Below are 72,089 nucleotides of genomic sequence, written 5' to 3'. Positions count from 1 at the left end.
AAAACGTTATGATTACATATCCTAGCAGTGTGAAATGGGCGGGGCTAACAGTGTCGCGGGCTAGCAGTGTAAAACTGGCGGGGGCTGGCAGGCCAGCGGCTATTACTTTAATATTTTAATTGAATCAACATGAAAAACGTTATTATACATTTCCTAGCGGTGTGAAAGTGGGCGGGATAACAGTGTAGCGGGATAGCAGTGTGAATTGAGCGGGCTGGCGGGCCAGCGGACTAAACTCTAAAACTTAACTGATTGAACATGGAAACGTTAAAATTCATTACCTTGCAGTGTAAAGTGGGCGGGCTAACAGTGTAGCGGGCTAGCAGTGTGAACTGGGCGGGTTGGCGGACCAGCAGGCTAAACTCTTAATTTTAACTGATTGAACATGAAAAACGTTATGATACATTAACGAGGCCAAGTGTGAAGTGGGCGGGCTAACAGTGTAGCGGGAAATAGCAGATGTGAAATGGGCGGGCTGGCGGGCCAGCGGGTTAAACCTAAATACTTAATTAAATCAACATGAAAACGTTAATGATACATTAACTACATTGTGGGTGTGGGGCGCGGCTAAACAGTGCTAGCGAGCTAGCAGTGTGAACTGAGCGGGCTGGCGGGGCCAGCGGGTTTATCTTTAATACTATATTGAATCAACATGAAAACCTTATGAAACATTTCCTAGCAGTGGTGAAGCTGGGCGGGAGGAACTAACAGTGTATCGGGCTAGCATTTGTGAACTGGCGGCTGCGGGTCAGCGGGTAAAAAACATTAATACTTAATTGAATCAATATTAAAACCTCATGATACATTTCCTAGCAGTGTGAAGATGGCGGGCTGACAGTGTAGCGGGCTAGCCGTGTGAACTGGGCGGGCTGGCTGGCCAGCGGAATTTACTGTAAACCTTAACTGATTCAACATGAACACATTATGATACATTTTCTAGCAGTGTGAAGTGGGTGGGCAAACAGTGTAGCGGGCTAGCAGTGTGAACTTGACGGGCTGGCGGGCCAGCAGGTTAAACGTTAATGCTTAATTGAATAAATAATTAAACCTTGTGATACATTTTCTAGCGGTGTTAGCTCGGCGAGATAGTGTAGCGGGATAGCGGTACAAATTCAGCGTGCTAGCAGTCTAGTGGTCTAAATTCAAACAAATGTAGAACCTCATGTAGTGAAGCAGAAGATGCACCAGAGGTACCATACATTGCTGTATATTTCGTACAATGACAGAAGCTTGTCCATAAATATAAGGACATCGTAGGAATCTAGACGTTTATTTAGGAGCGGATCTGTGGTCTGGTGGTTAATACATAAAATTATATATAATCTTAAGTTCGATCCCCCGCTCCTCCCTCACATTACCAACAGTCTTTCGGATGAAACTTTAAACCAAGGTCACGTGTATCGGTGCTTTACACCGGGCACATAAAAGCTCCAGGAATGCTTCTGAAATAGGCCATCTTCTGTACTTCCTGCACTATCTTCACAAATCTAATTACGAATTGCAAATTGTGCAAAACCACAAAGTGACGGCATACCGATACCGACACTGTTAGCCCACCTACTTCACACTGTTTGGAACTGTTTCATAACGTCGTTTTCATGTTGATTCAATTAAGTATTTAAAAAAACGCTGGGCCGCCAGCCCGCTACACTGTTAACCCGCCCAATTCACACTACTTGGAAATGTATCATGAGGTTTTAATGTGGATTCAATTAAGTATTAAAGTTTAGCCCGCTGGCCAGCCAGCCCTCCCAGGTCACACTGCTAGCCGCCCGCTACACTGTTACCCCTACCACCCGCCCACTTCACACTGCCAGGAAATGATATCAATGAGGTCTTAATGTGGATTCAATTAAGTATTAAAGTTTTAATCCCGCTGGCCCGCCAGCCCGCCCATTTTCACACTGCTAGCCCGGTACACTGTCAGCCCGCCATCTTCACACTGCTAGGAAATATTTCATAATGTTTTCATGTTCAATCAGTTATGTTTTAGAGTTTAACCCGCTGGCCCACCAGCCCGCCCAGTTCACACTGCTATCCCGCTATACTGTTAGCCCGCCCATTTCACACTGCTAGGAAATATATCATAGGTTTTAATGTGGATCACATTAAAGTATTAAAGTTTATCCCGCTGGCCCGCCAACCAGGGCCCATTTCACACTGCTAGCCCGCTACACTGTCAGCCCCCCCCCACTTCAACACTGCTAGGAAATATTTCATAACGTTTTCATATTGATTAAATTAAGTATTAAAGTTTATCCCGCTGGCCCGCCAGCCCGCTCAGTTCACACTGCTATCCCGCTACACTGTTACCCGCCCACCTTCACACCCGCTTAGAAACTGTGTCATAACGTGTCCATGTTGATTAAATTAAGTATAAGTTTCCCGCTGGTCCGCCAGTCCGCTCTGTTCACACTGCTAGCCCGCTACACTGTTAGCCCGCCCACTTCACACTGCTAGGATATGTATCATAACGTTTTCATGTTGAATCAGTTTTAGAGTTTAGCCCGCTGACCCGCCAGCCCGCCCAGTTCACACTGCTAGACCGCTAGACTGCTAGCCCGCCAAGTTCACACTGTTAACCCGCTTAACTGCTAGCCAACCCAGTTCACACTGTTAGCCGCTAGACTGCTAGCCCGCCCAGTTCACACTGTTAGCCCGCTAGACTGCTAGCTCGCTCAGTTCACACTGTTAGCCCGCTAGACTGCTAGCCCGTTACCCCGCGTACTTCACGGCCATCATAATTTGTATATCATTAAAAGTTGTGTTTAGAAGCAAACAGCTCGTGCCCGGTTTACGTTTGTCATTTCTTATTTAATAATAGCATAACCTTAAGAGGGAGACTGTTTTCTAATTATGCAAAAATTACGCAGTCAAACGGCAATAATGATAAAAAAATGTAACCATTGCAAACAGAGCCTGTACACGCATTAGAAAATCCTATTTTAAAAGAAAATAGGTGACAGACGGACTGTTAAATCAGATATGCACTGCAAATTGCCATTCTCATCATTATCAATCTTAAATATCTGTGCTCGCCGAAAACTTGTTTCAAAATATGTAGATTTCACAAAAAGGTTTTTAAAGGGTTAAACGTAACAATATAGAATGCTACATAATAGTTAAGAAGTATGATACTTTAATGTCATGAAAGTTTACGAAAACTGGTAACCTGCTTATAATCTACAAATAAACGTAATTTTGAGAAACCCCAAGCTTTGATCTTCCGCAATATGATATTTCAAAGTTTGATGCAATCAATACTTTCTAGTCTAGTGATATGTTGTGTTTGTTTGTTTGTTTACTGACAAGTCCTCTAGTCTTCATAATTAAACTTCGCATACCGGCTTTTAATTTGCTTGTTGCACTTCCTCATTTTCTTCATTTGATTGATTTGTTACTTATTTGTTACAGTCTTATATTAACATGTACTTACAAACATTTATTGTATTGTATACAACTTTCCTGCAAATGGAGAAAAGCTTATTGTTTCAGTTCATTTTGACTTGTTTTGTTTCTCAAAAAAAGGCTTTATCAGCTATAATAACTAATTTTTTAAATGCAAACAAAAACAAAATGTTATATACTTAATTAAAATTAATTTGCAAACATATATAAAGAAGACTATTTCATTGATTTTGAAAATCATATTGTCAAAAAGTCACTTATTTATAACATATCATTTATTTATCTATAGTATCTGGTCAAACTTTGTTTCTCTTAGATAATAAAGCAGCTCTTGAAGATAGACAATAAGTAGAATATGTAAGCTATGTGTACACTGTATTTTTATTTTTTTGCAAATAGAATACATATAGTGCTTTAATGATTTATTAATCTCCCGTTAGTTTAAAGTGACCTTAAGATTTTAGGTACACGGTCAAGCATGAAATAAAATATAATTGAATCTTCTGTTTGGATATATCATACAATCCTGCGATTGATATAAAATTCTTTTCCTTGTTAAACTGAGAGAAAATATAATCATTTCTGGGGTTAAAATATGCCATATTGTATCGTACTTAAAAAAGGTCAACAATTCTTGTGTCCAGATAAGAAAATAGTTGTGTACAAATCCTACGTACAAAGATTCAGTTGTAAAACATATGTTTGATCATAGCTTAGTGATTCAAAATTACTGATGTACATACTCGACCTTTCATGATAATTTAAATAAGAACAATAACAAAGATGAATGGACAAAGATGAATGGATACATTTAATAAATTTGATATTTGTCAGTTACAAAACTTGTTGATATTAGGAGAAAACTATTCAAATGTTGTTGGTTTCTTTTTTTGTCGTTCTAATATAATAAGATTACGTCATACGTCTGTTTCAATTAATTTCAATGATTTTGAATTGAAAAAATACTGATTTTGTGTTACTAAAATATATTTCATATAACATTCATAACCGTATAATTCGTAAGTATTTTGCTATAATTATATATTAATAAAAAGATAGCATTAATCATTAATATCATTGTTAATAAAGTATGAGTGAGACATCATAAATGGTAGTTACGGTATACAGTAGTTGCCTAGTTCGCCTAGTTCAAGAAGAAACCCCGATTCTAGCAGCTTTTCATTTCTTTAATTTGCATTTAGTATTGATAATGAAAACAGAACCATTCTAGATGAATTTATATATAATAATGATACTTATATCTAATTGGAAGTTAAGCTATTTACGTGTACAAGTTGATATCAAAAATAGGACAAAAGACTTGTGATAATTTGGTGTTCTAACAAAAAAAAAGACTAAAACTGTTAAGATTTTATACTAATCATGCATTTTACATGTGTGATGATGATGCCATAGAATAATAATAATGATGATGTTTTATGCAATGATTTGTACATAATATAAAATATTATGATTCACTTGAAGATATATAGAGGGGAGAACAGTGATTTGTGATAACCTAATTGCAAATAAGGGTTAGTTACAGTTGTTTTGGGGATACTGATTGTGCGTTTTAAGTTTCAGCATAAATAGATAATAAACTGCCCATTTAATGTTATAAAACTGTCTATTTAATGTTATATCATTAGAATATAATCTTATAAGTATATTAATGATAAAATGTAGCTGTTATGTTGAAAATATTGTTGAATTTTGCATATCAATTAGACAATAAACACTAATATAAGAAAAAATACCCATCGACAACTTTTAACAGGTAATCACACCAGAATGGATTGTTAGAGTTGACACGGAATCGAGAGAAAAGATAACCATAATATGAAAATTACATCGACTCATGTGTTTTATATTAATACAACAAATAAAACAAATGCATCAAACCAGTTTTAGCATATATAAAAGTTCATGACATTTCTTTGGATACTTTTATGAAATGTGAGTTTAAGACAATCCAAAGTTTGATCTTGTCCATGAAATTGCTATGTACTAAATCAACTTGTATTTGCATGTAATGTAAAAGTATCTTATACAAATACAGAATGACTGTGCTAAGTCGTTCACATTGTGACGGATATGAGCAATAAAAATTTGCAATAAATCAAAGAAATGATTGGTTGATTCTGATTCTGAATTTTCTGTGTGAATATGGGCCAGATGATTCGATTATAATATAGCAAAAAGATGCATTTGCAAAAAGTTTCATGAATAATGTAGTCAATATTTGAACTAGGGTAACTGCTTTTTAGACTCTTTTATTGTTTAAAAAGTTGGCATGTAATATTCCATTGTACATTGCTTTATATATTGAAAAATAAATCTACTTCATAGGTAAAAATTATTTTTAAACAAGGTGTTAAACAAGAACAAACAACAACACTTAGTAAAACAGTTTAAAAGAAACGAAACCAGGGCGCATTATTTTGAAATAATTGAGAAATGGAATACATCTTTGTCTAAACAAAGATTTTGTTAAACTCGAAATTAAAAATCCTTATGTCCTAAGGGGTGATAATTTTGAATTATGGTATTCATTCAAAGTCTTTATTTACTTTTTATAGAAGATTTTAAGACCTAAAATTATATCAAATATAAGAATCATATACTTTACATTAACTCTGTATGACAAAGTTTATCTTAGTATCCTCTTAAAACTTTAATTATGATTGAAAGTTAGTAAATCTTTTAAAATGTTGAGTATGTACGGATAGTACAGTCTCAAACCAAACCGAGCCTGCAACATTTTCAATTTTGCCGTGTTGGGCTTTCTTTAGGGATTTTGTATTTATCTATCAATAGGCACACAATGAAAAACATAGAATTTTTTTTTGGTTTTATTAGCAAACTTATTCCGTACATTTAAAATGGCCAATATTTGATGAACAAAAAACTGATATACTTGAAGGGCAGCTAAATTATTTGGTATATATTATTCCAAAAACAAAGATAGATCGTACTATCCAGAGTTGTGCTGTATTAACATTTGTTCGTCATACAACGTATTATACCTTTACTTATTGATCTTTAATATTATTCCATGCATGCTTTTGCCATATCGATGACTAAGAACAGAAAAAAATTGCTTATAATTTTTTAGGGCAACGTTACGTAAACCTACTTTGGATTACTAAGGGGTGGTTTCAAGATATATAAATATCATTTATTATAAAATTTTACAGAGTTGTAGTATTTTTTAAGGGAAGTAAAAAAAAAAAATGATATTTAATACTTTATTCAAAGAAGTATCAATACCTTGATTCCTTAAAAACTTGATCCGAAAGTGGTTATAAAGTCCGCGGTTGGCCCTAGAAATTAAAATAATTAACTTTGAAGAAGACCATGCTTTGGTCTATCGCAATATGGAATTTAACAAAGTTAGGTTAAAATCAATACTTTTCTCTAAAGCGATATTTTTATGATTGTGTTTGTTTTCTGTCAAAGGTCACGTGTCTTGGGGATTATGAAATCCCCTTTAAAAAAATTGGTTTTGGTTTGTTTGTTCCCTATAGATTGCTTTCCCGTGGGTTGATGCGATTTAAAAGTAAAAAATAAAAATCCTGAAATTGGGTTTTTCAAAGGTTTTCCCTTTATTTAAAAGATAATTTATGGGAAAAAACCCTTATTATCCCATTGAATTAAAATGGGTTTGGGTCTTTAAATTCAGGTGGGGAAAAATTTATGATATACCTGAAAACCAAAACAAAAAAAAATAAAAAGAGGTAATTAAAACAGGTGAAACTGAAAGTTTTAAAAATTTTGGGCCCCCAAAATGAGAGAAATTGAAATTTTGATAGGGGATGTTTTTTGTTGAAATTTTTTTTAAGTGAAAAAAAAATGTTTTTTCAGAATGTTTTTAAAAAGGGGAGATGATGGGGTAAGGGGGCCGGTAGACATTTTTTCTCACCCTGTAAAAAAAAAAAAAGTAACTTATAGAACCCCTTTGGGCCCAAGGAAAAATTTTGTGTAAAGATTTAGAGGGGTAAAAAACCCCAAAGATTTAAATGTTGAATGAATTTCAGAGATAGGGAATTCAGAAAGGTAAAAATTTAAATGGTTTGAAAAAAGGGAAAGCAGTATTTGGTGTGACTCTGAAATTTTTTGATTGCTTTTGCCCCTTTTTTCCCCAAAAAGGGAAAAGGTTTTTTATATATTGAAACCCGAAAAAAAACAAATGAATGGGCGATTTACCCAAAAATTTTCCAATTTTCCTTTAAAGGGGTTACCTTTTAAAAAAGCCCCTATTCTTTTTTAATTTTATCGGATCGTAAAATTTTTAGTAAATGCAAAAGGTGTTTAAGACAGTAATAAGAGGCCTAATTATTAAAAAAAGATTTTAAAAAATTAAATTTTTGTTTTAAAATTTAAAAAAAAAACTCAGTTTTTTATTACCCCATTTAAACTAAAATGTATTATTTTTGTTTTTATGTTTTAAAGGGTGTGAAAAATTTAAATTTAAATAAAACTTGTTTTTTGGGAACCTTTTAAAAAAGACGAAACTTGATAATGTAAAAAAAAAATGTGAAGTTTGGGTGAAAAAACTGTTGGGGGTGCCCCATAGCCCTTTTTATTTTAACCTTGATATACACGGTCATCAGAATGTGTTAAGAAAGCCCAATCAATTATTTGTGTTTTAAAAAATTTTAAAAAAGGGGTTCTTATTTTATTTAAAATCTTTAATCATTTTAAAATTTTAAATTTACGGCCCCTTTTTGACTTTTTTGGCTCTAAAACCCCACAAAAAAGTTTAAAAACCCCGCTAGAGCTTAATTTACATTGACCCCTTTTTAAAAAAAGAAAATATCCCTTGCTTTTTTTTTAAAAAATTAAAAACTTGCAAACTAATCCCTGTAAAAAATTTTACCAAATATAAAAAAGTTTTTAATTTAAATTTAAAAAACCCCAATTATTTTTTAGGTAAAACCAAAGGTGAAAATTTTTAAAGGTTAAAAAAAAGGGGAAATATGGAAAAGGAACCCTTTTGGGTTTTTTAAAAGGCCCCTAAGAATCCGAAAGGTTAAAAACTAAAAGGGTTTAGGAGCTGTTTTGGGGTTTGGGGAAGGGGCCCCAATTTTGAAAATGTGCTATGTTTTTTTTAAAATTTTTGCTATTGTTTTTTTTAAATTTTTTTCTTAGTTTATTAAAATCCCTTAGCTGCTTGTTTTTTGGTTTTTTTTTGGTTTTTTGGGTGATCCCCCTTTTTTTTTTTTGTTTTTTTAAAATGCTGTATTTTTATTTTTCCCTTTTAAAACCCAAATATTTTAGCTTTTTAAAATTTCTTTTGCGGGTTTTGGTTTTTTGGTTTTAATTAAAAACCCCTTATTTTCCCCTTCCTTTAAACTGGGGCATGGAATTAAATTTTTAAAATTAAAATTTTTTTTACCCTGTTTTCTTTAAAAATTTTTTTTCCATTTTTGGGTTTTCTTGTTTTTGGTAAGTTTTTTATTTTTAATATTTTTTTTAGAAAATTTTCTTAAATTATGTTAAACCCCAAAGTTTAAATAAAAATTATTTTTTAAATTAATTAATTTTTTTTTTAAAATTAATTTTTTAAATTTATTTCCCCTTTGCTACTGTATCATCTAAAAATTTGTCAGTTTCATTTATATACAGTATTTTAATTTTTTTAAAAATTTAAAATATGTTTTTAATTTCCCAATATGTACGTGCATTTTAAAATTTTTTCCTTTAATTTGTCATTTTATTGTATTTTTTATCTTCTAAATCTTGCTAAAATTTTTATTTTCATGCCTTTAAATTTGTACTAGTTTTTTATTTTTTTACCTTTTCAGACCTGAAATTGTTATTTAAATATTTTTTTTATTTTTTTGGGTTGGGTTTGTTGTGGAAATGCTTATTGGCAAATTTTCTTGAAATTTGAAAACCCGACTTAAAATAAGGTTTTTTTTTTGAAATTTGTCCCGACACTTAATAAAATTTTAAAGGTATTCAGCCAGATAACATGTACTTTTTTTTCTTTAAATGTATACTTTTTTTAAATTTTTTCATATTTTAAAACTATTACATGTTTTCTGAAATACAAAGTATAAATGTTTCTTTCTTTTAATAATTATGGGGTTTGTGTTTTTTTTTTAAAGGTAATTTAAAAATTTTTTTTGGGGTTAGTCTTTAAAAAAAGGTTTTTTTTTAAACGGGATTTTTTTTTTAAAAAACCAAATTTGGGGCCAAATTTTTTGGGCATTGAAATTTTTTAAAAATAATGGAAATTTAGATGGTTTTTCCTTAAAATTTCCCAAAATTAAATGGTTAAAAACCTTAGTATATTTTTAACATTTAAAAATAAGGTTTAGTAAGTTGAATGGCGAACAATAAAATTTTTAGTAGAGGAAATAATTTTGGAAAATTTTTTAAATTAATCTATTTTTTTAGGTGGTATTTATCTTTTATTTTTTAATTCTTTTTTTAAAATTTAAACCCTTAAAAATTGTTATTTTTCCCAATTTTGGTGATTTAAGGTAGGGTTTTTAAAACCCGGCCCAAAAAAAATTGTAGTTATAAGGGTATTTTTTGCTTGATTTTTAAATATATTGTTTTTAAATTTGGGCACTTTTTAAACGAAAGGGCTATAAATTAAGTTGTTTTTCTGCAGATCATGTACGTTAATTAGGCGAAAAAAAATTGGCTCAAAGTTAGGATTTTTTACAAAAATTTGGGGCAATAAGGATATGCGATCTTTAAATCATTTGTAAATTTAAAAATAAAAAAATGGATAAATTAAAGGCATTTTTTAAAAACATGGTTTTAAAATTATATACTATAAGTATACAATTATCCCAAAAAATTTTACAATTTATTTCAGGGATTTTGGGCCATGCATTTTTTTTGAAAAAAATAAAAAATAAGTAAAAAAAAGTAATTATAAATTGAAATGATTAAAAGGAATATTTGGAGAGGGGTTTTGATAATATGAGAAACCCCGGGAAAAGTATGGTCTTTTTTAATTTAAAAAAATTTTAAGGAATTTTTTCCCTAAATTTTTTGAAAATCCCCTGTGTTTGTAAAACTTTTTTAAATGTAGTAATTTTTTTGAGGGAGGTTTTTTTGGGTTTATTATTTTTAGGGGGATTTTAAAAGGGGTTAATTCATCAAATTTTCCAAAAAACTTTTTTAACCCTTTCCCTGTTTTTATTTTTTAATCAGTAAGTGGTTTTTTTTTAATTTAAACTTTAAAAGTAAAGGGGGAAATACATTTTTGGGTTTAAAATATTTTAAAGAAAGGGTTTACCGTAACGTTCTTTGCTTTTTTTGCTTAAATTGGTATAAAAGCCCAAAATTTTAAAAATGTAATAAAAATGCTAAAGGGTAAATTTTTTGAAGGTATAACCCAATGTAATTTTAAAAAAGGGGGAGATATGGGAAATTTAAAAAAATATTTAAAAATTTTTAATTGTTGTGCCCAATGAAATTTCTTTTTGATTATATTTTTCTTATGTGAAAACCCCAAAAATTTTATATATATAAAATGAACAACTCCCTTTTTCCCGCTTTTTAACTTTGGGGCTAACCCCGTTGCCCCATAAAGATGTATTGATTTGTAAGGTTTTTGTACTGACCAAGTGAAAATCCCGAAAAAAAACTAATGTTTTTTTGTCATTAATATATTTTTAAAAAACGTTAAAAAATGTTGTAACGATGGGTAAAAAAATTATTTTAAACAATTGAAAAAAATTTTTACTGGGGCGTTTAAAAATTTGGGGTTTCAAAAAAGGGGGGTTTAAAAAATGGTTTTGTTTTTGGGTTCCTTGTGGGTTTCTATTTTTTTCCCTTTTATGTATTATTAAGTAAATAAATTTTCCCCCGTATAAGGGCCGGGTCCCGGGGCCCTGTTTTTGGGTAGGGTCCCCAAAAGGCTGGGCTCCTTGCGGGTGTTTCGTGGGGTTTTGTAAAGGATCGTGTGGGGGGTTGGGCTTTCCCATTTAAACGCCCCCCTTTCCCTTTGTTTGATTTTTTTTTTAAAAATATTTTAAGGGTTTAAATATTTTTTAAAAAAATTTTCAAAAATTGGTTCAATGTTGGTTTCTAAAATTTTGGTAATTATTTTGCTTTTTTGGCCCACCCCTTAAATTAATTAGACGGAAGGAAAAAAATGGAAAATAAATTTTGGTAAACATTAAAATTAACTTGCCCTTTAAACCCAATTTCAATGTTTAGGGTAGTTAAATAAATTTATTAAAAAACGGCAAAAATCCAAAAAAAACCCTTTGATAGAAGAAAGGGTTCGAAATAGGCCCTTAATTCCTTGGGGGGTGATTAAATTTTTTAAATTAAATTTTTCTTTTTTTTATTTAAAGGGTTTTTTTTAATCGGGTAAGCTTTGGGTTTTTTTTTTAGGGGTTCAGATTTTAAATTTTGGAATTTTTTGGCAAATGTTTTTTTTTTTGGGTTTAATTTTTAAAAAATTTTCAAAAAATAATTTAAATTTTTATTTGGTTTAAAAAAGCGAGGAATTATTTTAAACCAAATTTGATTTTATTTTTTTTAAGGCATTTTGAAAGTTTGGGTAAAAAAAAGGTTAAAAAACCAAATGGAAAATATGAAAAGGAGAAGCTTTGAAAATTTAACCGGGAAAAAATTTTGGGGAAATTTTAGGGGCCCTTTTCCCCCCTTTTAAAAGTTTAAAACTTGGGTTTGTTTAACTTTTTATTTTTTTGGGGCCTGTAGCTTTTATTTTTTACCCCTTTTTAAAAAATATTAAAATTTTGAACTGTTGGGTTTTTAATTTAAATCATATTAAAAAAAAAGGAATCTTTTTTTAATGAATTTTTCATTTTTCAAACTTATTTTTAAAAAAACTCCCAAAAAGAAATACCCAATTTTTAAATTAAAATTTTTTTTAATAAATTTGGGCCCATTAAGGAAAATTTTTTTCAAATAAAAGGACGGGTTTTTATTTTTGCAAAAAAAATTTTTTGGGATGTGCCCCCCCAAATTTTTTGTTTTTTTTTAATTTTTTTTAAATTTGTCGTCGGTTTTATGGGAAATTTGGGATATCTAAGGTATTCCCAATGCCCCAATGCGCCTTTGTTCGCCCTTTTTTATGGTAAAAAAAATTTTATTTCCCCCGGCCCCTTTTTTAGAAGCAAGGGGTTTTTTTTTATGATACGAATAAGAAAAAAAAAAAAACTTTTTTAAAAAAATTTTCATTTCAATTAAAAATGGTTTTTTTTCCCCCAAAGGGGAATTAAGGGGAATTAATTGGTTTAAACATTTTTTTTTAAGTTTTTCTAATGTTTTTGGATTCCTTTGTACGTGTCCGTTTTAGTTTTTTTAAAGTTTTTGATTAATGATTATCTTTATTTTTTTTTCCTTCGGTGGGGTTTTTTTTCCCCCTTCTTTTAACCTTTCTTGGTCCTTTGTAAAAAATTTAAAAACCCTTTTTTGGTGAAAAAAAATTTGGGATTAAAAAGGCGTTAATTTTTTTTGTTTTGTTTTTTTTTCCCCCTAAAAAGGCGGGTTCTTCTTCCCCCATTTTTTCCTTTTTCCCCTGTAAATTGCGTTTTCGGGCCCCTTTGTTACCCGCCCCTTGATTTTTTAAAAAAGCCCATGTTCAAAAATTCCCGTTAATTTTTTCCCGGTGGTTCCCTATATTTGGTTGTTTCCGTGCTCTATCGCTCCCCCACCCCCATCGTTAAATGATTGTTCCCCCCCCGCCCCCCTTTTTTTTTAAAGGGGTGTTTTTGGTGGGTCCCCCCTTAAAAACCCAAAAAAAACCCCATTTTCCGTATTTTGGTGTGACTTTTGTTGTTTGTTTCCCCCTTCCCCTTTTTAAAGAATTTAAAAAAAATTCCGTGTGCAGAAAGTTTCTTTAGGGTTTTTTTTCCGCCTTATTTTTGTTGTGAGTTGTCCCCCCGCCCGGGGCCCCCGGCCACTTTTTTTGCCCGGGTGGCTGTTCCCGGTCCTCCGGCCGGGTCGGTTTCGACGGGGAATGGCTGGGGGGAAAAAGATCCAAAAAAAGTAAAACCGGTCCCCTCCTTTGGGTTTTTCCCAAACTAATTTAAAATTTGGGCCCGCCTGGGCTTCCACTTTTTGGGGCCCGGGGCCGTTTCCCCCCAAATCGGCCCTAAATTAAAATAAAAGGCCCCCGGGGAAATCCCCCCTATTTTTAATTTCCTTTGGGGGGTTTTATCGGGTTTTTTCGCCAAACCTTGGGGGCCCCCGTATTTAAAAAATTGTAAAATTTTCCAGCTCATATTCCCCGCCCAATTCCATCTTGGCGCCTTGTTAGCACCAGTTCTCAATTGCCGCAAAACCCTCCATATGGTGGGACGTTTAAGGGGGTATGACCGTGTGTCCGCTGAATGTATGTGTATTGTCGGAATACTCATTTTGTCGGCAAAAAACGATATATTTATCTATGTAACAGAAAAATATTTAAAGGTAGTCTGATAGATATCCCTGTTATTTAATCGTGTTAACTAGTTTAGTCAGAATAAGTTAACGCTTTATCATTATATCGGTTTCACTGTTTGGCAGAAATATGCGCACCATAGCTGTCAGCACTAATAGAGTTCTCTGCAGAATTGAGCCTATAACTCAGAGAAACAAGTCTGAAATGGGCCGACATTTTGAGCTATAAATGACCAATATTAGTATGTAATAGGCTTTTTACACACATCAGAAGATCCTTTATAAACCAAAGACCTACTTTTGAACATTTCAATCTCGGTTTCATCTTCAAGATTTCACTATTTCAACTTCAAATGAATTCACGATTTCAAACTTCTCGAATACACGATGAGAACTTTCATGAATTCACGATTTAAACTTATGCGAATTCAATAATTATAATTATATGACGATTTCAACTTCATGAATTCACGATTTCGACTTCATGAATTCACGATTTCAACTTCACGTACCGGTATTCACGATTCAACTTCGTGAATTCACGATTTCAACTTCCTTAAAGTAAAAACAGTTTAAAATTTCCGGAAGTTTTCCCAGTTGAAATTGTAAATCAGTGGAAAGTAAAAATCGTAAATTTTTGGGAAATTTTTGAAATTCTTAAAATTTCCCGTTTTGTTAAATTTGTATATTCTTAGTTGAAAATATTGAATTTTTAAAAATTTTAAAAATTTTTGATTTCACAGTAGTTTTGAAAGACTGCTGCGTACTTTGAACGGGGCCCCTTTTTTGGGGGATGGGGTTCTATCTTGGCCCAAAGGGTGGTTTGGGTTTTCACACTAATTTTTGGGCGTTATCGGGGGAAATTTTTAAATCCCCAAAAAGAAAACATTTTTTGTAAGGCATGTTAGGGCCACTATTTAAATAATGCCAAATATACTCTATTTAAACATGTAAATCCACAAGCCATACAGTTAGGGAGAATTTCCCCAGGGCTAATAATATTGCATTATTAATGACAGGTACAGGTAATTCTGTTTGAAAGATACTGGTTTATTCCATAATATAGTTTCAAATTATTTATCACCTCAACTCTGGCTATTCCGACTAGACAGAATAACCGAAATCAATGCTACATAAGGTGAAAAAATTAAGATAAATTTAAAAAGACTATGTGTGAATGTGGCATGGTGTGTCTGTCGGGAATACTCGGTTATTTTGACGACGTTTAAAGCCGAAAAATCGTACTATATATGATCGTTTCAGCTTCATTTCCTCTTCATTTCTTGCTTCCCTGTAGAACCCAATTATGATTATGGTGGGATGGCTAAGGGATCGACTGTGTACAGGTGTGTCCGTCGGGAATACTATGATATTTAGTCGACGTTGAATAGCCGAAAATCGTACTATACATAACCATTTCAGCTCATATATCGCCATAACCGGCGGGTCCCTGTAAGCCCAAACCTCAATTCCGCAGAATCAAATTTGGTGTATTGGTTAAGGTGTCTGACTGTGTCACTGCTGGTATAGAGGTTTCCTACAGGAATACTTTGGTATTTTGCTGACGTTTAGCCGAAAATATCGAAAAGCACGAGTAGAACTATAGAAATTAAAATGAAAGATTTAATAAAATATACAATGAAGACGAATCTACTGGTCCGTGCACGTGAAAATCGTGGTCAGTTGGTTTATCCGGCAAAACGAGTCAAAATCGAGTTAAAATTTGTTTTATCAGACACATAATTGTTCGACCGAATATTACACATGTAGCACAAGTTTCATTATTTTGTTCAGTATATATTGCTTCTTTGGAGGCTATATCGCATTCAAACAGGCATATTTATTTCATATCTCATTGAATGCAAAATAAATTATATTTAATACTTGTAAATATTTTATAACGTATGGCTTTTCATATCTGGACTGGAGAAACACGCTTTAAACATTTCAGTTTTAAAACTATTTCAAATTCGTGTGAATGATTAAAAATTGCCAGCTATATGATATTTAATAATTGGTATTTTCATGACTCATGGAAAAAAACAAGACTCATGGAAAAGAAAAGCTTTCTTGTATTGATAGAATAATGTATTAGTCTAGAATAAAAATGCATTAAAGGCACATTGGGCCTCAGAATTCCATATTTTTTATATTCTTTAGAAATGTCAAATATGTGTTTATAATGTTTCAATTATGGATTAAGAGCATGTAAGATGTTTACCAAATTCCTGAAGGAAGTAGCCCTGAACGTTCAGGAATATGTTGTTATGGTTGCCAAATCTTAACTAAGAAATAGTGTTTTGACCACCTTACAATATACTAAATCACTATAATTATAACAATTACCACAAGACCAAAAGATGCAAAATATTGTTCGCCTTTATTGCAAATGATTCTAATTTGAAAATTGTAACAGATTACCAACAATAAAAGGATTTTGTAAAATAAAAGTGTTGGCATTTCGGAGGCATAATAGACCTTTAAATTTCATTCCGAGTAATAAAACATGCTAATCTCATGTCATTTTAGAATAAAAACAGTGAAACACTGTGAATATTATTTTTGATCAAATATGAAATGTGATCAACTTGTTACAAAATATCTGACATATGAAACATATTATTCAATGGACTTCACTTTATATAATGTTGAGGAACATACTTGTTTATAACATGGCTTTATGAAGGAACGAAAGTCAGGTTAAAGCAATGCTTTCACTAGTAATCAATAATGTCTGTTTGTCTCCTTGCCAAGGTCGTCTTTTGTACAGGTTAAGTTTCACATTTGTTTATTTCTCTTCTAGTTAAAGTTACCATTTTAAAAATCCAACAAAGCGTAAGATTATGTGGTCACGCAATCGGTTAGGAAACGTTAAAGAAATATCGGTTAAGTGTAAAAAAGAACAGTAATGTTGAAAATATATGTTTTGCAAAGTTAAACTGACACTATTAATTACGTGTATCGGGTCATGCAATATAAACTGCCTGAGGAGTGCACCCACGCATTTTTAGGCATAAACAGTCACTTTAGTAAACAACCGACGTCTGCAAGCTAGTCAGATAACTGCCACTCATTATATGTCTAAAAACTCGGTATATACTCAATAAGCGCTTGTTTCATTTAGTCTGCTTATTTAATTATTACAAATACATCATTCGTAATGACTTTAATTTTTAAAACGTTTTTATCAGTCTAGAATAACATCACATGGACAATTGCTATTACTTCATTATTGAAATGCTTCATTCGGTTTTAACATGTATAAACATTAACTGCTATGCAATATATTGAATGTCTAAAATATGACCAGCACAAACATGGCGATTGATTATCATAATTATTGAAGGAAAATATTTAAAGGCAAAAATTATTTCTTCTGGAGTGATGTTATAGCGAGCTTATCCAAGCTTTACTTTGAAGTAAACAACAATTATAATTATAATAAGTGTATTAAAATTTTTTTAGTTATTTGAATAACTATATAAGGTAAAATATTTTATGATAAATATTTCTTTTTCATTTTATGATAAACTTCAAACAGCGCATATTGGATTAATAGCATATTTGTTATCTTATTTTTAAGTAGATTGAAAACGAATATTTAATAAACATGTGCATTTCGTACGGACAACCAAATACGATATGTTTTAATAAAGTGTTCAAAAACGTTTACTTACAACCATAGAAACCTAATGGATCAAACAAAGAATACAAGACGTATTTATGAAGAAGTATACCAATATATTCATGCACTAATTAAACTAGTTCTTAAAACAACAGATGTTAGTTTGTTTAAAGTTGCAAAATAGTCAAAACAAATTTAGGCACTGACGCATGTCATTATGGATCTGTATTATCGTCGTTGGTGGACAATAAGGGACATGACTTGGGTAATGTCTGTATGATGTGTCTCACTGTTCGATCTATTTACAGTTTGATTTGATTTGTTTACATCCCTAACAATGTTCTTCAAAAAGGTTTGCTAAACTACATGTTCTCCGTAATCAGCAGAGCGACACAGCACTGAATTGATATTGAAAAGGATAGATGTTTTGTCTTGTACAATACTAAAACACAAGCCACATTTTTGTCAATATAAATGTGTGATGACTGAAAATCATCCAGATAAAAATGCATTTATTTTGTTAAGTTTACAAAGCCTTATGTAGCAAATCCTTTTAGCCTTTTAGTGATATGCACATGAAGCTTGCTTACTATTTCTAATATATTTATACATATTTTTCTACATTCAAAGGCACATTTTGGCTCAGAATTGAATAGTAGTTTTTTTACATTTTTAGAAATTGCCATCATGAATTTTGTAATGTTCAAATAATCGTTTTAGAGCATTTTCGTTGCTTGTAGAAATAAGCGCTAATAATGAACTAATATGTCATAAAAGTAACAAAAAGTAAAGAAAGTAGTATTTTGAATTCCATACAAAATACTAAATCACTATAAGTTTACTTATTGCAATAAAAAAACAATGTTTATATAATGACCATAAATAATAATCAATAATACTTTCAACAATTTATTCAAGATTATATCCATTATCAGTCAAGTACAAGTACTTTTTTTTCTATTAATTTATTTCAAACGTCTTGGACCATTTATTCATACCAGATATGGTCAAGATATACAATTTTTTATATAAATATTACACACATGAATATACATTAATAAATAATCTTTGAATAATAAATTATCACAAATTCTAACACTAATTCTATTCAATATAGAACACAGAAAAACCGAAAGTGTGTGAAAATATGCAATAAACTAATAAACATGTTTTAATATGTTTTAAAGAATATTTACTGTATGGTTAGACATCGCAATAGTTTATATCAACATTTATTGTATGCTTAGAAGTATAAAAATAACATTTAAATGACAAACACAAATATGACTCTTTAATTGCGATATAATTTGTGATTCTTTTGCATTATAAACTTATCTTATTTATGAACTCGTTCACAGTATACAGTATATAGAAGTATTGGAAATCTAAGATGGCTGTCTTAATTAATTTTATCCTATTACCATCTATTCTTCAAGTTAACACTTCAGAAGACTAAACTTAACAAAGCCATAAATCAGATTTAAAAAAATGGCTTTATATCTCTCCTATCGGAGAATTAAAGTAAAAATAAAAAAAAGTAAATTGCTGCCATTTTGAATATGATTTTTAAAGGGCAAGTTTAAAAAATACAGTTGCGGAACAAAAAAAAAAATCATCGTACTTGAAATAGGTATGCAAGCACAGCTAGGATGAACATTTTCCAAAATTACTGTTGAGGTCTATATTTAGACATGTGACGTAACCATTTAAAACGCGACGCGCTGGAAATAGGTATGGACAAAAATCAGACACAATTTAGCTTAATGTATGGTACGGCAGCATTTATTTATTGATCAAAATGAGATATCCAAATTTCAAGGGTTACATTTGTCATTTCTCAATGTATAAGGTTCCGTTATAATCTATATATTTATCTAACACTACTACTACGAACAGATGACATATAATTAATGAACTTTAGGACTAAAGATAAAACATAATTTTCAATATAATGATCAAAAACACAAGTGTTACCATATGTTTTTATCGTCATAAAAAATTCAAAGTAAAACGGATGTATATTTATGAAAAGTTGAATGATAAAGTTATCTCAAATGATGTTATATTTGATAGTGAACAATCATGCTAAAGTTTAAAATGAATAATTTTGATTGATACCTTATGAGAAAATGGTCCTTATTAGAAACATTAGGCATGGAAAAAGGGCGTAAAATAATGCTAGGATTGTCTTCCCTTTATGAAAAGGCGTCTTTTTATGACAACAGTAAATAACTTTTGTCGTTGCTGAGAAAATAAACCATAACGAAAAGGTTAACAAACGCTGACGCTGACGAGAGGGTCGTTTTAAAAGCTCCACCTTTTTTGTTTGTCTGAAGAGTGAAGCTAAAAATAAGCAAATATACCATTATTAATTTTTATTAATTAATTTATCACTTTATTCTTTACAAACTAACCATAACTAAATAAAACAAGTGCATACATTGGAAATGTAATGAAAGTTCGTTACAGAAACACGAAGTTTTTTAAGAATAAAAATGAACGAACTCATTTCGGTCATATGAAGATCAACCAAACAACATATATATCATAGATAATTAAAATCAGTACAGTCATTCATCAAACACACAAAAAAAAAACAGTAGTAATAAATTGTATAGATTTCATTTTTATCAACAGCCCACTGGTAAAGGAAAATAATATTCTCTTTAACACGTTTTTTGTTAAAGGGATACACAGGCAAAATAATGACAAAAATACAAAAATGATCTTCTGTACTCAAATCACCCTAGATTGACTTTTCCTAAAGTCCTAGCATGAATTTCTGTATAGATTCTATATATTTTGGGTTTGAAGCTTAAATATATTTATATATGTTGAACGAAATTTGGTCGCCAACAGAATCACCGAATAGTTTAAAAACAAGTCATGTGATTAGAACAAACCCTGGAAGTTACTATAACAGGTATTGCAGATATTGTATGGTAAAACAAGTCTAAGTAATTGATTTGACATGTTGTTTAACGTTTCCAGAGTACACAGTGACAACTATTGTGAAATCACAGCGCTCTAACCTGACCCACGCGGGTCAAGTTAGGAAAACACCATTTTACTCTTTATATGGAGAAAAGTTTTGTTCTTTTGACTGTTAAGTGTATTCATTTTGATGACATTTACATAATAATGAATGAAAAATTAAAATCTAAGAAATTAAAATTTTGCCTGTGTCTCCAAATCAGTCAAATTGCAATGTTTTATATAACTCAACAGGGGCAAGAAAACATTGCTTCCCTCAAAATAAATTCAGTCAGTCTACATCATTCAAAGTAAAAAAAAGTTTAATATATTATTAAATCTTTGAAAACACTTCTGTTTATATTCATGTCTGTATATTCGTAAATAATTAAGTATATTAAATGTTTTGCTTATTTTGATGATGACATCAATGCTTTCAATGACAAATTCACGACGTTAAAAAAAACATTACAATTTTCACCGAATTCCGTTTAAAATATCTATGCACAGCTAAATCTGATTTTACGAATTGGTTTATTTAAATTTACCGTAAAAAACTTTAAAATCTTTATTTGTAGGCTTAGAATTATCCATTCCAATAAATATTATATACAAATATATTTATTTATATAAACACGATATGAAAAATCATCGGATTCAAGCATTCCTTTAATTGCAAAAATACTTTTTGAAGCAATTTTTTAATCAGAGCAGCAATCATTTGGATCTGTGTCGGAAGTTTGTAGTTTCACGAGGCTTTGTTAAAAGTTTTTTTAATTTCTTGATTAATCTTCACCTGAAAACAAACACAACCCGTGATTTAACAATTTCACAATTATAAAGCACGAGTTCTCGTTGAAAAATAAATAAAATGACTTTGAGGGAGCTGAAATGATTGTCCTCTTCGAGATATCATTTATCATATGAATTTTATTTAGTGGAATTCTAAGAGAGGTTTTAATATTCGAACTATTTATCCGAATACTTAAAAACTAGTAGGAGGTAGAAATATTCCGTTCTCATAATTTATAACGTCTAAAGTATTTATGTATTTATTAGGTTTAATCGGCAGAAAAAGGGTCTCTGGATTGTCGGTCTAGTATGGGTACCACTACACAAAAACAGTCTTGACGCGCTTATTTGCATTGTAATTTATGAAGTGTAAAGAAAAATCTACTGAAATATGTTTTTAACACGTATGAACGATAAGACAGCACTTACCATTCATTTTTTTGTATGGTCTTGTTTTGCTTTTTCAATACCTGTAATGAATATCGTCACATATCTTTAGAAGGTTACAACTCAAAAACAGCATTAAAATGGTCAAACATCAACTAATGATAACATACTTATAGTAATTTAATTATTCCAGTACAAAGGAATGACTGTCCAGACAGAAACGGCTTGACAGCGACAAAAAATCATTTTTCTATTTTCAAAAACAACCTATAGGTCTATATAAACCCTATAGGAGACAAAAGCAACCAAAAGCGATGTTTTAACGAAAGTTTGTTATATAATTTGTTTAATTGTTTGTTTGTTTGATTGGGTTTTACGTCAAACAGACACAGTATAGGTCATATGCCGACGTTCCAGCTTAACCTGTGGAGAAAGACCTCAGGTACCCTTCCGTGCAACATTTCTGGCACGAACGGGCACCCGAGTAGAACCAACGACGTTCCATAAGCTAACTCGAAAGCTTTCTCACATGAAATAATCCAAAGTCCCTGTCGGGTTTCGAACCCGCGGCGGTGAGGGGCAAGCGATTCGAAGTCAATGACCTTAACCATCCGGTCACGGACGCCCCCGCTTGTTATATAATAAGTTTGATTATAACATTTCATTCCTAGCTCAATGGCTGGAACCAATTATTTATTTTTTAGTAACAGTGCTAGTGTCTTTGGCTCTAAGAGGCCTTACAGAATATAAATGGTTAACAAGGTCTCTCCGTAACAGGTTTCATTATAACTCTTGTTTTCAACAGGAAACCTATCTAATAATTAGAACTTCTTTAAAACTTAAAAATCTACAGTTGGCTTTAACTCCAAAATTATGCATATTAGAATTATAATTGACAAAATGTATTTTTCCTCAAATCCTTTTTAGTTTTGCCCCAAAGACAAATTAAATGTTAAAATAATGTTGGTTCCACAGTTTTAGGCTTCAACTTGCGCTTTTCTTTAATGAAAATAATACAGGTTGATATTTTTAATACATTTTGAGTTATACCTTTTACTAAAATAAATTTAAAAAACTAAAGGGCAGTAACTCTTTTTTGAGCAAAATTAGTTAGGCTTCTAGACACTGCATTTTGCCTATATCCGATCCAACAATATATAAACATTCAAGGAAGTACAAAATGTATTTAACATTTCTTGAATTATGAACCAATATAAAAATAAAGTATACAAGAGCAATAACTCCAAAAAAATAAAACAAAGAATTATGATTATTTTTTTTAACTTTTTTTCTTTTCACTTTTTCTCTATGAGATCTATCTGTCCGTGAAATTTTCGATCCAATTCTTTATAAGTTATGCCATAGAAAAAATGTTTAGGTGAGGCAAAAATACAAAGAGCAATAGATTAATTATTTTACCCAAAAAAGTTATAGTTCTTGTGCACTGCACATTTTCCTTAATAATATCTATACATTAATGAAGTTTCAAACTTATATCTCTATTTCATCATGAATTATGCCCCGCATTAAACAAATATGAAAAATTTCAAAGGGCAATTACTCCAAAATTTTGAAAAAGCATAGTTATGATTCTATTACACTGCACTTTTCACAAACATGTAACCATATATGAAGATTTTTTAATAAAAATAATATTTTTCATGCTCGATTCAAAATGTGACCAACCAACACTTGACAGATAGACTGAAGGACAGACCACGCCCTGTCTTCTGGAAAATAACTGGAAAGAACACGTTGTTGTTATATGAATTCGCTTCTTTCCCATGTTATTATAACGAATTTCCTAATTGTACACACGTACAATTAAACGTCGTGCGTTTAATCAAGTAAATATTGATAAAATTTAATGCGCTTTAGTCATTTTATAAAAAAAAACTCTCACAAGGAGTATAATGACATTTTATAACGCGCAGACTGTGTTCCATATAAACATACCTATGTTTGCTTAGATATGCATATGCTGTGACCTCTCATTTCCTACGTAAGCATGCTGCTCCATAGTTACAATATAGTTATAAGGAAAAAAATCAGAAGAAAACAAAATATACTCCTTCGGAAGGACTACGTACGGACCCTTATGAACGTTCATTTAGGACGACATACTAGAGAATCTTATCAAATAATGAGATCACTCATAGAAAACCCAATCGTACATGACAGAAACAAATACTGACAAAATTTGTTATCCAAAAACTGCCGACAGAAAGCGGCAGTAGTTTTGGGTTATCATGGTGCTATGCGACATTGGCTGATGTTAAACAATTCATTAGCATTAGTAGGAACCTACCGGCTATGTCTAGGCACAGTAAATTTTAAAGACCAAAATGTTCACAACGGTTCGTAGAATACGAAACGGTATTTCGTTTTTACCCAAATGGTCGGATAATCAAGAAATCCAAGATGGCGTCCAAGATGGCCGCCAAAATTCCGCAAAAACAGTAATTATCATTATTTTGCAATTTGCACCAGATGTGAAGCAGAACACCGGATGTGACTGTAAAAATAGGTCAATCGCAGGGTAAGTGTTCATCTTTTTAAACATTTATATAAAATTCAACCCTTTTTTAAGAAAATCAAAATGTGATTCTTCCATCCTGACTCTCCTCTATATTACCTATTTTTGTTTTGGATTTATATGCAGTCTTCATCGATATATTTTTCCGTCCTGGGTTCTGGTGTGTCAAAAACATGCAATTTGAATGAAGAAAATGTCACTAAACGGACTAAAAAACACAGATTTTACGAAATCTCACTACAGACCGATGCTTAACATTCAGACAAATCCGGATTTAAACATTTATTGAGATTTGGCTGCAAACGAAGGGAATCGCTGCTCAAAATTGCATTTGAGCTCCATATGTGCTGAAAAGATCCAAATGTGCATAATATAAAAAATAGCAACATAATTACGCATCACTTTCATAAAGCAAATGATAAGTTATTCTTTTGTGTATCATTCTGAAATAAAAACTATTATTCGAAACAGACAATTTTCACGAAACGAGCTTGAATAACATAGTATCCATATCGAAAGAGATAAAAGACGTTCTGCATACTAAAGGTTTTGAAAATACGTAGATATGGTGGAAAGGCCTTGCTTATTTTGATTTTTTGGCGTCATATGTACTGCAATCATTCCCTTTTTATGACGTCATGCATTAATTTATTAACTAATTATTCACTCGACTGCACTGTCTGCTTAATTGGAAGAATAATTCTTATGGGACAGTTCTTATGAGGAGGTTAACTTGTATATCACTGCATGGTAACCAGTAAGCAAATATTTGTGCTTGTGAGTGAACATCTATTAAATACAGTTATCGCGTGGTGCAGTGATTTTTCTTTGATACTTTTCAACTGCTATATGCCAGTAGCATGCTCTATTGACAATAACGCACAGTGCACATGGGTCACTGGACTGTGCCAAAATTTAGGCTGAACACACCCCCCCCCCCCCAAAAAAAAAAAAAACAACACAAAAACTAACACTAACAACAACAAAAAACAAACAAACAAAAAAAAAAACCCCGAAATTATTAATTTTTCAGATCGGAGTTAGGTAATTGGTAATGGGTTTGTATAAAGTTTTGTCTGGTGCATGGACGTACTTGTTTATAAACCTTTTTTTCTTTCTTCATGTTATTTTGCGCTAAGAGACACTGCCTCTATGAATCTTTTCATGAGTAGCATTACTTGCAATATTATCCATTTCAAATCCCCGAGAAAATAACAATAATCGTTAATAATCGGCTTATTGATATAAATTTAAAAATCCATCTTTTGGCATGCCATTAAAATGGGGATGAAACGGCGGTTAGCATAATACTGGCGCGTCCCAATTATTTACAGCAATGTTTTTCTGTGTCGTTGGTCATGCAACCAATCAGAAACACCAAACATACTTCTGATTGGCAATTATGGTGTGGGGTTTACAATATCGGTCATTGGCACGTTACATAAAAAGTAACCGAGGTTCCGAGTGGGGAATTTAATTTATGAAGAGAAGCCAATTATAAATTGAAATTTTATGTTTATTAAAATTCTCATTTCTGTTTATCATGCGATAAAACAGTTGTAATATATCGAACTCGACTATTATGTAAAAATATCATAAACCTGGGGTGGCATCTCGGTTTTTCCTTACAGACAATGTTCTCGGCCCATATCCTGTAAAGAAGAACCTTTGATGTCGCACCAGGCCATGATATTTCCACATAACGACTGTCGCTATAACTATAACTTTAGTGAGCTTTAAGTGATAGATATTTTTATGAATGTAAGCATTATTATAGAAACATATTACATGTATATGACACATAGCTTTACAAAGTTCAATACTTTCAGTTTGGTTTGTCCAAGTTACATATCCTTTATTAGTGAATTGTTTATCATACGAGTATTATCCACTCTGCGTCAACATTTTCATGTACTCGGCCCTTTTAGTATTTCTAATGCTAGCATAACCTAGTGAGCCCTGTCACTGTGGTGATCAAACACACTAATGTTACAATTGAACTTTTAGCCAAAGCTACGAAACCTTAATTGTTTCTAGACATTGGCTATTAAATGATTATATGGAAGTGGTCCGTAGTTTTGTAGATGGTTTTCTACATTACTTATGGATCTCTTCAGCACATGTGGTGCTCAAATGCAATTTTGATCAGCGATTACCTTCGTTTGCAGCCAAATCTCAATAAATGTATAAATCAGGATTTGTCTGAAATGTTAAGCATCGGTCTGTAGTGAGATTTCGTAAAATCTGTGTTTTTTGAGTTCGTTTAGTGACATTTTCTTCATTCACATTGCATGTTTTTGACACACCAGAACCCACGACGGAAAAATATATCGATGAAGACTGCATAGAAATCCAAAACAAAAATAGGTAACATAGAGGAGAGTCAGGAGGGTAGAATCACATTTTGATTTTCTTAAAAAAAAAGAATTGAATTTTACATAACTGTTTAAAAAGATGAACACTTAACCTGCGATTGACCTATTTCTACAGTCACATCTGGTGTTATGCTTCTCATCTGGTGCAGCGGAAATTCACATATAATTTTTACCGATGCTCATTTTTTGAGATACATATTGGGTTCTACCCCCGTGAATAGGCCTAGATCTACTGCAGATTACATTGGTTTGCATAAAGAAAATATGATAAACAAGATCGACAAGGGAAGTGGTCCGTAGTTTTGTAGATGGTTTTCTACATTACTTATGGATCTCTTCAGCACATGTGGAGCTCAAATGCAATTTTGAGCAGCGATTCCCTTCGTTTGCAGCCAAATCTCAATAAATGTATAAATCAGGATTTGTCTGAAATGTTAAGCATCGGTCTGTAGTGAGAAGATGATGCTGTAAAAGGTTACATAACATTACCATTAATCCAAGAAGGTATTATTATTAATGTTGTTTTATCATTATCATATGTATATACCGAAATGAATTGAAGGCTATGTTTCAGATTAAGTACAGCCTTGCATGAATATTAAATAAGTGTCATAGTATTCGGATATGCTTAAATTTGCCACTTGAATATGTTTAAAATCAAGATAATGTGTGTCCACACTCAGAGTGTTTATAATTATATAACGTTCTTTCAGAGTATGAGTACTATTACCTAAAAGTTTCATTTTTATGTATTCATACATCATTGCTCCAGTTTAAATGCTTTAAGGTCAGTAAAATGTATGCAAGGGTTCATAAAATACAAAACGAAATTTTGTTTCAAACAAAATTGTCAGATAATCAAAAAAAAAAATACAAGATTGCATCAAGATAGAAAAAACAGGCAAATACATGGATTGTAACTGGTTGTTTATTGCATTTGTTTATAATGGTTTATAATGGTTGCATGCATATTCATCATTATTTGACACATCAAAATTACCACTCTTTCTTTAATATGAATATTACTCAGAATAGTATACAAAAACATTGTTTGTCATTTACATACACGTGCGTACCATTTACATTCATTTAAACGGATGTTAAACATTAATCAACAGATTCATTTGATACAGTATATTTCTAAGATGTTAGACCTGAACATTAGCAACAATATTATATCAAATCACAAAAGAGCCGGGAAGTGAACATAACCTAATACACATTTGACAAAAACACGCAGAGAGATATCCGGTGATTTATTTTTAAATACACAATTACATATCATTTTTTTAAGAATTTGGTTTATAAATTAACATGATTTACATGCACACAGAATTCATCGGCAGATTTATCACGATATTTTATAGTATGTTCAAAAGAAAAGAACTATTCAAAGCATAAGAATAGAGAAAATAAGAGTCCCTAAAGAAAACCCAGGACGGCACAATTGAAAATGTTGCACGCTCGGTTTGATTTAGCCTGTTCATGGACGCATTTTACAATTCTGTGCAAACTACTGTCTACGCCCCCTAGCACTGGCTTAAGCAGAACATAAAAAGATAAAAGTTTGAATTTAGAAACATCCGCAGCTGTGCTTAGTACTATTTAAAATACATCCTTTGAAAAAGTATTTTCATGCAATATTTTATTTTGGTAATTCACGGCTTCATATAGAAATTTGGCAAGTTTTAATTAGATTTACTTTTTATTAGTTGAAAGCAGAAAAGAAAATTTTTGATTAAAGGGCAAGAAATTGGCCTTAAATATCTATAACGTATATTTTTTAATATTTAAAAGTTCTCCATAGACAGGCAAATCTGGTACTCCCAAAATATGTATGCACAATCCGATATCCAGCTGGTCGATTTCTTTCATTTTATAAGAACCACCTAATAATATGGAACAACAGTACAATCAAATAAATGCAATTTAGTTCTGATATCTAAATTGATTCAAATTACTATAAAAGGCCATGATAAGCCCTTAAAGCTTGGTCAGACAAAATCACAACTCTTGCTTCTAAAGTACCAGTATGTGCGAATTTAACACCAAGATAAGTAAAACTATCTACCCGATCAATCTAAACACACCCATATTAAACGGTGTCTCTTTTGGTAATGTGTTTTAATGCTATCAAAACATAGCTGGAGAAGATTAACACAGTTTCTAAAAATATATCTGTTTAAATAATTGTTTTAGAGCATGTAACATGCTTATCACCTGAAGAAATGAAGGTTATGAATACAAAATTATGAGACATAAAAGTAAAAAAAGGTAAATCAGTAGAACTTTTCTAATTGCTAAAAATCCGTTATTTAAGAATGTACTTGTATAACTTCGAGGAATGCTTTGCCACGTAGAACATATTTCTTATCATTTTTGATGCAGTTTAAAAACGAAAAACCTCAGAATGACGTTGCTAGAACTTTAACACAATGTCATTTTGTTGTGTTTTTTTTTTATAAATATTTCCATAAATTCAAATGTGATGGAGCCACCGATATGGTGTTTGTGCAATCAGGAATGTAATGGAGCCAACCCAACCATTCAGTAAGAATATGTATTGTGCAATTATGCCAATTGATGTTCATGGTTAAATTCAAAAAGAATTTTCAAATTGTTTTCGATAGTATCTGCTATATTAGTATATCTGTAAAAAGTATAAGATGTGCCATTTTCAATCACTAATTGGACTTCCAAGAGAAAAAATTAATGTTCTTCTTAATGATTTCCTATGTGAAGAATGCTTTATTTGCAAAAAAGCGTCTTAAATCTAGATCATTAATATTTGATTTGTCTTTGGGAACTTGCTTATTCAATGTGTTTTCTTATATTGGTTTTCGCCGGTGTGGTGCGTCAACCATTTATCCTTTTGTTCAATGTTTACAGTAACTTTTACATCGTGTTGAATTGCTTCGGCAAAGTTTACTTCTTGCTATATGCCACACTTAAACATTTTATGAACATGATGAAAGTAATTTATATTAACTAATGTAACTCTGTCTATTATTGAATATTAATGGCAAATTTTCCACAATATCACCAATGATTGAATGGTTGTGTTGGCTCAATCATATTCGCGAGGGCTCTTTCCCATTGCAGATTTATATTTTATTTTTAGCCTAGCTCTGTGAAATATTATTTGTGCTGAGCCAAAGGGGATGTTCTTTCAATGTTACATGGACGATTAAGTTGGTCAACATTACCTTATTTGAAGAGAAATCACTCAAAACGTGCCTCCTTGTAAAAGAAAGCATGTGAGTTGATATTTGACAAAAACTCTTGCAGCTTCATGTTGGGGTATTTTGTATCGATATTGCATCCAAAATGTTCTGCATGATATAGCAGTTTTCGATTTTTAAAAACAAACAAGCATCTTCTTTTATGTCGGATATTTTTAGAAAATATGTTAATCTTTGTCAGCGTTTATGGCTATCATATAAATAAATCACCAACATGTGAAAGGGCCACCGTTTAGTAGGGATAGGAGTGTAACATATTTTGATTTAACTTGTGCCTGTAAGCTGACTGATAAAGAGTACAATATCGTCTGCAAACAAAATGAAGTACACAGGTAGCATAATAAGGTCATTTTCCTTCAAAGATCTACATTATTAGTGATATCATTTAAAAATAAAATAAACAACAAAGGAGAAATGAATGTTAATCGTCTCGCATTTGGCCTGTGGTGACATCAAACAAATATCGGAAATTGGCATATTTCGATTAGATTACACACATTTTTACTTTTTAAATTACTAAAATTGTTTTAATCATGGAGATCATCTTAAAGCTAATAGCTGAATTAAGTTATTGTTTTCAAAGAGCGTCGCAAATATCTGTATCAAACGCTTTTTCATAATTAATAAATATACACTCGAGTTTAGAAGTGACAAACGGGCTTTTTGTATCATTGAGTGAAGAATAAAGATTGCATACTTAGTAGAGTGACCCTCGTAAAATCCGAACTGAGAGTCCATAAACATAGTGCTATTTTTGCACCATTTGTAAATCCAATTTCATAACAACAATGAAACTTTAAATATATAAATTTTGTAAGTACATTTACGATAGTTGTTCTTCTATAATGAGAGGAAGTGCATGTTTCGCATGAGTAAAATATACCCTTTGCACGAATCATTTGGGCAAACTCCGTATCAAATAAATTTGTTAAAAATAATACACAAATATGATGAATTAAACTCTTATGCATCAATAAAAATACACAAAAATGAAATCTTAAGTTCTTTATTCTCTTAAAGAACATTGTATAATTACATACAATTTGAGAGCGGATGCAAATGTGGCTTTGATTTTAGACATATTTAAGCATATCCGAGTACTATGAAACCTCTTTAAAATATGCTTGTGGAACTGTATTTAAACAAATCCTGCAATATATGTCATTATATACATAAAGTAATGATGAAGTAAAAAAAAAAAATAAATAAAAAAACTAACTTGGATTTATATTTTGTAACCTTTTACAGCATCATCTTTATTTAACCCATTACTTCATATACACGCCTTTTAACGCCTTTTTCACCCCCCCCCCTTTTTGTTGTCTCAAATGGTGAAAAAATGCCTTATTTAGGCCCCTAACACTTGTTTTTGTTTAAAATGAAAAAAATAAAAAAATCTACCAAACAACAATTTTCTTCAAATTTATATGACAGGCCATGTTTAAACATGGAAAAACGCGATTAAGGGCAATTTCAAGTATTTTCATCATATTCTGTTAACCCATTACTTCATATACACGCCTTTTAACGCCTTTTTCACCCCCCCCCCTTTTTGTTGTCTCAAATGGTGAACAAATGCCTTTTTTAGGCCCCTAACACTTGTTTTTGTTTGAGAAATGTTGTTAAAAAAGTGACCCCTTTTTCGGCGCGGCCCCCCAACCAAAAGATACATCAGGGGGTTGCCAGAAGGGGGATGTGCCCCCTTCTGTTTGGGGGGTTTGAAGGGGGCGGAGTCCCCGTCATCGCCAAGAAAACTTTGGTCTTGTGAGAGGCTATAAATGACCCCAGATTGATCATAAGGTAACGTGTAAACAACGCTGAAAAGCATTTGACTCTATCTCAATCCATTGAGAAGTTGCAGCACTTTGAAATCAATTATGATGGATAAAATCAACGCAAAATAGTGATTTTTGGCAATTTTGAGATGTCCCCTCGTTGCCATGGTAACAGAAAATTTATGTCTGAGCATGTTGTTGCAAGGGCAATGGTCCAGTCAACATTTGTGCCAAGTTTGATTAGTGTTGAAGCAGTTTTTATAGTATTATAGCAATTTGAACTTGTAACGGGAGACTTTTCAATGAAAACAGCCATTTTTCACAAAATGCTCATGAAGTAATGGGTTAATGAAAAAAATCAAAAAATCTACCAAACAACAATTTTTCTTTAAATTTATATGACAGGCCATGTTTAAACATGGAAAAACGCGATTTAGGGCAATTTCAAGTATTTTCATCATATTCTGTTAACCCATTACTTCATATACACGCCTTTTAACGCCTTTTTCACCCCTCCCCTTTTTGTTGTCTCAAATGGTGAAAAAATGCCTTATTTAGGCCCCTAACACTTGTTTTTGTCTGAGAAACGTTGTTAAAAAAAGTGACCCCTTTTTCGGCGCGGCCCCCCAACCAAAAGATACATCAGGGGGTTGCCAGAAGGGGGATGTGCCCCTTCTGTTTGGGGGGTTTGAAGGGGGGCGGAGTCCCCGTCATCGCCAAGAAAATTTTGGTCTTGTGAGAGGCTATAAATGACCCCAGATTGATCATAAGGTAACGTGTAACCAACGCTGAAAAGCATTTGACTCTATCTCAATCCATTGAGAAGTTGCAGCACTTTGAAATCAATTATGATGGATAAAATCAACGCAAAATAGTGATTTTTGGCAATTTTGAGATGTCCCCTCGTTGCCATGGTAACAGAAAATTTATGTCTGAGCATGTTGTTGCAAGGGCAATGGTCCAGTCAACATTTGTGCCAAGTTTGATTAGTGTTAAAGCAGTTTTTATAATATTATAGCAATTTGAACTTGTAACGGGAGACTTTTCAATGAAAACAGCCATTTTTCACAAAATGCTCATGAAGTAATGGGTTAATGAAAAAAATAAAAAAATCTACCAAACAACAATTTTTCTTCAAATTTATATGACAGGCCATGTTTAAACATGGAAAAACGCAATTTAGGGCAATTTCAAGTATTTTCATCATATTCTGTTAACCCATTACTTCATATACACACCTTTTAACGCCTTTTTCACCCCCCCCCATTTGTTGTCTCAAATGGTGAAAAAATGCCTTATTTAGGCCCCTAACACTTGTTTTTGTTTGAAAAATGTTGTTAAAAAAAGTGACCACTTTTTCGGCGCGGACCCCAACCAAAAGATACATAGGGGGGTTGCCAGAAGGGGGATGTGCCCCCTTCTGTTTGGGGGGTTTGAAGGGGGGTGGAGTCCCCCTCATCGCCAAGAAAATTTTGGTCTTGTGAGAGGCTATAAATGACCTCAGATTGATCATAAGGTAACGTGTAACCAACGCTGAAAAGCATTTGACTCTATCTCAATTCATTGAGAAGTTGCAGCACTTTGAAATCAATTTTGATTGATAAAATCAACGCAAAATAGTGATTTTTGGCAATTTTGAGATGTCCCCTCGTTGCCATGGTAACAGAAAATTTATGTCTGAGCATGTTGTTGCAAGGGCAATGGTCCAGTCAACATTTGTGCCAAGTTTGATTAGTGTTAAAGCAGTTTTTATAATATTATAGCAATTTGAACTTGTAACGGGAGACTTTTCAATGAAAACAGCCATTTTTCACAAAATGCTCATGAAGTAATGGGTTAATGAAAAAAATAAAAAAATCTACCAAACAACAATTTTTCTTCAAATTTATATGACAGGCCATGTTTAAACATGGAAAAACGCAATTTAGGGCAATTTCAAGTATTTTCATCATATTCTGTTAACCCATTACTTCATATACACGCCTTTTAACGCCTTTTTCACCCCCCCCCCCATTTGTTGTCTCAAATGGTGAAAAAATGCCTTATTTAGGCCCCTAACACTTGTTTTTGTTTGAAAAATGTTGTTAAAAAAAGTGACCACTTTTTCGGCGCGGCCCCCCAACCAAAAGATACATGGGGGGGTTGCCAGAAGGGGGATGTGCCCCCTTCTGTTTGGGGGGTTTGAAGGGGGGTGGAGTCCCCCTCATCGCCAAGAAAATTTTGGTCTTGTGAGAGGCTATAAATGACCCCAGATTGATCATAAGGTAACGTGTAACCAACGCTGAAAAGCATTTGACTCTATCTCAATTCATTGAGAAGTTGCAGCACTTTGAAATCAATTTTGATGGATAAAATCAACGCAAAATAGTGATTTTTGGCAATTTTGAGATGTCCCCTCGTTGCCATGGTAACAGAAAATTTATGTCTGAGCATGTTGTTGCAAGGGCAATGGTCCAGTCAACATTTGTGCCAAGTTTGATTAGTGTTAAAGCAGTTTTTATAATATTATAGCAATTTGAACTTGTAACGGGAGACTTTTCAATGAAAACAGCCATTTTTCACAAAATGCTCATGAAGTAATGGGTTAATGAAAAAAATAAAAAAATCTACCAAACAACAATTTTTCTTCAAATTTATATGACAGGCCATGTTTAAACATGGAAAAACGCGATTTAGGGCAATTTCAAGTATTTTCATCATATTCTGTTAACCCATTACTTCATATACACGCCTTTTAACGCCTTTTTCACCCCCCCCCCTTTTTGTTGTCTCAAATGGTGAAAAAATGCCTTATTTAGGCCCCTAACACTTGTTTTTGTTTGAGAAATGTTGTTAAAAAAAGTGACCACTTTTTCGGCGCGGCCCCCAACCAAAAGATACATCAGGGGGTTGCCAGAAGGGGGATGTGCCCCCTTCTGTTTGGGGGGTTTGAAGGGGGGCGGAGTCCCCCTCATCGCCAAGAAAATTTTGGTCTTGTGAGAGGCTATAAATGACCCCAGATTGATCATAAGGTAACGTGTAACCAACGCTGAAAAGCATTTGACTCTATCTCAATTCATTGAGAAGTTGCAGCACTTTGAAATCAATTTTGATTGATAAAATCAACGCAAAATAGTGATTTTTGGCAATTTTGAGATGTCCCCTCGTTGCCATGGTAACAGAAAATTTATGTCTAAGCATGTTGTTGCAAGGGCAATGGTCCAGTCAACATTTGTGCCAAGTTTGATTAGTGTTGAAGCAGTTGTTATAGTATTATAGCAATTTGAACTTGTAACGGGAGACTTTTCAATGAAAACAGCCATTTTTCACAAAATGCTCATGAAGTAATGGGTTAAACAAAAACCGTCTGCAGTATTATTATTTTCTGTATTTGATTGGGTTTTACGTCACACCGACACAGTATTATTTTAAATTGCAAAGTGTCATTAAAGGAATTGACTTGAATCATTTGATAACTATACTTCTAGTTTTAACCACGGTCAATTAAGAATGTCATTTGAATAGTATTGTAATTGTGATGTTTATATATTTTGTAAAATTGCAAAGATATCTTGAAAGGAAAGATTTAGCATATTTTCTATAACATGTTACCATGGCAACCATGATAACTGATGGAAATTTCAATATATTTTCAAACATCACATGTTTGTATTTATTTCAGTGAAAACAAGTAAGTCTACAACGTGGAAAAAAACAATAAAATGGGAAATCAATCATAAGAAACAGACGCAATTTTGGAGATGCAAAAAAAAAAGTGCAAACTCTTGAAAGAGTTTAACGTACCTTGTTGTATTTTCTTGTATTTATCTGTATTTTTCTGAAGCTCTGGAAAACATATATTGGCAAATTGAATTGAACTTTGACAGTTCTGCATGTATCACACTTCTTTATATTATACAATATCATTATTTTACTTCACCGAGATTTGAGTCAAGTGAAAATGGAATTACTGAAAGCGTAACTATTATGTTGTGAGCATTAAAAAGATATTTCGCTGTTTAGTATCAAGCAAGTTATTGTCATTAAAAACTATTGCATTATATTTGAAAGTCTATACATACGGTTTTAGAATACAGAAAATTGTTCCATAACTTTTAGAAATGAGTTTCTAGCTGTATCAATTGCTTACTAATGTACATTAAATTTTTGATTTCAAACCTTACAGCGCTTAATATTTTGAATGGACATGTCTATATTTTAATATGAACATAATCTTTCATCATTAAAATTTCAATGTCTGCACTAACTGAATAGCGAGCAGTGCAGACCATGATTTTATACAAGTCACTACTGGTTGTATTGTAAAGTAAAGTAAAACTTAGTTTAAAGTTATAAATATGTTTTCATAATATATAACTCAAAACAAAAACCTATATGGACAACATTAAAAAGGATAAAACATAAACAAATACCAACTTAAATTATTACAAGTACGATAAAGAAGGAAGAATGACACTTACTTGAAATTATAACATTGAAAACTTCTTCCTTTTGTGCAAACTCTAAAACGAAGATATAAATATTAAACGTTATTCTTCAATTTATAACATTGTTTTCCTTACAACAAACCTTTTATTGCTGAATACGATCCAGCTAATTGTAAGAAAAAAATGGTAATAGATATTTCGTAGGTTACCATATAACTGGAAATATCATACTGTCATACTTCAGCATTAAACAACACTGATCAATAGAAAATAAAGAAAGCTAGCACATCATATATACATTTACAAAGTAAACATTTACCAGCTATTTCATTTTAATAAAATTATTCGTTGTCTATAGATATTCTACAGTTTCAGATTTAAACAAAACTCTATAATTTAATTTCCAATATTCACTTGTGTTTATAAGCACTTTTTAAAAAGTATTTCTGGTTTTTGTTGCTTTTCTTCAAAATCTAAGTCACCGTGAGTCCCACCACCTAAAAAAGTTTGAATACGATTGATGATGACTGCAAGAAATGATTGGATATCTTTCGGATACAGTAAGGGTCATCACTTAACAGTGTCTTGCTCTGAATCGCGATACACGATGCAACGGTAAATTAATGTTGTGGTGGTATTTCATCTTCAGGTAAAGGAGTTGAAGTCATTTTACTTAAGTTTTATCAATTTCCTGTTTAACATATCAATGTCTTATTCCGTCTTAAGTTTTTTAATTTATTTTCTAAGCCTCTGAATTGCATCAATCAACTCTTAATTACCTGCGTGTCCCCCGTTTGGCGCCGATTTTGTATCGTGCACGGGCTAGCTGTTAATGTCTCAACAAATGAAATGATTGGGACAATAAAACTTTAATGGTCAATAATTTTCTTATGGATTTTTACACAAGTTGAAAAGTAACACATGATTTAAAAATGATTCGTTCAAACTTTTCAATGAAGTTTAATTTGATAGTTTTTCTGAAACAGTAAATTGCCTTTATAGTTGATATATTTATTTGATATAAGACTGAGGTGTTACTTTTCAGGCTATCTTAATATACCGGAAAAAAAACATTTGGATATCGAGTGTTCAATTCTGTAGTACTAAAAATTACACCTCACGCAATGTTCAAGTGATGCAATTGACATACTTCGTAAACAGTCCAAGATTAATCTGAAATATTAATTAATTTCTTCTCAGAATGTTTACACTTGGCAGCTGGGTAGAGACTGACTGACCGCAGCTGTGAGGAACCTAAATGTCTCAAAAGAGACAAATTGTCACAATACTATCGCACTATCGTTATTATACTGTCGCGACATGGTACTGTCTTTATTGCTCTGTCGTATTATGGTACTGTTTTTTCTACTATCCTACAGTTGCAATTTTCTACTATCGATAGTATTCGTGCTATGTAACACCGCACTTTGGGGTCAAACGCACTTTGGGGTCCGACCCCAAAGTGCGTTACGTACTTTGGGGTCCGACCCCATAGTGCGTTACGCACTTTGGGGTCCAATTTCGACCACAAAGTGCGTTAAACAGGTACATATGCATTTTTTAACATCAGGCGAACGACCGCACTTTGGGGTCATAGAAAATTAAAGTTCATTATGTTTTAAATAATATAATGTAGTCAAAGCCAATGGGAAACAAAAAATCAAGGCATTTAATAGACACAAACATGTGCCCTGAATTATAGTAGAATCAATAGGGATTTAAATGATCTTGATTAGTAAGTGAAGAACTTTCACCTAATAAATCACCAAATAAAGAATTTGTATCAATTATTAAGCTTAAAATATTTTTTCTCAAACTTTCCTTTTATTTTATAAGAATGTACACCTTTCATTAACTCCAATTTTTTTAGCTAAATGCACTATTTTCCCGTTTTTTATTTACACATTTTTAAGAAATATGATAGTCTTAGCATAAATTCTGGGAAATGTTAGTAAGACATTTCAGTAAAAAATGTGCCTGATAATATGTTGAAAGGGCCATTTATTTAGCTAAATGTGACATATAAGAAACTTGACTAGGTGTAGATGCGGCTTTAAGTAGAAGTCCGTACAGGCAGTACTAAAATATCAACTATTTAAGTAGTCGCTCATTAAGAGCGGAGCTTCAGAATAATGTAAAATTCTCTCTGGGGGTATAGAGGGGATTGTGGGGTATTGATCCCCCCGAGGGTTAAAAATAACGTTTTAAAGGCACATTATGCTTTTATTTGTTTTTCTTATAAGCTTTTTTTATTTTGATGTCCTTCTATATTATCCAAAAAATACACATTGGCCATTTACCTGAACCATCTTTTTCATCTGTTGCTTTTGGCAATGATGAGTACAGTTATAGCGAATTAGTATTTTATATGGAAGTCAAATACTACAGTGTTCGTTTCTTTTATGACGAATATTATCACATTTATCGCTACTTTATTCAGATAACAAGCATCTTACATTTCTCAGATACCATTATTTTAACATAATTATAAAATTCACGTTTGCTCTGTCTTAAGAAGTATGTAAGATTTCCCATAAAAAAGCCTCTGGCGAACGGTTGTTACGGAGCTTACAAAAACCCTTAAGTTTGTTGATAAGCTTAATAATGTTTTTGTAAAAACCACTATTTATAGTCCGATCGAAAAAAATTTTCACCAGAACATTGCAATAGAGTCTATTTATAGTTCTTTGGAAAAAGACATTAACTGCATTTTTTTTTCATTTCCAACATATTTAAAATGGGACTCAATATGGCACCAAAAGTTATTAAGTAAATGACCGACAGAACGGGATACTTTTCGCAGCATCCTTTAATTCTAGGAATACACAATTTCTGTCCTAGAGTATTTTGAACGGTAGCATAAAAGTGACATTTGTATTTTTTAAAAATTTTTTTTTTAGTTTTCGTACATATTTTTGTTTGTTTGTCGTACATATTTTTTACATGTAGTTTTGAATACATAATTTTTTTGTTTTGCATACATACTCTTTTTTAGCTTGCATACATATTTTATTTTAGTTTTGAATACATATTCTTTTTTAGTTTGCATACATATTTTATTTTAGTTTTTTTGTACATATTTTATTTTTGTTTTTTTCGTACATATTTTACATGACGCCATTTGCAAAGTAGAGGTTTGGATAATTACACCATTTGTTAAACACCATTTTCAAACACTTCGCCATCTGTAAATTACAGTACCCCATTGCAAATACCAACATTTTCATTTTTTAGTATCCGCGGTAACCCAAAGAAAGGTTCTGCATATGGTCTCGTTGTGGGTGCCTTAAAATCCTTCATGGGGTTTCGGAGATAAGGAGCGGACATAAAACCCAAGTCTTTATCCTTTGACCTGTAGCTGTGACCCCGACCTTGAGCCGGCACACCTGGCATAAAGTTCTGTACATTATCTGGATGTGCTAAGGAATTGACCTAAGTTTCATAATTCTCAATTCTCAGGGCGTGGGGTTGAGTGGTGCATATTAATGGAATAATAACTGATCACCAATCAACAGCCCTTTTCAAATAGACACTAATATAACAGTATATAATAATAAAACAATAATTAAATAAAATACATATAATATAAAAAAAATGGGCCGAAAAGGGTCTGCCGAAACCTGACTTGCCCGGCCGAAAACGACTGGGCCGATTCCAAAAATGGGCTGAAATGTGACCTAACCACTTTGCTAGTTTTATACTCAACTATGGGCTGAGATTTCAAGGCTGTTTTGATTGGCTAAAATATGTATGAAAAACAAATATAACATTTGTACGAAAAACAAAAATAAAATATGAATGCAAAGCTGAAAAAATATGTATGCAAAACTAAAATAAAATATGTATAATGCGTTCCAGAATAAAAAAGGAAATTCCAGATGTCCTTTTTCCGGGGGTCTACCTTTAGGCACTTTTTCAGCAACAAATTTGCATGCAGAGAGAGATTCATATTGAGACTAGAAAGATAGGGGAATAATTCCCCTATCTTTTAAACCTCAGACGAAACGCATTGTATCTGTCCGTTCTGCGGATAGTATTCCACTATCTTTTTATAGGGGTTCTAAGGATAATTTTGTAAATCGTTGTTCGGAGTTATTTGATAAATATGCAAAGAAGAATATTGTTCATACTTTAAAATGGGTCTTGTTGCTGGGTCGTATGGGGTTGCGTTCATTCAACGCCGCCTTTTCTTGTTGATCTTGTTTATCATATTTTAGTATTACTGTCATTTATGCAGTTCATTCTCCGGAATCGCAAATGGTGTAATACTGTTTAACGAAATGATATTTTTTCTCCATATTCCTCATGCGTTAGTATGATCTTTGCTTATAATTTTATTTGTGTATATGAAAATGTGTTCGTGATATATTTTTACCCCCGTTTATATGAAGATGATATGATCAATGACAAAATGGAGGGTCATACAATAACGCAAACATTTGTTTGTTTTTTTTTCTTTTTCTGTGACAATAAGTTTCTTTATTTAACATTTTCCATCATACATCATGTTGTTAAAATGAAATATATAGTAAATAAACAACAAAAATAAAAATAAAAATGTTTAAAAAGTTATCTACAACTGATATTAATATAATAATTAATAAGCTAGTGGTAACGTATTTTTGCCAACTAATCCATTTTAACCAACTATCTTTATATCAAAATACGTATCCATTACCTATAATGTATTCATTATACAGTATTCATTTACATTAATTATCAACTTAAAAAAACTAGTGAAAAAATATAATATTTTAAGTGAAAAATGAAAAATAATAATAACAACAAAAGAAATAATAAATGATTTCAACTGATTTTTTTTTTCAAAAAAATTGTTATGTTTATTTGCCCGGGTGCTTTGAAAATGAGGCAAATAAGCTAATGTCAGTTATTAATAAATAAATAAAGGGATGAAAAAAATAAGTAAATAAATAATTAAATAAATATATGAATGAATAAATAAATATACATATAATTCATTCATGTAATATAAGGTGATTGAAAAGTGATAAAAACATCAAATGGTAAAATGTAATAAAAATGCGGTATATCATTATCATTTATATATGCAATGATGTGATTGATTGCTGTCATGAAAATTTATTGTTTGAATGCTGAGTAAATAGCTTAATCATTTAACCCGGTTCAGAGAGAATACAAAACTCATGCAACCAAAGTTATATTTTTGTGGTTATATATTGACACATCTTCATCTGTTAATTCTTTTGAAATAATAGCCAAGTTTATGCGGACAAATAACATATAACTGTTTGTTATGCATGTATGTTCCAAAAGTACAAATTCAATGTTCTAAAATATCTTTACTCAAAGAAGTAGTAAATCTTTTAAGCTATCGTACAGACTCTAGTTGTAAACAAATGTTCATTTTACTGACAGTCGATTCCACATTAATCATTTCGCTAGAAGTCAATAAATACACTGAAGCACTAATAGTCCAACTGCATAACGCGGAAATAATACAAGTTAAACATTGTGTTGATTAGTTACACATTTTGTAAGAAGTTCTACATCAACTTTAGGCATTTCTTTAAAACAATAAATGCGTTTTTAAAAATAGTAATAATATAATATAATATATAATGTTTACCTTATGATAAATATTATTAGTTCAGTTAAACTTAAATAAATACAATCAAAAGAGACAATATGAATACATAACTGAAAATGAAAGTATTTTTTCATCAAAAACAAAAGTATCTCAAAACTGTTCGGCCGTGGTAAACGAAGTTGCTTTTATATTCATAAGTATTTTCAATGATATGTTTATTTTCGTTTTTTCACTGTTGTTTTTCTTTTTTTCTATTTTATTGTTGTTGGTGTTGTTCCTTCATTTTTTTGAAGAAAAAAATTAACTTGCAGTAACATTTATGCATATAAAGGGCTTATAGTTTTATGTTTTATCATACAATTTTATACATTATTACTGCAACAAACGAAAATTAAGGCAAATTTGACGTTACTGAACATTCATGGAATATAATAAAAATAACTAACATTATTTTTGGAGAATTCTGATCTCATATCTATTTTTCTAACTGATTATCGAAAATCAAACACAAAAATAAAAATCAATTTCAATATAATAAAGATAATAAACATAATAAGAAATAGATGTGTATCAAAGAAAGCTATTGGATGATAAAAGCTAGTACCAAAATGTTAAAAAGGTTAAAGGCACAATCTGTCGCAGAAATCCATAATAATTAAAATGTTTAGAAATGTCAAACATGTATAATCAACGATTTAGAGGATGTAAGGTGTTTAACAGATGAGGAAAGTATCGCTGAATGTTCAGTAATATTTCGTAAAGGTAGCAAAATGTAATCTAGGTAGTATTTTGACTTCTACACGAAAAACGTATTTACACTAATTATATCAATCGCAAAATTAGTATTTAGAACATGAGATCGTACCACTTTTAAGAAACTGTAACAGGACACCAACTTTGAAACTTAAAAAAACGTTTTTGAGAAATGAAACTAACCTAATGTTTGAAGCATGGTGTGCCTTTAATTGTTAATCCAAAAGATTATGAAAAAAACAGATATGGGTAATATTATATTACACAAAACACAAAGCAATGACAGTGCAAAACATAATATTCATACATTTTTCTGAATATATTTTTGCGGAATCAAATAATGAGTTTCATTCTGTAAAGAAAAACAAAAATAAAACAAAAATAAAACGATAGTTGAAACATGATGAACTGAGAAAACCAATATCACTTCAGCAACTTCAATGTTAAATGTCTATGTCTCATGTTTTCATCGCGCATTCAAAATGTTTGCGATTGTTCCGATGCATCACTTTTCTAAACAACCATTTTTTATCCGTATTTTATTGTTATTCCTTATTTGACGCCGTTTTATATTAAATCCAGTATACGTCTTATTGATTTGTTGAATATCAAATCACAATATTTTCTTTTCTTCTCAAATCTGTAAAATAAAATAAACAATTTCATTTGATTTTTTTCCACATCAAATTTGTTCCTTAGATATGATAAAATAAAAGTCATACATTAATTAAAAAGTTTTAAACGATTAACTTCCTGACAAAAATGAAACACATGACTGTGTGTCTTTTATAGGAAAAGTATTACTCGCTTTAATACTGACAAAATGTGAATGTATCGCATGCTCAATCTGAAATGTTTATTTTTTTTTCTTTCTAAATTTGTGATATAAGTCGTATAAATACATTGATTTACACTTTAAGCATAATGGGGTTTTCAAGTATATATAATTTAATGTATGTTATTTAATGCAAGGATAAACAATAATTTTTATATTATTTTCATCTAAGCTTGAAATGTTATGTTAATATTAATTCATAGACAAATTTTAACGAGTCAAAACAACATTAAAGGATAATTTTATGCAAGAAAAGCAAATATTGACACAAAAAACAACAACAATTATTAATTAAGATATTATTTTCATGCAACTTTAATTTAATAAATATTTTACAAAGTATTATAACATGCGTAAATTTATTATGCTTGTTTCAAATTTTAAGAATTTGTGTGTAAGTTACAATAAATATAAAATTGTTAAAAATTGTTACAACAATTTAAATTGTCATCACACTTTAGATGTTATGTTTGTAAATTAAAATGCATGGCACATAAGTACATGAAAATAAAAGAGAGGTGCCTAAGCTAAAAGAATAGTTAAAAACCGCCAAATAACTCTTATGAAATGAAAGTGAAAATTATGTGATGCTAAAAACAAATACAAGCATCAAAATAGTACGATGAATGTATACAAAACATAAAAATGGTGAGTATATGTACCTGATTAATTAACAATTTCCCAAGCACTAATCGATCACCGTCATGTACTTCTGATAGCCATGTTTCATTGTTTGTTATGTTTAGCTTATTAGTTCGAATCAGTAATTCAGTGTTCTGTTACACTATTTTAGTACACACTGACACTTTAAATTTTACACAACACGTATGTACTTTTCCTTCAGACTATTTTCTATTTCAACCGAAACAGCCTGTGGTGAATCTCTCTTCTACTACATAGTCCTACACATAAACTTTTTCCCCCAAAATTTCCTATCTCTGGTCAGTGAATAATTACACGGCTTGTCACTGTATTACTGATAGCAGCACCCTTGAATGTTTTATGATCCTGTCATGTTTCAAGAATGTATAGTTTTAAGCTGGAAGACATAGAGAACATTTTAGATGTAAGGAAAAACTAAAGATTTAACTTTTTAGTGTAAAGAGTTACATACAATTTTTAATAATAGTTAAGAACAAAAAAATGGATTACATTAAAAAAAGGTTTTTAATCACTTACAACAACTCACAATGAAAATACTTGTGTAAATTACTTTTATATTAAAGGCATATCATACCTCAGTGATTTACATTATTTTTCAATTTTTTTTCAGAAGGAGCAAAATAATGTTTAGTAATAATTATATTTGATTTAAAGCATTATTGAAGCTTATCAATCAAATTTAGTAGGAAAAGAGATGAATGTGATTTTTTTTAAAAAAAAGGTACCAAAATGATTCAAGCAAAAAGTAAATAAAGTGTTTAAAGTTAAATTCTAAGTTCAAAGGGGAAATATCTCTTGATATAAGGATGCCAGAGTTATGAACCTTGTCACGTGATGTTAGTTAATGACAAAGGACAATTATCTTAAGTCTAGAGTTGATGTCATTAAGATTTTATAATAACAAAGATAATTTCTAGAAATATATTAATTTTCAATAAATCTCTAGTTCAAAAATGAAATGGAGATAATTCTAGAAATACAGGACTTGAGTTATAAATCTAATTGCACCTGATATACGTGTTGATAAGAAAGATTTTTTTGCCGCCGAAGGGAGGCATATGTAAAACGCACCGTCCGCTGTCTGTCAGGACATCCGTCTGTCTGTGCGTCCCCACTTCATTCGTGTCCGGACTATGACTTTGTCATGCATGGAATGATATTAAAATAACTAGGCATTAATGTCTACCACATCAAGACGATGTGTCGCGTCCAAGAATTACGTCCCTACCTCAGAGGTCAATGTCACACTAACATTTTGAAGTTCACTTAATCACAATAAAAGTGTATAGATTCACACATTTGTGTTCGGAATGTACCTTTGTCATGCATGGAAGAATTTTAGAATATTTTGGCATTAATGTCTACCACATCAAGACGATGTGTCGTGTCCACTTATCACGCCCCTACCTCAAAGGTCAAGGTCAGACTACCATTTTGAATTTCACTATATCAAAATTAGAGTTTATAGTTACACACATTCGTGTCCTGACTGTAACTTTGTCATACATTGAAGGATTACAAAATAACTAGGCATAAATATCTTCCACATCAAGACGACATGTCGCGACTAAGACCCATGTCCCTACCTTCAAGGTCAAGGTCATACTTATAGTTTGAAGGTACTCATTCTCTCGAGAAGAGTTTAAAGATACACATTCATGTCCGCACTGTAACTTTGTCATGCATGGAAAGATTTTATAATTACTTGGCACATTTTTAATGTCTACCATATCGACGATGCATCGCAGCTAAGGTTCATGTCCGACTGTCCGTCCGTGTGTCCCACTTACACAACAATCATGTCCAGTATGTAACTTTGTCAAGCATTGAGGGATTTTGAAATAACTTGGCACAAATGTCTGTCTCATGACAACATTCTGTCGTGTCCAGGAACCACGTCCCTTCTTCAAAGGTCAAGGTCACACTTATATTTTGGAGGTTCACGCTATCATAATTAGAGATTATAGGTACAATAATAAAAAGAAATATATTATGCAATTAGTTACTTTCATCATCTTTTCTTTTCATACTACCAGTCCTGCATGCTTAAGAAATCTTTTCGGGGGCATTCGTCACTCGTGTGACAGCTCTTGTTGAAGTCTGAATTTAATAAGGAAAATTCTGAGTATAGAAGGATGATGATTCTGAAAATATTGATGCTAGAGTTATGAAGCTTGCCATGTTATTGTTTAAAGTTATCAAATATCAATTTTTATTTAAACAAAAAGTTTAATGGGGGACATAATCCTGGAAATATTCATGCTTCAGTTATGAATCTTGTCACACATGATAAAGAAATATATTTGAAGTTAGAAGTAGATACCTTAAGAAATAAAAAAGTAAGTACATGTAAAAAAAAGTTCATGGGGAGATAATCCTGGAAAAAATGGTGCTAGAGTTAAAAAAACAACATTGTCACATAGAGTTGATGATAAAGAACACATGTTTGAAGTTTAAATTCAATCATTTAAATACGCTAAGTACAATCCACTCTATCTAAGAACATACCATGACTATCTTGTTTACAGAAAATCAAGACATTAATTGTACTAATTGCCATACTAAGAATGTGACTGGGTCATCAAATATGAAAATGTTGTAATTGTATGCATACAAACAATAAACTTCTAGATTTACAGAATAAATGTGTATAAATCAAACGAATATTAAATTTACATACTCCGTCTTTGTAGCACGTTGTTCGATCCCTTTATCAATATTATAATTGGTATTTCTTAATTTTACCCATGAAATATGGTGCTATATCAGTCAAATATATTTCATATTTTTTAAAAATAAATATGAAATATAAATATGAAACTGTGCGGAGTCAAAACTCATTTTTATTTTCAGGGACTTCTTTCGCCATTTTGTTTGAAAAATCGGATAAACACAAAAACAATTATTTGTTGAATTTTGCTTTGAAAACTATCTAGAGTGATAGAAAATGGTCTAACTAAAAAATTAAATCCGAACACCTATATCTTTAGTTCTGTCATTTACGCTGTACAGACGTTTAAAGAGTTGTTTACGTGACGTCACAATGTAGCGCTATATATCGCGTGCAAAACAAGATTACTGCGCGCTGTACAACTGCAGTTGCGTAGCAAGCAAGGTTCGTAACCGGTTTTCTTTGATAATGAAATTAAATAAAAAGGTTATTTTTTCGTTTTTCATGAAATATGGAATATATTTTCACTAAACATGATAAAATGCCACATATGTTCACTCACGTCCCGGCTCGTGAAAATATATGGCATTTTATCATGTTTCGTGAAAATATATTTTATATTTAACTCAAATAAAAAAATAATATCCTCTTAATACTTGCAACATCTTATTGTTTGAAACTTTTGGTTTTGAAAAACACCAAGCTGCTGTGAAACACTTTATTTATTCAAGCTTTATAAAAATACAATTCTTATTTGTGTTTTTGTTTCTTTTTAATAACAGTTTTGATGCACTAAGTGAACTGTTTATTCTACTTTTCACTAATATGTGTTATAATGAAAAAAAAAAAAAAAAAAAACTATATTTTCTTTTTTACATGATATCCTTGAAACACAACCGCTCTTCACTATTTTGTTTAAGTACAGACTATTGTCATGATTATTTTAAATACACACAACCGGAATATACACAGACAGAATCACACATATATGCGTACTAATATTCTGCCAAGACAAGTACAAAGTAACTGGAAATGAAAATAACATATATGTCTAATAAATATCATTTCAGGATTTTGGCAATTAGTTATAATACAAATATAATTACATTGAAATTTGAATTGGACCGAAACATTGAGATTGTGGTCAGTTTAATATGTTAACAGTGACAGGAAATAACAGCCACAATACTCTAAGATAACTAGCATACCTTTTGACTATCTGAAATAAAACTTTTTCACACGTCATCCAGATTTTAGTTGGTTTCAAGGAAAACTCTAATATAATAATATACTGTATATATAAAGTGTTCTTTTTGGAGGGATACCATTATCAACCGTTTATGAGCCTCTTCGAATTATTGACGGTTATAAGTTGAAGCTGAATAACGCGTGTGCCTAATATATTTTCAAGATTCTTCTTCGATTTAACCACAAGGTATATATATCATATGACTTTAAATATTGTGTCACGTTATTACGCACTGCAATTTACAAGTTTCACACATTGAAATGTATATGTTTTATATGCTTTCACCAGTATGTTTTAAACAATATGCTTATCGTCCGGTCAGGTTTATGTTCCTTAACTTGCTTTCAAGATGATCTGTAAGTTGTGAATATTTGCGGACAAAGCAACATAAGCAACACAATTATACTCCGTTGAAAGAACATAGCATGTACACAAAAGTTTGTATTTATAAAAAAAAATATTTTTGTGGATTGAAGACTTATTGAAAATATTTATGTAACTTTAATTGTTCGTATTTAACATGAAACAGCTTAAACATTATCTATACATATGTTTACACGAAAGCGCTTTCAAAAATGTTTAACTCGATATTGTTACACATCACTCGTTTGACAAAGTCTTTCAGTAACCAATATTTCTTGCTTATTTTCTGTCTTGTTTGTTATAGAACGTTTCTCAACATTATTTTTCAGTACATGTTATACAATATCAGGCTGCCACATTAATTAATGATCCTTTCAAGATTTAGATCAACTTGATCCTAATGGGGGAGTTTCCAACACTCTACTGATAAGCGGAAGTAGTAAAAACTACGGCTGCTTGATGTTAACACAGAGATTAAAAGAAAGTTTCAGAGTATTTTGACTGGTCATTTGTTAAATTAAAGAAATAATTAATTACCAAAGGGGCTTCAGCAGCAGGAATAAAAGAAGATTTTATAATTTAATATAATTAAGGTTATTACATTTAACAAATTGAATATATTACATTAAATCTTAAACATATAAACTGCTGTATTTTTCAACTGTACAATGTAGACAATGCAGACTGAATAACATTATGAAAATGATCTATGAAATAATCAACACTTTCCTGTTAAAACTTTTAAAATAAAATGCCATTATATAGAGGATATTTGTTTGTTTGTGTGTAAGATGAAATTTTATTTCATCGAGTGGGCTTTAAAAACAGTATTCTCACGAGTGGCGTAGCCACGAGTGAGAATACTGTTTTTAAAGTTCACGAGATGAAATAAAATTACATCTTACACAACAAACAGACAAATTTTCTTTTTATTTTATGCTTAAAAACAAGTTAAAACGAAATTTCCATAATTTTAACGTTAATATTAAAATCTGTTTCCCCCATTGAGAGCCCCATTTAGACGGAATTTCTCATTTAAACCATGAAGTCTTGAGCTGAAAAATAAGTCCGCTAATCAAGGTTAAATGACGGTGATTTTTATTCATTTTATTAAAAAAATATGAATGATCGCTTGTTTTAATAATAAAAACAAACAATTCTTGTAGGAGAAAAAGTCCAACCATCCATCCATATTTCTGTTACTTACTGCGAATTTATATTAGACCTGGCTTTGTAAAATGTAAGCGGCAGCCATTTTTTAAAGTTGTGTATTTCATGGTAGGAAAATAATTGTGTAAGATTCAGAAGGATATAATTTGGATTTGTTAGTCATACACCTTTTTAAAAGAAAGAAAACTTATTTGAGGATTGTAACAGACAAAAAATAAGTGTTGACAGAGGTGAAAACATTCAGAAAAGGAGCTAGGAAAATGGAAAACTTGGAAGCTTGCTTAAGGCAGCAGGAACGCTGGGTTCACTGGGGTTGTTTTACTTATTTTACGAGTGATGGCTGTCAATGCTTTTCAATTTTTCATAAAGCATACGGCAGTTATTGGTCGTAGGATACTTAAATATGCCCAAATGTCATCAAGAGCAGTTTTGCATGGGGAAGGAATGTATTTTTTCAGACTGTAAAAACGAAAAAAAAAATTTAGAGACGAAATTTGTTGATTGGAATTTGAAGGAATTGAAGTAAGTTTTCTCTCTTTATTACTTTTGACATTTAAGTTATTTATCTATTTCAGCTTTGCTATTTCTTTTAACAGCCTGACTTGTCAGAATTGTCAGTAAAAATAAAATTGAGGTACCACATGGGGAAAATCTTAAAAAAGTAGTTTCGTCATTGAAAAAAGTGAAATTATATTTTGATAATTTTCACTGTGAAATTATCAAATATAATTTTCACGGATAAATCAGTAATCCACTGAAAAGCATAAAATAAATACACTTTATTTACGTAGAACTAATATCAGTGAATCATACAATCTGTTTGATATAATCTACTTTGGTTCGGAATCAATCTGTCAATTAATTGGTTAATTAAGTCATCAAATGATTTATTTATTCATTTCAAAAACGATAATGAAAACTACCAAAACAAATGGCTGCATCTCTTATAACCTCTTACTTATTCAGTTGTTTGAAAAAAAACACACAAAAAAAAAAATATTCTATGACTATGCCATTTGGTAGAACAATATGCTTAGTGTTTTTCTTTCGCCGGGCAATGACGAGTACGGTAACACATCTACATATAATGATAAATATATCATTAATTTATCTGCTATTTCTTTTTCAAATTTTATAACATTTCTAGTTGACTAATTAACATGATGCCTACAAATATAAATGAGCTCATCAACCGTAGAAATGTTTCATAGACTACATAGCAGCCCCTTTTACAAAAGTAATTGTTTTAATCCATTTAACAAGAATAATTGAATAAATCTTAATTCTTATAATAACACATAAACACATAAATTAACAGAAATTAACTGCAGCCACTCTGATAGGATACTTTTAGCGTGTTGCTTGGTCATCTGATAAGATCATATGTTCATCTCATTAACAGTCCAGTGCAGTAGAATTGTAAATTTATGATGCTTCAAATAAATATAATCAAATAGAGTTTATTGCTTCAAATCTGTTTCTTTAGTAAATATTATGAATCTAGTTATATATTTTTTACAGATTTGAGACGTATGACAGAAATTAAGACTTTAAGGGAGAACCCATTCTGCTACCAGGCCATAAGCTCAGTTTTACATACTTTATTACATGTATAAAGGCAAGATGTAATTGTATGTGCATTAAAACGTGACATAATCATGATAATGTGTGTCTGAAATGATAAAATCTTCACATTATTGTTAATATGTATCAACTACGAATTGTACGATTCATGATATTCCATTCTAGTATGTCAAATCACTTAAATATTTTTTACAATCAAGCTAGTTTGTCAACAATTTAGAATCGTGAAACAGACGTATAAAATATGTGACCCCTGTTTAATTACTTAGTATATCTGCAGGAAGTTCTGATTTCAGAATTTTCAATTGTTTTGCAAATCCTATTACCCATTCCACATGTATCAGTTTTGATGCTATGCACCTGTCTCTGACTACAGGCAACACGAAAATTACTATTACTACTGGTATATAAAATATATTTTATATAGTAAATAGGTGCTGGATAGTAATTTTGTTCTTGATGATCATGGGGTGATTATTATTATTAATTGTTAGCTTAAGGTGTATGTATGTATTCTAGGCTTAATGAGGGTCCATCCGCGAGAGTACAGACCCCGGACATGTCACCATTCATGTCCTTAAATGTTACTATCAACCAAAAGGTGACCTATAAATAAATTTTAGATAAATTTTGAATTTTGAATGGAATTGCCAAACATTGGTTTCTTTTTCAATTTGGTCAGCTTAAGAATTTATCTAGAATTTAGAACTGATATATCTAGAACTCAGCTTAATGTCTTCAGCTAACCCGTTTATATACTATGACATGACGTGAACAGATCAGATGCCGCATCAGATGAAAAACAAAAATGTTAAGAGCGGCTTATAAAGTTTTGGAAGCCAGAACTAACATTTTGATCATTATTGGCATGGCAAATGTGCGAGACCATAACTTCATTTTACTTCTTAACTGATACGCTACATTTATTCTTTAATATTTTGTCTTGTTGAAAATGAAACCCTCCAAACCCATTACATAGTGGAACACAACAGTAATTCACCATTTCTAAGACTGCAGTGTTAATCAGTTTACTTTGAAATATAAACTTTAGCTTATTTATTAGATCAGTTGATTACATACTCTGCATTCTCCCATTGAAATTCAATGTAAAACAGCTATACACAGAGATAACCAGCAGAGGTGTATACCTCTTATTTGTCAGGGACGCTGCAGAGATTACTCTGCTGGATTATCTAGAAACTCTCCCATTACCCGACATGATTACGCAGTTAATTACAGGTCACAGTGTCATAAGTTCAATCTCGAACTGAAACTCACTCAATGCAGACTTTTAGTAAACTTCGGGAACCTATTTTGATTTTTTTAATACTATGCATTTTATTTTTTATGCACGACTCCATTTTAATAACGAACATTATGTACAAAAAAAAAAACTTTGACGATAATTGTAAAACGCGGTTGTATTTACTTAAAGGCATTATGCACCGTATCAACCAAATATTGCATGTAATACACCAAACAATATAACAAAGCAACGATCCTACGAGAGTAGTTGTCTAAATGTTAAAATATCCTACACTCGCGGTTTGTAAGATCCATTAAATGTGAAGAAAGAAACATATTTTATCATTTGTGAACCTTGATTTGAACATTCCTCAAGATTTAAGATTTATGACTGATTTATCGTATGTGTATAAAGCTATATCTTATAAAAACGTCTTTTATAATTTGTATACACGTTCTCAAAGACTTGTGATTTCTTTTTCGCAAATGACCCTCTGATGAATTACTAAAACTGCGTTAATTGTGGCAATATCTCGTTTTGCTATCACTAAGCAATTTAAATCTTCATTTTACCCTAGTTTATACCTTACAATCTATCATTACACTTTCACGGCTTTCGAAGATAATTTTTACAAACGTATTTGTTTTAATATAACTGACAAAATAGGGTGATATAAGAATCCCTAAAGAAAGCCCAACGCGGCAAAATTGAAAAGTCACATTGAAGTCACAATCATTAAGAAACAATAACTTTTTTGACCATGAGGATATGAATATTTTTATGCATTAATGTCATTTTTTATTTAAAAGTTACAAACTATTTGTGCATTATCATTCATACTTTATTTAATCATAAAACTTTCAACAACAAAGTATTTTTTTATCTTCAACACTTATTGACGCGTTTCGTTAAATAGAGTAGCTTTAGACGGCAAAATAAAACGTTTAGTTTATTACATTTAACATTATATTTATTTTGAAAATGTATAATAACATGCAACACTTAGAGTTATTTATTTTTAAACTAAACTTTAAAACATCCCTTAGGTTAAAACATTTTTAAAAAGTCGTTAAGGAAATCCAGATAAGCACGATGAATGATAACCTTTGTAACGAAACAATCAAGTACTGAAAATTAGTGCATAAAATGCGAAGAGGAAAACATATATCATGTGTTGTTTTTTTTTTTGTTAAAATTATTTAACAAATCGACTAATTTGGTTGGATGCAAAATCGGTACATGTTTTGCTTTACAACGTCAGAAGTCATCTGAATGATCACGCAAAATAAAACTCGATACTACATAATTTAGGTACCTATGATAATGATACTTTTAATTTACTGAATTAATTTTACATGCCTTTTCAATTTCCCCAAATATGGCAAATAAAGATTGTGTTCCTGTTGTTTGCATGCGTTTTGTTTTAAATTATTCGTCTATTTTATTTTTCTAAACGCTGTTTAAAACAGCTTTTACCTCGGTGCTAAAATTAATGTTTTTTGTTTTGTTTTGTTTTTTGTTTCCTGATATCATTTCAAGTCAATTTCAATTTTACTTGTATGAATATGGATTGATAGAGTATCTTTTAATCTTGAACACTTTTATAATGAGTATGAAATACATGTAAAATCAGATTATATTATCTTGATAGAGCAAAGTGAAATTGTACATCTCGTAAATATGTCCCTTAACTTAATAAAACATATTGCGAGGGCGGTAAATTTTTGGTTCCGAAGAGTCCGTAAAGCTTTTCCAAATTATGATGCTGTCCCAACATTGATACATACACGAGTACATGTCACAATACAGGATGTCACTTGATCAAGGTAAAGGAAAACTTGCCCCTAAAAATGTTTTCATGCGCGTACGACACAACCGGAGACATGAGCTCTACTCTTATCATGTTCCAAACCAGGCATTTTTGCCAAAATATTTTTCTTCTTTAACTGTTAAATATTCAAGGTAAATAAGAGAATCAAAGTAAGGCATAATAGAAACATTTTATTTATCTTTATGTTGTTTGTGTAATCATTAAAAGGCAAGCGTTAATGCTTAACTATTTTAATAAAGTTGAAAATCTCTTATTTAATGCCAAGTCTGAGTGATGGACGTAAAACTAGCACCTCGCCTATTATAGATTTGACAGCTTTGTACTCATACTGCATAATTCAGTATTGTACTTAGTAATTATAACTATCACAAACATGACGAAAAGCTATAAGGTATATGTTTTATCAATGAAAATATCTAACTTACGTAAGGAGGAAACATTGAGGATTTCAGAAATAATAACGGGTGACTTTCAACGACCGTGAAAATATGAAGTAAATTAATATTGAAGTCATATTTGCAATTAAACATTTTAAAGATCATGATATTTTGTAGAAATATAGTAACAATATATTAAGCGAGGAACCTTTCATCAGTATCCAATGTCATTGTCATTGTTATGTAAATCTATAGCACCACAGTAAAAAAAAAACACACACACCAACAAAAAGTTCCGAAAATCTAAAATGGGTTTCATTTCATTAACATTTTTTTTAATTGTGACGTTAAACGTTCAACGGCTACAAAACAAAATAATCATAGAATAAAGTAGTTTTTGGCTACAATAAAGTGATTTCAAACACACTTATCAAACAGACAGTGAAGTGCATTATATTTGATATTTATACGACAAAAAGGAATATTTACAAGCAAAAAATAATGAATACAACTATTGACGAAAGGGAAAAACAACACTTTTACGATAATTGTATTTAAACATATTTGTATCACTTATCTTCATATTAGAATGATAAATAGAAACAGATATTTTTTTGTGACATTATACAATAAGTGACAAGTGTGCCATTGAATATGATGTGATATTCACCGGCAGATGTCATATAGACCGAGGCGATTGCACACAAGTCAAACATTATTTGAATATAAGAATTAAAGAAATCAGACAAAGTACGTACAACTTTTGCCTGTTTCGTTGAAGCGTGGGAAAAAGACGCACGTGTACCGCGTGCAATAACTATGCGAATGCTGAACATACAAAAGTTATTCAAGTTTATACTCATCATTGCGGTGAAGCTTTTAACTACATGTATAATAGTAAAGTAATGCTTTTTTAATCGAGCAAATTACCATAAAGAACAAAACGCAATATTTCTTTTTATAAGCACGCGTAATTAACAGTCATTGAATCATTCTCAATTTATTTTTAGACTGGGAAAATCCAATTCAGCCAGTGAATATGACACTACACCCAGTGATTATGATTCTATAAAAGATTTTGTCGACTACTTTTTAGACCAATGAGACTGCAGCTATATTAAGATCATATAATAAAGTATAATAATGCACGATTAATGGTAAGTAATCCCTCTGGTATATCGGCTTATAGTACGGCTCCTTTCACTAAAATTAAAGTTTAAGATATTAAAATTTATTATTTGCTACATATATATTTTATAAAAGTAAAGTAAATAAAAATTAAATATATTATGACATATATATGGTTTTTGTGTCTGATAAAAATAACACCGACACAATTATTAATTGTATTACAGACCTTTCGTTATAGATCAATTCACTACATTGTATCAGGAGGTGTTTTACGAAACAGCACTACTTATTATCATAGGCACGGCTTACCTCTGTTGATAAAATAAATAAGTATATGACAATAAACGTTATAAATATGTCCAAAAATCATAAATCTTTAGGGCTGCATATTTTAATTAGCATTATGCTATCCAGTAACCTGTCAGAAGTCAACGGAACGTGATATGTGACGCTTTTAAAATATGATTATTGATAAACTTTGCTTTGAAACCTTGGGTTTTGAAAAGCAAAAAGCTGTTGTGAAACATTTAATTTATTCAAGCATTATAAATATACAACTGCAATTTGTGTTTTTGTTTCTTTTTAATTAGTATTTTGTCAATATAATGATGAAAAGCACTAAGTGAAATGTTTATTGTAATTGTCACTTATGTGCGTAATAATGAACAAGATTCACTAGATTTGTTTCGTATACTTGAAACACAACCGTTCTCTATCATTTTTTTATTACAAACTAGTGTCAAAATTATTTTACATACACACATTGGAAAAAACACAAAGAGAATAGCACATATGAGTACTTAATATTCTGACAAGACAAGTACAAAGTAACAGGAAATGAAAAAAAAAATGTCCAACTAATGTCATTTCAGGATTTTGATAGTCTTAAATTGGACTGAAACATGGAGAGTATGGTCAGTTTTGTATGTTAACACTGACATAAAATAACAGTAATAACTAGCATTATCGCATGGTTTCGAACTTAGTCTTTGTTCTTACTAACCCCTTATACTCAATACACTTCAATAAGCATTTGAAAACTGTATTGATATATAGGAGTGCTGTGTTTTCATGGATTCAAAAAGGGAAAAAAGACTCAATTGATACATAACAGTTGAGATTTTTATGCACCTGCTATATATCAAATAGTGTTTTCACAGAGGCTCCCATGAGGCATCGGTAACGAACATGTCGAATAATATAATCAAAGATTATCAATGACATGAAAATAGTCTCATTAATACAAATGCTAAAATCAAAAGGTTTATCCACTAAATTAATTATTTCCACTATCCTGAATCAATATTACTTCTCCACAATGTATCAGTTTACAATCCGTATCTAACATTTGACGTCTTTAAACTTTCAACGGTTGCATATCTTGTTTTATTCTTGTTCTTTCTTTCTTTCTTTCTTTCTTTCTTTCTTTCTTTGTTTTTTCTTTTGTTTTTTTCTTTTGGCAGCAGCGAAAACACATCAAACAACTGCTATTTTATAAATAGTTGTAAGGTTGCTTATGACAGTATTAGATCGTGTTGGTTCAATTATAAATTGTTTTTCATATTAATAAAATAGTATCGTAAGCGTCCCACTTTAAACACTTATTTGACTATATTAAAAGCCTTATTCAAAATATTCCTAAAATTTACCACAATGAGGGACTCTTTTCAAAGTTTGCCTAAATTTTCTTAAAAGTATATTGGTTGATCATGCGAAATATAAAATACCTTTGCGATAGATTTTTTATTTAATTAAACTTTGAAAATATCTGGTATCATATTTGCTATTAAAGTTGGCATTATTTAGCAAATAAATACCTACAATAATTATACAGTTAAAATCTAACACTTTTTTCTTCCATAAGGGATCTGAGACATACATAAAAATGTTATAAAGAAAAGAAAAAAGAAAGAAAAAAGGCGGTTCCCCTACAAGGGTTTGAACCCACACCTCTTAATTTCAATGTAGTTTACAAGTGATTCTAGCCTACTTGAATACTGTTCAAAGTGGAGGTGGTCTAAATCTATTTAGTGGTTTGAGATGAGTTGTTGTTAAAAGAAATTTTCGATAACAACGGCCGACGAAACCACTGACACCTCTGAGCACTTCTCCAGGTGTTGTAAAGTAAAATTTATCGTATTATGTGCAAATAACTAAACGCGCACGTCCCATTTTTAATAAAATCTTTGTATGTGCTTGAAGCAGTCTGAGTGCTCGCTAATCTTAAATTATATCCATTAAGGAAAGCCTTTTATTATATCACCAACACTTGACTATTTTTTTTTCTTAGAATATGAGTGCTGCGAAGACTCAGATTCTTCGATTTACTTTTTTTAAATACACTTTTTATCACCAATTACAAAATTTATTACGAAATTGGAAGAAATACTTTACCAAATAATTTTGCTTAAGAATTTACGAATCTCGCGGTCCAGTACAGCTTTGTTCCCTAAAACATATATTTGTTTGAACGATGAGTGCATTTCTTGCAGACACTTTTAAATCGTGAAAGAGAAGACTAGTAAAAATTGGCGTTTTTTACCTTTTTTTATTTTAATGACATATACTCGGAGGAGGAACTGATTACACGAAGGATGAAGTTCTTGTGATAACTTGTCAGGAGTTCTTGTGATTCCTTTAAGGACATTGAAAGTTAAAGTTGCTTCACAAGTTCGTGCGTTCTTTTTTTATCTTTTTGTTTTTTATAGATGAAATTGATTATGAAGCAATTTGTAAAGTAAAGTATTCACTGATAAAGAAGGGATTATTGATTTCAACTAAATAATAGTTATTTTTATAGCGTTTTATACAGACACCACATTAACGCTAGAATTGCATTGTTGCATGCACTTACTAACAAAATATATTTTCATAGTCACTTTGCAAATATTCGATGGTCGGTAATTATCGGATTCTGAAGTAAACCTTACGGATTTCAATGTATGGCACGACGGTATATGAATAAAGTATAATCACAAGTAGAATAACCAGCATATCACTTGCCTTACAAGCATCGATGGCAAGGTGTTCAGTTAGTTTCCAATTGAGGACTGTAGGCTCGATCAATTGATTTTTTCATGTTTTCTTATATGATTTTTTTTATATTTTTCAAAATTTGACCATTATGTGTTATGAATGGAAATCACAATGTAAAGTCATACACATGGCAATGAAAATATCAAAATTATGAAATTAAAAAATATGCTAGCTTTTGAGGTATAACTACATTCAAATTATGACAGAAAAAATGCGTATATAAAATGTATTAGAATGCGAGATATAAACATTATAAATAAAGCATTTTGAGAATTAAATTATTTGAAATATCATATAAATTATAGATGAGTCTATTTCGTTTTTCAGTTTATATAACTTCAATTCTACATAATAAACATTGTAGTTGTAAAATATACACATAATTCTCGTTTAGTCGAAAAAATAAATTAAGATTTTTCTCCTCCAATTCTTACCAATTATTGATCGATTGGTATTTCGGTTTCTTTTTCATAATGTAAATTTCATAAAAATGAGAAAAAAGAAACTTCGAACAAAAGACAAGTCAAATCAAAATACAACATTATTTAAGTAGAAATATGTAAATATCCATCGCCAAAATAACACGTGTTTCAAACGAAAAAATAATTTCAATCTTTACAAACTTATAAATATTGTTGATATGAATGAACACGCAATGCATTAGTCGCGCATTATTATCATAAATGGTTATTATGATTATTCCATCACTTTTTGTCTGGGACCTATCTAAAAAAAGTCAATGGGTCTAAGTGTCTTACTTAGGTTAAACATAATGCTCAAGATGGCTGTTAATTAATACAACGGCATACATTCCATATTATTTTTAAAGTTTTAGACAAAGAACAGTCACACTTAAAAAAAAATCAAGTTAAAAATTGCATATGGAATTAAATATGAGAATCCAAAGTACAGAGTTCGGAGGAGCATATCTAAAGATCACTCCTGCAATAAATGATCATCTATTTGAGTTATTTATATAAAATGTTGTTCCTTGAAAAAAATGATATTAAATGGATATTAAATGACGGAGATCAAGAAAGCAATTACAGAACATGTAATTGTATATACGGATAAGAAAATAGCACTGACCTTGCATTTTGGACCTTGCAATGGTTTCATATTCTTCCTTCTCTGAAAAGAATATATATATTTATATATATGCGGCAGCTATTTAGAATGGAAACCTTATGATAAAATTTATTTACACTTTTTACGATCATGATAATAGAAGCATTTTAAGGGAAAAGGGGGTCATCGGGATTATCTTTTAAGTCATCTGCCCTTTTTACTTGAATGTCATTTCGAGGCAAAAGTCTGACAAAACTTACTATAACTATTTGTTGATGCTTTTCATTCATCACTTTCTGAAACATGACTATATCAAAAAACTTTAATAGTTTTATATTACATATTAAAATTCAAAAGGAAGACTACCATGTCAGACAGAGCAAATAAACCACGTTAAGAACTGACCGTTATAGAAAAATACATGCTCACTGTGCGTAATCGTTAATTATTAAAATGAGCAATGATAGAATTCAAAGTGATTCGCCAGTAAATATAGTTACATTATTTGAAATTCACAGGTCAATGTTTAAAGTCTCTGGTTGCTATGGAATAGTTGAAGTGTTGCTTTAATTTACTATTGTTGCTTAAGGAAGTATATGGTTGGCAATAGTTGCTATGGAAAGAAAATTGTTGCTAAGGATGTCTTTGGATGCTTAGAAAAGTTAGTATTGCCTTAGAAAGCACTTACTACAAGAGAGTAAATAGCTGCTAGGTAAATAAATGTAAAGTCCCTGGTTGCTACAGAAAGTAAATGCTTGCTGGGAAAGTCATATTGCTAAAAAATCAATGGTTTTCAATGGTTGCTTAAGAAAGTCAAGTGTTGTAAAAGAAAGCAATTGTATCTATAAAAGTTAATGATTGCTTCGGTAGTCAATTCAATTCAATATATTTGTTGCATAAAATATGTAGCATATTAAAATAAAACAATTCATTAAATTCAATGGAAAGGTATAATTCTATGTATTTACTTTAACTTTTACAACAGGGTTTTTTTTAAGGGGTTTTTGGAAAGCATTTGACCTTGAAGAAGTAATCACTGGTTGATAAGGAAAGTGAATAATGGTAAAGGGGGCACTTGTTGCTATAGACTGTTAATTGTTGCTAAGCAAGTCACTTGTTGCCAAGGAAGGTCAATGGTTACCATGGATGTAACTGAATGCAATGGAAAGTCAATTGTAGCTGATGACGTCACTTGTTGCTAAATAATGTGATTGGTTGCTTTGGAAAGTGAAATTAGTGCTATATGAGTCACTGGTTGGTATGTCATCCACTGGTAGCTAACGAAAAGCAAAGTTTGTGGAAGCTACAGGTGGCTTAATAATGCCAATCGTTGATACGCAAGTCACCGGCTGCTGCAAAAAGTAAACATTTGCTAAAGATTAAAAATTTTTGCTATGGAAAATGAACGGTTGCTATTGAAGTCACTGATTGTTTGGTAGAGTCACCGGTTGCTTTGCAGGTCACTAGTTGCAAAGGATAGTTAATGCTTCGTATGAAAGTCATTGATTGCAATAGAAAGTCTTGAGTTGTTTTTGCAGTAACTTATTCCTTGAAGTCATTGGTTGCTACAAAAAACCAATTGTTACTATTTTAGTCACTTTTTGCGTAGGAAAGGCAATGTTTGTGGGCGATACGGCTTTCTAAGTCAATGGTAATTATGCAAGTCCATGGTTGCTAAGAAATGTCAATGATTACTATGCAAATAAATGATTGCTAAGTAAAGGAAATGGTTATTATGAAACACAAAATGAACTAATGAATGTCAAACAAAAACTTTAAACTGCGGTCCATTATTCATAGGTGTATGTTACGGCACAATATGTAAAACGGCACCATTTGTAAAATGGTGCACCATATGTCAAAAAATTGGAACCAAATACGAAATTTTTTGCCGTTTTGCCCTGCACCAAATGTCAGTATTTTCGGTACCATATGTAAAATATTTTTTGATATGCACCATAAGTAAAAAAAGATGCACCATTCGTAAAATGCAAACAAAATCACTTGAAGTAATATATAGGGGTAATATTTTCTGTACTATAACATAGTCTTATCATTATTATCATCATCATCATCATCATCATCATCATCATCATAATCATCATCATCAACGCCCAGTTACCAGTTATTCAATTAGATTAGTTGATAATATTAACCTTAAAGAAACCTATCGTCTCCATTGTGTTTATCATACTTTCGTTTTTGAAATTATTGACAGTTTAGACATTGAATTTTTATCATAAAGTGATGTTTTTATTTCAATTTCTCAATAAGATATTGCTAACAAAGCATTCAACTTTCATATGTGCTAATACTTATCAAGTAAAAATAATTAGTTTTTCTGTTTTTAGGGCGGGCCCTGCTTTTCCATGTCTTATACATGGATGTTTTCTGTTTGCACGTTCTAATTTGTGACGTTTTCAGGTCCTTAAGCTTATCGTTGCTATACACAATATATGTGCAGTCATACACAACAAACGCCAGTAAGTACATGTAAGTTGTTTTATGTACGGTAAAATCCTCATTAGTCTTGAATATTAAATTAGAGGCAATTACCTTTTTTAACTATTTAAACGCGCAAGCGAAGCGAGCGCTTGTAAAATTGATGTTTAATAATGGTGCAGTGACATGCACAACAATATTTTAATTATTTTGCAATAATAATTATAAATGATTTCAAAATATTTTTTACAAAAGTAAATAAGACTTCCAAAAGTAAATAAGACTTTTTTTGTTTTTTAATGAATAGATTATAAATTTTATTTTGGTGATTGCTTATAAATTAGTTAAATCGTCGTTTATAAGCATTTATAAAGTATATTATGAAAAGGAGATATAACAACGAGATAAAAATAATGTGAATATGCGGTTTTCGTTGTTGAAAAAAGGAGTTTTATTGCACCATGTATGTACAGTTGTAACATAGCATACTCATACTTCGATACACAAACGATATAGATCTGTGCGCGAGCGGAGCGCTTGAATTAAACACACTTATTTGAGAAAAAAAACAGTTGGAAGACAATTACTCTATCTACAAAGTATCTTTTACAATAAAAAATAAAATTGCTTTTGCTCAGTAAAAAGGCAATGAATAGCATGACATTTATAAATGTCAAAGTAAAAATTCGAAAGGTGTATATTTGTGTTTTGTAATGGAATAGAAACAAGCACTTTTTGCTAGAGTTTCCGTTTTTAAGAGATGGATAGTTTAAATGTAATTTAGTATGCCATGACTATGGCGTCAGCGTTTTATGCCTTTTTATTTGTCTAAATAGAGCGGACGTCCGAGCGTACCGGCGTATGCCTGGCTACGCGCCTGCAGCACTGTAATTAGTACACGGTTTCCTCTCTTACGTATATTATTGCCGTAATTAGTACACGGTTTCCTCACTTACGTATATTATTGCCGTTTACACATGCAACATTCTTACTCTTAAGAAACACAAGTTTCCTTGTTATTTCGAATATAGACTATATGAATGTCATGGTGTCGGTACAGTTAATTTTGTAAGTCAATTGGTGTCAGTAAATTGCCATGTACATTTTAATTGTCATAAGAACACACAACAGTATCGAAATATATATTTTCGTGGGAAACATCAATTTGACGGCTTAGCATAATTTTAACCTTTTAACAAAATGGACTTTGAATATTTTGAGAAGGCCTATTGTATTATAGATGTGTGTAACTGTTACATGCTTTTTATGTAGAGCTTTATTATGTAACAAAAAAAAAAAAGAAATATTTAAAAAGTTTTCAAATTTCATCCTGCTTATCTCATGCCTGCTCGGTATCTTTTTGGCTGCCCGCCTGTCCGTCCGTCCGTCTGTCTGTCTGTTCATCCGTCTGTTCGTCTGTCCTCCCGTCCGCCCGTCCTTCCATCCGATCGTTTATCCGTCCGTCCGCCTGTCTGTTCGTGCATCCAACTGTCCATCCGCTCTTCTGTCCGCCTGCCCATATGTTCGTCTGTCTCTCCGTCCGCCGGCTTTTCCACCCGTTCGTCTATCTGCCCGCCTGATTGTCCGCCCGTCTATCCGTCCGTCCGTCTGTCTGTTCACCGGTCTGTTCGTCTGTCCTCCCGCCCGCCGGTATTTCCATCCGCTCTTCTATCCGACCGTCCGCCTTCATTTTGCTCGTCTGTCTTCCCGTCTGTTCGTCTGTCTATCCGTCCGCCCGTCTTTCCATCCGCTTGTCTGTCCGCCCGTCTACTGTCTACCTATCTTTCTGTATGTTTGCCCGTCTGTCGTTCCCACCTTCGCCTGTCCATCTTTCTGTGTTTCAATACTTTGGGAAAAGGACCGGGGCCCTTCGGGACTCTTACGACATTCAAGGACTGTACCGACAATTACAGGGACTTTAAACGACAAAAAGGACTACAGTAGGGACTTAACCGACAATTACAGGGACTTTTACGTATGTATGTATGTATGTATGTATGTATGTATGTATGTTTGTATGTATGTATGTATGTATGTATGTATGTATGTATGTATGTACAGTGTATGTATGTATGTATGTATGTATGTATTCTCTCCAGTGTGTATTATTATATTACCATTCTCTCCAGTGAGTTATCAAATCACCATTCTCACCAGTGTGTATTATTATATCACCATTTTCTCCAGTGTGTATTTTCATATCACCATTTTCTCCAGTATGTATCATCATATCACCATTTTCTCCAGTGTGTATTATCATATCGTCATTTTCTCCGGAGTGTATTATCATATCACCATTTTCTCTAGTGTATATTATGATATCACTATTCTCTCCAATAACAGGAACTTTATCGGCAAATAAAGGACTGTACCGACAAAAAAGGACTACCGTAGGTACTCTTACGACAGTCAGGGACTGTACCGACAATAACAGGGGCTTTACCGGCAAATAAAGGAATGTACCGACAATTACAAGGACTTTATCGGCAAACAAAGGACTGTAACGACATATAAGGACTATGGTACGGACTCTAACGATACTCTAACGTGTTTTACCATCAATGACTTTACCAGCAGGACTGTAAACATGCACACATGTATGTAAGTCTGTCTGTCTGTCTGTCTGTCTGTCTGTCTGTCTGTCTGTCTGTCTGTCTGTCTGTCTGTCTGTCTGTCTCTGTCTGTATATATGTATTGTCTCCAGTGCGTATTATTATATTACCATTCTCTCACAGATATAATAATACACACTGGAGAAAATGATGATATGATAATACACACTGGAGAGAATGGTCATATAATAATACACACTGGAGAGAATGGTAATATAATGATACACACTAGAGAAAATACATACATACATACATACATACATACATACATAGCGTAGATGTGCAAGATATAATTTTCATCTCGTGTTGTCCAGGGGTTGCAGAGTTATGGTAACCTCATCACATTCCCAATTAGTGTGAGACGTATGATACAAGTATCTGGAAGTGGCAGCGGTCTAGTTACGGAAGTTAAACAACTTTTGAACAATTCTTATTGGGCTAATGCTTGGTTGTTTTTAAAGATGGTAGCAATACATGGATGGTACATCATTGTCCGAGTTTGGTACAGAAAAAGGAACGTATAAAGTTTTCATATTTTTAGAAATCTAGACTAAATAGAATCGTCAACCAAGCAACCAAACATTAATTTCAACATGAAGTCGTTGAATGTTTCTGTTCTCTGTATGAAGAGAAATCTTCAAACAACGCAGATGACCGCTTAGAGACTCTGGCCAGCGGCTATGGACTCTTATGGGTCTCTTATTGTTTAGTTTACTGTTACTTGAACATTCGAATCATTTAAAAACTGAGCACCGTTCAGAAAAGGTGCATTAGGACACTGGTCGCGCAACAACAATGTTATTTTATGAGTTGTTAAAAACATGTTTTATGTTTTTATGTCGTTACATGTACACACATCTTACTTTATTACCTCACTAAAACTGATGGTACAGCATTGTCCGAGAGTATTCTTTATTTTACTGTTGATATAAAATTAAACCGTTTATTACTTAAGCACCGTTAAGAACGAGTTTATCTGAATTTATTTATGTTATTAATAATGTCTTGAGTCACAGTTTTGCTAGTTATTGCAATAAATTTAGAAGAAAGAAACTATTGTTTTGGTTTTCAATAATTTTTTTTTATGGAAATCTGCTGCTGCTGTTGCTGCTGCTACCGCCGCCACCACCAAACCGCCAATAACAAAACCACCGCAACCATTACCACCACCACAATCACCACCACCACTACTACTATATTGTACTAGTTCTACTGCTAAAGGTAATACTGCTACTTTTACAACAACAAGACGTACGTACAATTGGTACTGGTGGTGGTGGTGATGATTATGATGATGATGATGATGATTATTATCATTATTATTATTATTATTATTATTATTATCTTGTTGGTGCTGGCGACGACGACGATGGTGATAATAATGATAAGACTATGTTATAGTACAGAAAATATTACTCTAAGTGATTTTGTTTGCATTTTACGAATGGTGCATCTTTTCTTACTTATGGTGCATATCAAAAAATATTTTACATATGGTACCGAAAATACTGACATTTGGTGCAGGGCAAAACGGCAAAAAATTTCGTATTTGGTTCCGATTTTTTGACATATGGTGCACCATTTAACAAATGGTGCCGTTTCACATATGGTGCCGTAACAGGTGTACATCAAAGGACAAGAAAGTAGGTCAATTCATCAAACTCTAGTTCAGCTGATATAAATGATGTTCAAGTCTACACCTAAAACCTCGCACATTGCCCAAATTTCATTGATGCACATCAAATTAAACAAATACCCATCTAAAAACGAGATATCAAAGACGATCGGAAGAACACTTTTGTGTTGTGTGTTTTATCGGTTACTTTAGAAAATATCTGATATTACAAATTGTGAGAACAACGAAATTTTACAAACCTTTTCCTGTTCGCATTAGTTCCTTTTTTAGCCCTGGAATAATAAATAAACAATATAAAGCTATAAAATAAGATTTCTAGTATTATTGTTTGTCTTAATTGATGCCGACAAAGTTGAGTAAAAAAAAGAAAGCTAGCGTTTATTCGTTATTTACTGATATGTGTACAGTGAAAAATCACAAGTCATGTAAGTATTGTTATCATAGCGCATTCTATTAATGAACCGCGTTTACACCCCAGTTACACAGAGCCATCGGTGATTGATCGTTAGTTTTTTTAGCCAAATTATGGAGTGAACCGATGACAACGTATTTATCACCGATATCACCTATTGGTCACCTGTTTTCCACCTATCAACTGCTATTGGGGAAAGATAAGTTTCATCGGTGAAAAATTACCGATTGGGATTTTTAAAACACGTTTAAAATTCTCGATCGGTGAAAATATTTTAAAAATTACCGACGGCAACCTATATCACGAGATGTGCAAGCTCTTAATCACCGATATCGCCGATCGGACAAAGATAACCAAATATGAATCACCGGCCATATCTGACGGAAAGTGTTTAACCACTGATGACTAGCTATCAAACACCGATTAATCAGCGTTACGCCCCGATTTAGCTCCGATTTACAAACGATAAAACCAAAAGTATTTTCAACATTTTATAATCATCGCCCCTTTCCCCGATTGAGTTTGCTTTCTGTCACCGATGGCCGTTTACACAGAAAACCAGTAATAAAATCACGCATGACAACCGATCATAACAGCGAGTAAATTTAAAATTAAATGACGATTGGGGACCGACCGTCTGTGTAACTGGGCCCTAAAACGGCGTCATTTCAGAGCATTTTAGAAGGGAACTATATGCTAAGGATGACATCATTTCGCCACAGAATATTTACAAAGTTCAAGATATTAAAGATCCTGTATGTTGTAATATATGTTGTAACCACACTTAAGTGAAATTTTATATACGTATAAAATTATGCTTCTAAACAATTTTAAAACATCGAAAAAATATTTAAAATTTGTAATGCAATTCTTTGTCCACATAAAATATGTAATCATTAAAATAAATGCATTCATTTCTTATTGAAAAAAAAATGACTTAGACTTTTTTAGAAAAAAATATTTGGTATTTCCTCATTTTAAAATAATGGAATGTAAATATTCGGTAATATCTTTTCAAATAATGCTTTTTGGAACTTACAATATTGATAAATTTTTATTTGTGCATTTTTTAAATGATATAAAACCGTAAAAAATTGAGTTACCGGATCTTTAAATTATTGCAGTAAATAAACAAAGTCGATTATTCTGAGCGGAAAATTTTATTTCTTCATTCTGAGAATCACAAAAACATGGCTTTCTTAAACATCTTTGAGAGGACAGGATGCTTAGTTGCACATTTAAATATACTATTCTAAATATTTCAACTCTTACTTTGTGACAGATAAAATAAACAGTCACACAGATCTTTTGAGAGGTTGCTAACACTATACCTTGTACACAGCACCATTTGATAGATTTCGTGATACCATTGAATGGAAATTGTGGATCTATTATCATGTACTATGTCTTTTTAGTATATACAGCATATGCTATTTGTAATGTACTGGAGTGACAGTGACCATAAAAAGTATGATGTGCGGTTCAATTAATGTTGTATTTTTCAGTAAAATACAGATTTGAACCATTAGAAGGATTTCTGGAAACCACGGAAAACCGATTTGAAACTTAAACAGTAATGATGAATTATTCATTTCACTTGTAAAACGAAAATATTTTTTTCCATGATACTGTCAGTACTTCGAGTTTAGCAGTTTGCTTGAACGTCCAATTTATCTGCTGTGCACTATTAAAAGGAAATGGTTACTATGAAAGTCAAAATGAACTAATGAATGTCATACAAAAACTATTTTAAGTTACATAATAAATTTCAATATTTTTTTTGGCTAAATTCAGTTTTACATCTTAAACTGCGGTCCATTATTCTCAGTTGTACTTTCAAAGGACAAGAAAGTAGGGCAATTCATCAAAATCTAGTTTCAGCTGATATAAATGATGTTCAAGTCTACACCTAAAACCTCGCACATTGCCCAAATTTCATTGATGCACATCAAAAGACAAGAATGCAGGTCACAATCTAGTTCAGCTGATATTTAAATTCAATTTAACATCTCAAACTGTGCCCATACTGAAAGGTAGGTCACTTGGACTTTGAACATTTTTACACAAACTCTTAACTTACACAATCTTGATCATGTCCAAGAGACAATGTTTCATTTCGAATTTCTTAGCTCTGGCTTTCTCCTATTCAGAAAATATTTATTTTACTTTTTTGTTTTTAACTCTATGTACATAAGGAAAATAAAAAATTCCCGAGCGGGGCCAATACTCACCCCACTGCCATAATTTTAACAATCGTAGTAGAGGTCCATTAAATAATGTCTTCTGCTAATATCTCACCTTAAGCCTTTATCAATTAAGAGGAGATTTTTAAATCTTTTACTTTATACATATAAGGAAAACCTACGACCCCAACCCAGGGCGGGGAGAATTTTTATGCTAGGGGCAAAGTGTGAACACATTTTGTAGAGTCCCTATAGATGATATTGTATACCAAATACCAGCGCTCTAAGCTTTGTACCTTCAGACTAGAAGATTTATTAAGTTTTACTATATGTACGTAATGAAAATCAATGACTCGGCCGGCTCAAAGCCATTTTGACCTCAGAGCTATAATTTGATCAGTCTTCCAAGAGGTCTACATCACAATGTTTCATGCCAAATATTTAACAATATAGCGTGTGTCAAAAGAAAAGATCGGAGAAAAGATTTTTTTAAGTTTTACTCAATACATATAAGGAATACCTACGACCTCCCAGGGCGGGGCTATTTTTGACACTAGGAGCAAATTTTGAACAACTTAGGTCAATACCTAAGGTTATAGTATATAACTATCAAAGCTCTAAGTCTTGTACTTACAGACATTAAGATTTGTAAAATGTTTTACTGTATGTACTTCAATGACCCACAGGGGCGGGGCAAAATTTTAAACCAAGGGCTATAATTTGAACGATCTTGGTAGAGGTCCACTACACAATGCTTAATGCCGAATATCTCATCTCTAGCATGTATTAATTCAGAGACGTTTTGTTTCAAAAGATTTCGCTATATACAGATGTTTTAAACATTTTGTAAGCATAACAATTTTTAAGCACATATCATTTAAAACATTAGGTTTGCGCAAAATAAGATTTTGACTCACCTAAAAAGGGTACCGTCATGTCAAAGGCGGGTCGGAAAGGCGTTTTTGTGTGTAGTTATGTTTTATCAGTAATTTGTCAATAAGGTTAGAGGAATATGTAATGTAAATCGATAAGATTAACAAATGACACATACCTTGGTATTTCGATCCACTGAATTCTTTTTATCCATTCTAAATAAAATAACAATTGCAAAACACTATATTTAAAAAAACAGATTGAGATTTTAAATTAAAAAATAATGAACATTTCTTACAATTCAACTCTGGCCAAATATGCATATCACATATTTAAAAAGTTGTGAAAAGTCTTATAGTAAGGAAAAATGTAATGTGATTCTTAAAGTTTGGACCGTTGTATTTCAATAAAAATTAAACAAATACGATATATCAAAGACTATCGGAAGAACACTTTTGTGTTGTGTGTTTTATCGGTTACTTTAAAAATATCTTATATTTACAAATGGTGAGAACAAATAAATTCTACAAACCTTGTCTTTTTCGCATAAATTTTCCCTTTCTTGCTCTGGATTAAATAAATAAACAATATAAAGCTATATTAAAACAGATTTTTTAGTTTTTTCTTTATTGTTTGTCTAAAATTGATGCCGACAAAGTTGAGTAAAAATACCCAAAGCTAAGCCGTTTATTTGGTTATTTTACTGATATGTGTATAGTAAAAAAACAAAGTCATGTAAGTATTGTTATTATAAGCGCATTCTTTTAATGAACCCGCGTTAAAAACGAACGGTCATTTCAGAGCATTTTAGAAAGGGAACTATGTGCTTAGGATGACTTCATTTCGCCACAGAATATTTTACAAAGTTCAAATATTAAGATCCTCTATGTTGTAATATATGTTGTAACTACACTTTAAGTAAATGATGATATAACATCGTAAAAAATTGAGTTACCGTATCTTTAATTATGCAGTAAATAAACTAAGTCGATTATCATGCTGAGCGGAAAATTTCATTTCTTCATTCTGAGAATCACTAAAAAAAGGCTGTCTTAACACCTTTGAGAGGACAGGATGCTTAGTTGCACATTTGAATATACTATTCTAAATCTTTAAACTCTTACTTTTGTGACAGATAAAATAACAGTCACACATATCTATTTAGAGGTCACTATATCTTGTGCACAGCACCATTTGATAGATTTTCGTGATACATTGAATGAAATTCTGGATCTATTATCATGTACTATGTCTTTTTTAGTGTATACAGCATATGCTACTTGTAATATAGTTACTGGAGTGACAGTGACCACAAAAGTATGATGTGCGGTTCAATTAATGTTGTTTTTATCAGTAAAATACAGATTGGAACCATTAGATGGGATTCTGGAAACCATGGACAACCGATTTAAAACTTTAACAGTAATGACAAATTATTTCATTTCACTTGTAAAACGTAAATACTTCTTTTTTCATGATTCTGTCAGTACTTCGAGTTAAGCAGTTGTTTGAACGTCAATTTTATCTGCTGTGTACTATTAAAAGGGCACCCAGACGCACGGAATAAGGAAATTTCAGTACAACAGACACATGTGCTTAGCCGATTCCTAAAACGTCATATATTTCAATGAAGATGGACATCATAAGAAGGAGGTGAGTTCACCCTTGATAGGGATTTTTGGTAAACAGCAACTATTTTGTCTAATATTATACAACCTTTGAAATTAGTAACATATCAAATGACAATAAATTAAAAGGAATGTAATTAGTAAATACAAAAATCTGGATAAGAGGAGAGATTCGGATACTAATATAGTTCTGTGTCTTATGTTTGTACAGTTTAATATATATTGTCAGGAAAACAGACATATTAATAGCTTAATAATTGTAGATTTACTGAACAGACGATTTTATAGGTTAAGAAGTGTATTCATCATCGGTGACTTGACAAGAATATTATAAAAAACGATTTCAATGACAATCGATACAACAAAACTTTAACTTACCGGCCGATTCATATAAAAACTAATACTTCTTTTGCCTCTGGAATATTATAAAAAACTTTATCGAGTTGCATGTCTATTATATTTCTTAAAAATTCTTTTCTTTGTACAATACTAATTTTTAAGTAATATTGCTAATTGTCTGTGATATCAAACAACTTTTTAAAATTAACATAAAATTGCTGTGAACAATGGAAAATAGAGACAAATTTAAATATGAAGCAGAAACGTCACCATTATGAGACAATGTGCAGAGCGCATAAGACGATCGGAAGAACACTTTTGTGTTGTGTGTTTTATCGGTTACTTTAGAAAATATCTGATATTACAAATTGTGAGAACAACGAAATTTTACAAACCTTTTCCTGTTCGCATTAGTTCCTTTTTTAGCCCTGAAATAATAAATAAACAATATAAAGCTATATTAAATAAGATTTCTAGTATTATTGTTTGTCTTAA

The 72,089-nt window shown here is 31.6% G+C and overlaps 1 long non-coding RNA gene across 1 annotated transcript; it reads right to left on the bottom strand.

The window, feature by feature from the left end:
• Positions 1–20,614: 20,614 nt before the first annotated feature.
• Positions 20,615–36,069, bottom strand: LOC132721805 (uncharacterized). The gene is made up of 4 exons (XR_009624516.1): positions 35,957–36,069; positions 35,280–35,321; positions 21,611–21,651; positions 20,615–21,185 (listed from the first exon to the last, which is right to left on the bottom strand). It is a non-coding gene; the product is annotated as an uncharacterized LOC132721805 (long non-coding RNA).
• Between the last annotated feature and the right edge of the window lie 36,020 nt (positions 36,070–72,089).

The sequence above is a fragment of the Ruditapes philippinarum genome, unplaced genomic scaffold (assembly GCF_026571515.1).
Source record: "Ruditapes philippinarum isolate M1 unplaced genomic scaffold, ASM2657151v2 ctg10640_1_1_1_1, whole genome shotgun sequence".
NCBI classification, from domain to species: Eukaryota; Metazoa; Mollusca; class Bivalvia; order Venerida; family Veneridae; genus Ruditapes; species Ruditapes philippinarum.
This window is presented reverse-complemented; position numbering and strand designations above follow the sequence as displayed.